The sequence below is a fragment of the Mauremys mutica genome, unplaced genomic scaffold (assembly GCF_020497125.1).
Source record: "Mauremys mutica isolate MM-2020 ecotype Southern unplaced genomic scaffold, ASM2049712v1 Super-Scaffold_100251, whole genome shotgun sequence".
NCBI classification, from domain to species: Eukaryota; Metazoa; Chordata; order Testudines; family Geoemydidae; genus Mauremys; species Mauremys mutica.
Genome location: NW_025423295.1, coordinates 56,762 through 127,473, shown reverse-complemented (window position 1 = coordinate 127,473; position 70,712 = coordinate 56,762). Strand labels below are relative to the sequence as shown.

Here is a 70,712-nt window from a genome sequence, read left to right as displayed (position 1 = left end):
AAGTCACCCATAAAGGGTCATATTGTTCTGGTGAATGGTTCTGACCGGGGACCCACGTCCTCTGACACAGGCTCATGTGCAGAACATGGGAGCTCTGGCTTTTCCTGAATGCTGTAGACTGTGAGTTCCTGGGAAAGGGCAGGGGGAGAGGGAGCAAGAGGAGAAAGGCAGAGACATTGGAGACAAGGAATTGGGGGGAGAAGAAGGAGAGAACAGAGAGACAATAAATGATTGAAGCAGAACAGGTGTCCCAACTCCATCTTGCTCATGACAGGTGTTCAGAGAGACAGGTAGTTGCAGGTTTTCCAGTGTCAAGTCTGAACTTTGATTCTAACAATTTGAGTTCAAATGTCAAGGGGATCTCCACATACCTGATCTCTTCCCCCCTCCCTTTTTAGTATTAATTTTTATTTTGAAGTGTTTGGCTTAACCGTGATCTTCTCTTTCCCCACCTGTATTGTAATTTGGGGGTTATTTTTATTTTGCTTCACTTTTGTTCATGTCATTATAATTGTAACAGCAAAGGAATCTGCAGGAGCAAAAACTGACTCCAAACTTTATTTCCCCATCATGCAGGAACATCATACAAACAGCTCACCCAGCTGGAATCAAAACACAGAAGACCAGGGGATGGGAGATGGAGGTTCCCAAGCATTCTGTCTTTCTCAGATGACACATTCTAGCCCCTTGTGTGTCTCCATCCTGTGTGACATGCTGAGCTTTGACACATTTATTGTCTCATTCTATTGATAATGTGATTGTAACACAATGTGACTGAAATTAAACCACTTCCAGATGAGGAAACAACAGAAGAGAAAAAGCCATTATTGCATTGGCTGGGAATTGAAGCCAGGTCAACTGCTTGGATGGCACCTATATGCACCACTATACCACCCATGCATCTAGTAGAAGTAGCTTTCCTGCAGGCTGTGTGTGCTGGCAACGGGGGTGACACATGACCATGGAGCTAGTAAGTAGGGTGGATGGGCTGGAAGCTGCCTGACAGCTGGGAGCAGAGTTAGAATCCCAGAGTGACTGAAAGGGGGCAAAAGTGAAAACAGATCTCACTGGGAGCTGGCCCCACACCCGCCCCACCCATAAGGAATGAAACACAAGATGCTCCTCCCACGTGCATTGACTTTTAACCTTGTTTGCAGTGTTGTTGTATCCATGTTGGTCCCAGGAGTCCTCTGGGGCACCTGGCATTGGCCACTTTCGGAAGACTGGACAGTGGGCTAGATGAACTGGTCTGACTCCGTGTGGCTGTTCTTATGTTCTAACTGCTGTTATGAAAGAGACGACCTTCCAGGCTACACAGAACTGAAGCAGGGTGCTGGGTTAGCTCCACAGCTTGTCTCTTTCACCAACAGAGGTTGGTCCTCTGCAAGCTCTTACCCTCACCCACCTCGTCTCTCTTGGACTCTGAAAAGTGCTTTCTCTCCACTCCCCTTGGAGAGACGTTAAGTTTTCCCTTCGGGAACCTATCAGGCTGAAGCAACTGTATCAATTGTAACACTAGAATCCAAGATTTAATATTATAAATAACTGAGTCTAAACCTGAGGTTCTGGTTTTTCTAACTCAGTTCCCAATGCTCTTCTAGAAAGGCCTCCAGGCTGCCTGCCCAGCCCAGCAAAAGTGGCCAGGAGAAAGCCCACAATGCTGCTCTTTCAGGTAGTTGAAGGCTGCTGTCAAACCCCCCTCATTCCGTCAGTCCCCAGGCTGTGGCAGTGCAGGGGATTCTTCCGTCCTAAGTGCAAGACTCTGCACTTCTCCTTGTTGAACCTCCTCAGATTTCTTTTGGCCCAATCCTCCAATTTGTCTAGGTCACTCTGGACCCAAACCCTGTCCTCCAGCGCCTGGATTCTTTACATGCTTTCACAGAGTGAAGAGCACATGTTCCATGATTTCATATGGCAGAGTGTTATGCTATAGGGAGCTTTCCCTGTGTGAATTTGACAGGTGAATCAACATAGAGACATATTGTGACCCTTCTCAGGGAGCTGAGGGCTGTGATAGTCACTAAGCAGGGGCTAGTGATGCCAAAGCCCAGGGACAGGGAGCTTTGCCAGAGTGGAGCCTGCAGGTCACATGCTGGGGGGCTGACACAGGCTCAGTGCTCTGGAACAGCTCTGAACCAAACCCAGGCAGAGCCCTCATCAGTGTGACACCGCCCAGGGGACGCTCTCACTGCGGGAAACCTCCTGGCCTTCCGCACGTCCTGGGACTGACCTTGGAGCTTTCAGCACCCCTGTTCCATGCCAGGAGCTTCCTGTAGTGAGTCACCTTAGCAGGTGTGACGTTAAGAGTGTAATATAATATCTCATTGAAAGGTGACAGGGCCAGAAAGAGTTAATTAACTCATAGACTGACCTGACCCATGGGTGAACCTTGAGGACTGGTTAGGAAGATATGTAAATGAATAGAGCTTTGAAATGCAAGTCTGCATTGTTAGAGGTAGAAGGGGAGATGTTTGCTCAGGTCTTGTGATGTCAGCAAACAAGTCTTATCTATTGCTATAGTTTAATTCAAAGATCAAAAAAGGAATATTAACATTTATAATCATACTTGAGTGAAATAGTATTATTGTCTATGTGTCTCTTTGAAGGTTGTGCTAACCTGTATCTGAACTGTTTAATGGATAAATTACTCTGTGCTAATTGCCAGTATATTTGGGAGAAGGAGTTAAGCCTATGGTTTTCTCAGGCCGAAAGGCTGCTGGAAATGTATAAGAAGCCTGGGACATAATCCTGCTTCATCTCAGATCTGCTTTGGGTTTCAAAAGGGGGAAACCTTAAGCCATAAGGATTGAGATCCCCAGTCATTGACTGGAGTCACCCTGAATATGGAAATTGGACTATAACCTATGGACTATTTCTAAAAGAACTTTTGGCAACTACAAGCTCACCTCTACTATGTATCTGAACCTCAAGAATTGAATTCAAGTCTGTCTGTATATTGATCTTTTAACCAACACTCTCTCTCTTTTCTTTTTTAATAAATTTTAGCTTAGTTAATAAGAATTGGCTGTGGCGTGTATTTTGGGTAAGATCTAAGTTATAATTGGACCTGGGTACGTGGCTGATCCTTTGGGACTGGAAGAACCTTTTATTTTATATGATGAAGTAAGATTCTCAGGAATCATCATCATATCTGACAGGTGTGTCTGGACGGAGGCCTGAGGCTGGGCACTTTAAGGGAACTGCGTTGTTTGGACTTCTAAGTGACCAGTGAGGTACTGTAGAAGCTGTTTTGTGCTGGTTGGTAAAGCTAAGTATTGAAATAACCACCAGTTTCTGGGGTTTGTTTGCCCCGTTTGGTTTGCAGTTCACCCTGATTGAGTGACCTCAGCTGGCTCCCATGGGCAGTACCGTCACAGCAGGGCACCTGGGAAAGCCTTACACCCCCCCACCCCTCCCCGCAAAGGAGTCCTGCACCCCCAACTTCCACAATCACCAGTGACTCTCAGCCAGCGCTGTACAACAGAAGGTTTATTAGGGGTCTGGAATCCAGCCTGGGAAAGTTCTGTGTTAGCACAGGAAGCAGGAAGATTCAGCAAAGTCCATCAGAGCCTGGGCTCTCCCCTTGAGTCCCCAAACCAGCAGACTCCTGCTTCCAACAGCCCAACCCAGCCAGGCTCTTCTGTCCTTTGTTCTCTTTCCCTGGCAACCTGCTCACCTGGCCTCCAGCTCTTTCTTTGTTCTCTGAAGGACATAAATCACACCGTGTAGAGGTCAAGCAGAGGAGTTTATTACACACAGCGCTGGCGGAGTGTCACCTGGCTTATTAGGCTCAGAGGCACTGTCAGTCAATTGATTACAATAGAATATATAATTTTTCCATGGGTGGGGGAAAATGACGGGGTGGAGGATGGGGATCCATTGGCGAGTGTCACTAGGAGTAGTGCATAATATGAGGTGTCCTATCATGTTTACTCAGAGCAGATTATGACATAATAGAATAGCTGAAATAGTCTATTTTATTTGTATTTTTTTATTTTGAAATTGTTAAGAGCAGCAACTACTTAGCTCAGACTGAAGCATCTTATCTAATGTTTGTGATCTAAGTGTCTCCTCTTTGTGTGTGACGAGACAATTTAACACACTCCGACAAACAGGAGATGCTTTTGTTTGGCAACAAAATATTTTTGCAAAGAACTTTCATCCCACTTGTTTTGATTTCGAGAAACAAACTGGTTTAGTCCGAAGAGGATTTTTCCGACATTGAGCAGGCGCAGTGTGTCCCGTGACACCCACCCGCCCGCTATACGGCAGCCCCTGCTGAGGGCGCCCTTGCTGCAGCTGCAGCTGGTTCTGCTGGCGCCCTGTGGTTGCCCTCGTTCATCCAGGAACAAGCCTCAGGTGAGCTGAAAAGAATCCTGTCCAACTGAGTCTGGCAGCCGCCATCATGTAGCCAGAAGTCCCCACACCTGTCGGGGGAAAAAACCAGCCACCAGAAAGTGGTCCATTGTCTCACATGGTGCCAGAGTCTGACACAGCTCCCGTGGGCAACCTTTGCTCTGCACACACCGGCCGTGCACATGCCGGCCGGTTCCCATGAAAGATGTGCCACTGCACGTCTCGGTACTTAAAAGGTACCTGTGCCACTGGCAGATACTTTAAGGCTCCCGGCACTGAGTTCTGGGGACAGTTGCTCACTTTCACTGAATATAACTGTATGTGCAGCTCTGTGCAGTCACATTTGATAGAAGTTTGGTAATTAAATTATACAAGAGGGTCAGGTAAAGTGGCTACTACCACCACTATGTTTTGTCCCGAGAAGCCTTTCCAGCCATTCTGAGGGGAAATGGGCCCTTTGCCCACAGAAATGGTCTATAGGGGATGGCTCCAGGCAGCAGGCGGAGAGATAATCTCATCATTTGACTCCTGGGTAATGTAATCAAAATCACTAAAGGAATGTCCGGGGTTTCTATTGGCACTTAAGTTGCCTGCCCCTGGCTGGCTCTGGTTGTACAAGATGGACGTGTAATTGGGGTACAGTTGTGTAAAAAAGAGTAATTGCAGTGCAAGGGATGTTAGGCAAAGGAGAACTTTGTGTGTGATGATGTAAGGTTTTAAGGACCTAAACTGACACTCATGGTTTGTAAAACTCTTGTTTTGAAGGTTTAAGATGAATTGGTTTGGTTCTGCTTTGTTGGGTTTTTTTAATTATGCCACTGAAAATCCATTTGAATCATTCAAAGTGGCAAAACTGCCAGACACCTTTTGCCAGACAGAGGTAACTAGTGTTGTTTGGGTTTGGGATTTAGCATTTAACCCTTAAGGTACCTCACTACTCTATAAAGTTCAAGACCAGAGTTATGGCTGTAGTAAGGGGCAGCCAGAACCAGAAGAATGGAGAAAGAAATATTGGTTGGACAGACGGACGGATGGAGAAACCGAATAATTAAGCCTCTGTTTAAAAACAAAACAAAAAACATTTAAAAACATTAAAAGGAAAAAAGGGGCAAAATGTTTCCCAGTTTACCAAAATACCTCAGCCTAGCTCTGCCCTTGGGGTTTGGGGTTCGGGGGTGACAATTGCAGGGTTCGCCTGGGGCGCCAGGTGCTGGTAGCTAGTCTAGAGCTGCCCCTGCCCAGAGGCCTTTATTCCTCCAGCCTGCGAGGACGGGAGGTGGGGGGGGTGTCAGGAAGTTGCCCCTTCAGTCCCACACACAAAAGGACCTTCTTAAGAAAAGGCAAAATCTTGAAAAGAAAAAGTAACATCAAGAAGGACTTCAAAGACAGAGCTTATTAAGATCTCAAGGAATAGTTGAGTACCTGACCAGGGACTTGAATCCTGGATCTTCAGATTAAAAGTTTGATGCTTGGCCCACTGAGCTAGCCAGTCTCATAGAGAGAGTGAGCAAGTTCATGCAGGGGAGAAACTACTGATGAAAAAGAGAGCAGGAAACAATAGAGGAAACCTGCTGGTCTCTCTCTCTTCCCAGCCCTGGCCCTGGCCTGCTCCTCCCGCCAGCGCCCTGAGGCATTTTGCCAGCACCATGCCCCAGTCAGCTCCACCCTCCCCAAACGCTGGCAGGCCCAGCTCAGGAACCTGGCCGCTCTTACAGCCGCCTCTTCCGCCCTGACCAAGAGGGAGGGGGATTGAGTCTCCCTCCCTCAGGCCTGTGCTTCAGCATTTCTGGGGAAAGACCAACCCCGCCAAAGTGACTTTGGGCCAGTAGGTCAACCAAGAGGGCGGCCTCCCATGCCTGGCTGCAGAACTCAGAGTAAAGCCAGCTCCCATCCCTCCCTATAGGGCTCCAGACAAGGCCAGCCTGCTGGATCCGGCGTCCCCTCTGGTGCGCAAGTCACAACAGCCAGCAGGCAAAACACCGGCTCCCACATCATTTGAAAGAGCAAGACAAAGCCTTGAAACTCCACCTCTGCTTAGGTATGAAGCAACAGGTCCCAAATTCCCACTGAGATCTGAGCCCAGCTTGTACTAGTCAGTGTTCTGACAGCTGAACTGCCCTGCACAGCAGCTTAAAAGCCAGCTGCTAAAACTAGGGCTTTGGCTACACTTGCATTTCAAAGCGCTGCCGCGGCAGCGCTTTGAAGCGCTAAGTGTAGTCAAAGCGCCAGCACTGGGAGAAAACTCTCCCAGCGCTGTCCGTACTTCACCTCCCTGTGGGGAATAACGGACAGCGCTGGGAGCGCGGCTCCCAGCGCTGGGGCTTTGACTACACTGGCGCTTTGTAGCGCCGCAATTTGCAGCGCTGCAGAGGGTGTGTTTTCACACCCTGCTGCAGCGCTGCAAATTTGTAAGTGTAGCCAAGCCCTCAGGCTCAAACACTGGACCCCCCAGTTAAAAGCCCATGTTCTTCCCACCAGCAGCTTCCTCTCGCAGGACTCTCTTTCCTCCTCCATCAACTATAATCCTGATCTACCGCGTCCGTGGGGCCTGCCCTGAGTCCCCGCATCCCTCTACTTTGTCTTTGTTCCCTGCAGGCTGCAAAAATGTCAGGGGAGGCCACCCCCTCCCTTCACTCGGTGCTCCCGCTCATATCGGCCAGCTGGAGCCTCATCTCCTGGAACTCGGCCAGCTGTCACTTGATCCGGTCGTACAGTCACACGCTGACTGGCTCCCCTGCCTGGATGCTCTTGTGGGAATCCCACAGGCAACGCTGCAGGATTTGGCACCATTGGTTTCTTTAATGTTGTGGTGTTTGCCTGACTGCCGGAATAAAGCCTCCAACTCCTCCCTCAACGACTCCACTAATCCCCCCGGTTGCCATAGAACCCTCTGATGCTTTCCCGTTCTGCCAACACTGACAGGCCTCACCCACCTGCTCCTTTATCTTGCAAGCTCTGGATGCTCAGCTTCCAATATCCTCTGCCATGGGTCAGGGAATTGCCCACATTGAGCACACGGTGAGAGCTGTGTGATCCAAACAGTCCATTGGCACCACCCTGCCCTGGGCTGTCGACGTGCTCTCCTTCACGTAAATCTGGTCACTGCGAGTCCTGGTCTGTCCCCGCAGAAAGGTGTATCCCCTCTGCGGCTCGTATGAGCTCGGGTCAGAGGAATAGGAGGCTACCGCCCTCCCTCCACTGGTACCATTACGGAGAAACAAGTCCTCTAAGCCGACCTCGCTATAGACCTGCGCCAGGTAGTGCTCATTGTAAAAACGTTTCCTCTGACGGTCGAGAAAATGGGACCAGCGGTTCTCAGGCCGGCTGACACAATTAAAATCCGCCCCAACACCAAACACCGTGTGGTCCAGAGGAAGGGAGCCAGTTCGTACCACAGATCTTTCCTTTCACACCTTAACATCAAGTGCCTCCTATTGGGACTCTGAATCCCTGCCACGTTCCACGTGCCAGATGCCCCTTCCCCAGTACTGTCATCACTCAGCTTTTCAGAGGAGCTTTCCTCCCAAGTCCCTGCCCCCTCTGGCACCATCTCCGAGGGCCGTCCTGCCTCACTCTGTTCCCGCCATATTGGGTCGACAAATAAGTCGTGGGAAAGACAGCTCCCATCTGTCCTTGTTATAGGTCAGGTGGGCCAACTAGGGGGAGAAGCCCATGCTCTCTGTTGTCCTGCTGGGGAGCTCAAAATCAGGTACCTGCCTCAGATAAAGGCGCTGCTGCCCTCCTAGAAAACAAGCCCCCCCCCCCTGCATCAAGAAGTATCGAAGGGCCTGCCAAAGCCTGGGATTGAACCAAGGGCCTTCAGATCTTCAGTCTAACGCTCTCCCAACTGAGCTACTTTGGCAGCTGAATGGCACCATTTTGGCGTGTTGCTTCTCTGCCCGGGAGGTTTTTGCAGCAGTTGCACACAAAAAGGACGTCATTGTGAGCGGCCCATGAAGACAAGACTCACTTTTCCCTGCCTTGCTCAGCTTGACTTGCTGCCTCACCCCGTTCCTGCCCTAGTGCCCAGGTTGACCTGGTGGTGGAAGGGGGCTGGGGGCCAGTGGCACGGGGAGGAAGTTGAGCTGGACCCTGAGCTAGACTAGACCCTGGCGGTGAGAGTCTGGCCACCACTTGCCGCCCCACCCTGTTGTCCTGGCTTCCCCCACTGGGCGTCATTTCGGGAGGGAAGTGGGGCTTCTGCCTCCCCTCCCCGATTTTCACACCGCAAAGGAGTGCGAACAGGAAAATGAACGGCTGCTCCACACCCCCACCGGAGGAACCCAACGCCCTTAGCTGCTCCCCTTGCTCCCCCCCATCTATGCTACTGAGTGGAAGCGTCCTGTGCCCATCACACTGAGGTGGATTAATCAAAACCCTCGTCTGCCAGCACCCGGCCTCCTTCTTCTTACACTGGGCCTGCAAGCGAGGGGGCGGCTGGCACAGCACCAAGAGTCTAACCTGTGAGGCAGGAGGCGGCTGACGCCCGCAGCCTGCTGGGGAGCGCCCAGAAGTTATTAAGGGACAGAGACTCCTCAATGCCCTTAGTAACAAGGGTTTGGGGGTCACCGAGTCCAGTAAGGGGGTCACTATGTCAGTCTTATAACCCTGGGTGTCAGGTCACTGTGCAGCTTTGATCTAGAGCTCAGATCCCAACAACCGACCAGCAGCCCACAGCCTCCCCTGGGTCTGCCCCAACTGGTTACTCCTTACAGGCCGACCTTACCCGCATTCCAGCCCCGGATTTGCCCCCTATTCATCCTACTGCCACTCAGAGCCACAGCTGTGGAGGTGCTGAAGGAGGGAGGGGTGACTCTAGGGTGGGGTCCTTCTCTAAAGATGGCCGGCAGAAAGGTGATGCTCAGCTCTGTCAGCGACCTGCCCAGGTGCCTCGCTGCCAGGGGATGCAGACGTTTCTGTAAGGCCATTAAATGGGGTATTTGGCTTCTGAATGAATGTGAGGAATGTGCAATCCTCAGAGGGAATTTCCATCCTGCCTTCTACAGCTCTTCAGAGCACCAGTGGCCTAATGGATAAGGCATTGGCTTCCTAAACCAAAGATTGTGGGTTCAAGCCCCATCTAGGGTGAAAAACTCCTTTCTTCTTGCCTATTGCAAAGAAGCCTTGGTGTTATTTTCACCAAGGGAGCTGGGAGACGTTTGAACCCAAAGTACTGGATCTTGAGAGCAATCCCCCAGAAATGGCATCTTCCACTAGACAAATGCTTTCTAGACCCATCAGTAGCACTTAATACCGTATTGTTCCGAGTATAGGCCGCTCCTGATTATAAGCCGCACCCTTAAAGTTTGGTGCTATTTAAAAAAAATTAAATTTTTAACTTTTTTTAACTTAAAGAAAATCTCAGCCGCGGCCGGGACTCAGAGGGCTCTGGGCTGTCTGCCGCGGCGGGGAGCCCAGAGCCCTTTAAATCCCAGCCGCGGCGGGGAATCAGAGCGCTCTGGGCTGCCCGCCGCGGCGGGCAGCCCCGAGCGCCTTCAATCCCAGCCGCGGCGGGGAACCAGCGGGCTCGAGGCTGCCCGCCGCGGCGGGGAGCCCAGAGCCCTTTCAATCCCCGCCGCGGCGGGGAATCAGAGCGCTCTGGGCTGCCCGCCGCAGCGGGGAGCCCAGAGCCCTTTCAATCCCAGCCGCGGCCGGGACTCAGAGGGCTCTAGGCTGCCCGCTGCGGCGGGGAGCCCAGAGCTCTTTAAATCCCAGCCGCAGCGGGGAATCAGGGGGCTCTGGGCTTCCCGCCGCGGTGGGCAGCCCAGAGCGCTCTGATTCCCCGCCGCGGCTGGGATTTAAAGTATTTTTATTGGGTTTTTTTTGACAAGATCCCGCTTATAGGCCGCACCCCTAGTTTAAAGACTTAAATTAGGGGAAAAAAGTGCGGCCTATACTCGGGACAATACGGTACTAGTGTTTGTCTGAGAATAGACGGAAGGGGAGTGTTTACTCCGACACCTCAGTGAGTGACACAGACAGAAAGAGCAAGGCTGTTCTGAAAGAGACTGGATCTGTCTGGAGACAAAGCAGAACTTGAGAATGAGCAACAGTCTGAAAAGAAGAACTTCAAATGTGTGTTAGGTGTTAGTTAGGTTGGTCTGACAAATTTCAAGAAAATACCAATGCTCGTAGACTGATACAGACACTGGCTGCTTCTGATCTTTTACTGAGAGTTCATTGGGAAATATTTTCCTTAACTCTGTTATGGAATATTGGGTGGGCTCTGAAGGCACCATTCCTCCTGCTTTCGCCCTTCGAGACAACACGGCTACATGGCATGCGGCCAATGTGCACCTTCCAGTCAACTGCTAGAGAAGACAACACAGACAGGGATGGCAGCAGGGCAGACTGGAGCTCCATGGAGATGGTGGGACCAGGTCTCATCAATGGGGAGGTGGCCACCCCAGCATGCACAAGGCTGAGCCAGTAAGTGCGGCGTGTGCTCCACGGTGCCCCTACTCCCTGCACGTGGTGGTGGGGGGCAGTTACTGAGTTCGGTTGGTTTGGGAAATTTAGGGCTTGGCTACACTTGCAGAGGTAGAGCGCTGGGAGTTAAACCACAGCAGGGAAACCGCTGCCGTGTGTTCACACTGACAGCTGCAAGCGCACTGGAGTGGCCACATTAGCAGCTCTGGCAATGCCACAGAGAGCAGTGCACTGGGGTAACTATCCCAGTGTGCAAGTGGCTGCAACGTGCTTTTCAAATGGGGGTGTGACAGGGAGTGTGTTGTGTGTACGTGGGGGGAGTGACAGTGTGTTTGGGGGGCTGAGAGTGTGTCAGCATGCTGTCTTGTGTGTTCGGACAGCAGCAGACCCCCCCTCTCTCACACACTCATAACAGCAGCATGCCACACTAATGGTTGCTTTGTCCCAGAGCAGATAAGCAGCCGGCTGTCAGAAACGGAGCTTTGATAGGGGATATCCACATGCCTGCAGCCGATTTCAAAACAATGACCAGGGTGGGCACTTGACTTCAGGGGATTATGGGACATTTCCTGAGGCCAATCACAGTGCAGTGATGCAACACGTCATCCACACTGATGTCAGGGCATTTCAGCAGGGCTCAGCGAGCTTTATGCTTCTCATGGAGGTGGATTACCAGGAGCGCTCCAGCTGCAGAGCCCAGGCGCTCCATGTGCCTTGCCAGTGTGGACACCTCAGGAGTTAGGGTCCCCGGGGCTGCTTTAATGCGCTCAAACTTGCAAGTGTAGCCAAGCCCCTAGACTATGTCATGTGTGTGACTTACTTGTGCTATTGTAATAAATACAATAGACGTGCAATGGTCAGAAATTGCACCAGCAGAGAAGTATATACAGACAGACTTGAATTCAATTCTTGAGGTTCAGATGCATAGCAGAGATGAGCTTGTAGTTGCCAAAAGTCCTTTTAGAAATGGTCCATAGGTTACAGTCCAATGTCCATATTCAGGGTGACTCCAGTCAGTGACTCGGGATCTCAATCCTTATGGCTTAAGGTTTCCCCCTCTTGAAACCCAAAGCAGATCTGAGATGAAGCAGGATCATGTCCCAGGCTTCTTATATATTTCCAGCAGCCTTTCAGCCTGAGGAAACAATAGGCTTAACTCCTTCTCCCAAACATCCTGGCAATTAGCACAGGGTAATTTACCCATTAAACAGTTCAGATCCAGGTTAGCACAACCTTCAAAGAGACACAGAGACAATAATACTATTTCAATCAAGTATCATCATAAATGTTAATATTCCTTTTTTGATCTTTGAATTAAAACTACAGCAATAGACAAGACTTGTTTGCTGACATTACAAGTCCTGAGCAAACATCTCCCCTTCTACCTCTAACAATGCAGACTTGCATTTCAAAGCTCTATTCATTTACAGAGTCCTTAAGGTTCACCCATGGGTCAGGTCAGTGGGTGAGGTGAGTTAATTAACTCTTTCTGGCCCTGTCACCTTTCAATTAAATACTATATTACGCTCATAACGTCACAGGAGGTCAGGAATGGGATAGCAGGGGCTGCAGGTCGGGAGGGGCTCCAGCAGCGCAGTGACTGGGGAGCTCAGCAGGGAGCCCAGGGGGCTGCGGGTCGGGAGTGAGGGGTGTCACAGAGTCCCTGGGTGATGCTCTGGAACTGCTCCCCACAAAGCCAGGTAGGACTCTGGGGAGCCTCCTCTCCCTTGGAGCAGACTGTCTTCAGGGCAAGAAGCTCACACGGCTTCACCTCCTGGGTCTCTCCTTGGAGCATTCAGCATCCTCTGCCCCTCCGTGCGCTTCCCACAGCGAGTCCGCCCAGGTGGGGTCCCGGGGAAACCACAGGGTCCTGCCCCCCCACTTCACAGTCAGACGTGACTCTCAGCCAGCCAGTAACACAGAGGTTTATTTAGATGACAGGAACACAGTCCAAAACAGGTCTTGCCGGTACAGACAACAGGACCCCCTTAGTTAGGTCCATCTGGGGCCCCAGGGAGGCCAAAGCCCCGTTGAGAGGCCCGAGCCCCATGGGGGCTCCCCTCCATTTCCCAGCCAGCTTCCAAAACTGCCAACCCCCCTCCAGCCCCTCCTCTCTGGGCTCTGTCTCCTTCCCAGGCCAGGAGGTCACCTGATCTCTTTGTTCTCCCACACCTTTAGCATCCCCCTGCAGGGGGGGAAGGGCCTGGCCATTAGTTACCATGGAGACTTCGTCACATGACCCACTCTAGACGAAGTGAGGCAGAGTTTGGGCCAAGGTCAGTTTGGAATAGCCCGACTGAACCCGGCAGTTTTCTCAAAGTATCTGCTGCCGTAAACCGCATGTCGTGTGGACGTGCGAACCCCAAAGGTATCAAACATGAAAGAAACATAAGGCCAGTTATGGGGAGGTTTCCATGGCCAGCCCTGAGGGTTAAATGGCTGGGCTCTAACAGTAAAATAACTGGTTGCAAAAATCAATCGTCCTGCATCCATCACCATTTTAAATTCTGACCTCTCCTGCCCGATGTGTCTTTGTTTAGCAAACAAGCAAATTGGGGAACTCTGTGGCTGTTACCCTCTAACTCAGTAGAAGGTTACACATCTTGACTCAAGCAATTTTCCTCTTCACAGAATATTTATTTTAAAGTTTATCAAAATAAATTCCATTGGAAATAGAAATAATTACAATCTACACTGGGGCTCTATTTTCATACATGCTATTTCTCTCACATGTTCCCCCACTCTAATTCCTTTGGAGTGAGGTTTTACTTTTCAAGATTAGCCACCATTTCCGATATAGTAGGAGGGACAGGGAGAGAACTAGAAGAAAACCTGAATTATATTGTAACACTGAAAGTTATCACATAATCAGCCTCTTACTTTACACTAATTAACTTCGTGTTTAATTTCATTGTCGCTGGTAACAATTTATTCAAAGATTATAAAATATAAACCTATAGGGCAGTTTTCGCTTAATTCACATTTCCACCCAGTGAGCTTTGTGTGAAATCACATTCTGCAATATCCTCGGAGCCTTCCATTTCTGTGAGTTCATTTCGCCCTGGGTCTTCTCCCGAAAGTGTGGGTGGAAGGGCTCTCATGCTAGTGGGTAGGTTGCATCATGAGAAAACCACCTGTGCTCTATTTCCACACTTTCTAATCTTTCAAAGTAGCAGGAGGTGGAGAAGTGATACAAATGCTTAAGACTTAATAGCAAAACTAAGAGACCAAACCACAGAGTCAGGACTCAGCATTCATGTATCCTGCGGTCTGAACTTGGAATCTGATACATTCCCTCATTGGCCACCATCATTTGCCCAGCATGGAGCTGCTTCTTGTCCAGCAAGTCAGCCAGATTGGGACCCACAGGCATGGAATGGCTCTGAAGGAATCAGCTGTTTCTCTCTGTGCTTCATGAAACTTTGGATCCAAATGGTAAAAGACAGTTGTGCCCAATTTAATCATGGCGTCTTTTAGGAGTGACCAATGCCACTTAACTAGGGAGCAGCATTCTAAAAATAGTTTACCTGGGCTACAGGTCACCATAGCTTCCATCTCTAGGGTGAAAATCAAAATCTGCAGTTTCTCCCTGAGTTCTTGTCAAATCTTTGACCTTTCTTGGAGGAATTTTACACGTCTCTGGTGTAGAATTCTTCACCAACCACACAATGTATCAATAGTGATAGTGAGGTATAACTCCCCCAACTATGCCCTTTCATTTCTTTAATCTGGTGGCACAGATTTAAATTAGGGACTAAATTCAGGTGCGGCTTAGAATCCTTGTAAAACACCAAATATCAGGTCTCTATGGAAAATAGGTCTCTTTCTCCAGCTATATCACATTCAACACGGATTTCATTTTCTACATATCTGCAGCATCTCCCAGGGGGGATCTGAACCGAAACATCACTTCCATTTTCCCCATCCCCACCTAGATAGGAATTTCATTTCCCAAATAATAGGCAACACACACCTGATTAGAAAGGCGATATCTTCAGGAGTCCCCTCCTGCAGGGCCCGGGCCACAACTGCTTTGGGGGCCAAATACAGGGGTATTTTGCTTAGTTAAAAGTCATTTACTAGGGAATCCTCTTCCCAGACCTTTAGAAAAAATATTGACCTAACTATCCCTGCCTGCAGGTATATGGGATCTTGGGGAGCAATTACCACACGGGTGGGGTGCAAAATAAACTTTATTAAGAAAATACAAAAACAGGGAAAATTCAATAGTGAGAGGTATGGGGTTGTTAAGGTAGACAATTGGGGAGGGGTTTCTTTTTGGTGAACAGTAAGGGGGTTTCAATAGTGGGGTACAACACAGTAGGATACAATACAGTGGGCAATCAGTTAACACTGAGGTATAAATTTAACAGGTAGCTAGCGATTTCTATGTAAAAAGGTGTGTCACAGCAGCATATAACCAACTAACAGTTATGGATAAAATGTGTTAAATAACAAACAATTTTAGGTAAAAATGCGTCACAGTGGTGTAAATGTAGAATGTGAGGGGTATCAGAGAGGAAGAAAGTAACCAATGGGGTTTTATGCTAGAGATTTAAACTTAGTGAGACAGAACAAACAGGCTGCAAGCTGAAGCAGCAGAGAGAGTGTAACAAGGTAGAAAGACACAGAGAAGCTGGGGGGGGTTTGCAGAGAGAAGACAGACAATTACAATTATACAGTGTTATATCCTTGGGGCAGCCGGTGTAGGAAGCAATCACTTGAGGCCAGAGAGCAGGCAGCTAACCAAAACCTCCATTTTATTTACATATATACAGAGAGCTCCTCAGCCGGTTGAAACCGGTTGAGCTAACCCATAATAATCTAACTCAGTTGCCATAGCAACAAAACCATGACAACCAAATACACAACATATTCCTCCCCCCCTAATAAGAACATCCCCTAAATAAAACACACACTAGACTAGAGAAGGAGGGTAGACTGCCTCCATTCCCGGCTAAACCCTGGGGATTATTTTGCCCCATAACCGTGGGTTCGCCCTAGCTAAAGATCCAGCCGATGAGGAGGCCTTCTGTCTCTAGGTGGATTACGGCGAACTACTGGTGTTATTGCACCCGAAAGCACTAGGGGCTCAGGGTCCTCAGCACGAACAAGTGAGGAGGTGGTATCAGCTCGTGCTGGGCAAAGGGGTATCTCAGCCGCCGGCAGTAATGGAGGAGAACAGTCAGAAACAGGTGACTCGTGATTCGATCCCTCACCAGAAGAGGTGAAGTCAGACCCCTCAACTGCAGATGGGTCCTGAGGACTGGCATGACCTGGCAACAGCTGATCTACATGTCGCCGCCAGGTAAGATTCTCTGCAGTCCGGACTGTGTAGGAAACAGGTCCTGTTTGAGTGATGACTGTGGCCGGAACCCATTTAGCTCTGGAAGTATAATTCCGAGCCAAAACTGGCTGTCCCGGGCTAAAGGTTCGGTCTTTTGCTCTGGGTGCCCGTCTGATGACTTGATATTGCTGCTGATGTTGCACAATTTGTCGGGGTTCAGAAGGTTTCAGCAGATCAAAGCAAGTGCGCAGCTGTCGTCCCATCATTAGAAAGGCCGGAGATGCGTGGGTTGTAGCATGAGGTGTGTTTCTGTAGGAAAGTAAAAAGGTATCCAGACGCTTTTGAATGGAGTGTTGTCCCCTTGCTGATTTCAAAGCGTTTTTCATTGTCTGCACAAATCTTTCAGCTAATCCGTTGGTGGACGGATGATATGGTGCTGACGTGATGTGGTGTATCCCATTTGCTTTCATAAACTGCTTTTGAAACTCCTGAGAAATGAACTGCGGTCCGTTGTCGCTCACAAGTTGTTCTGGCAGACCAAAACGACTAAAGAGTCCTCGTAGTTTTTGGATAGTACTCTCTGCAGAAGTGGACTGCATTATAGAGACTTCTGGCCATTTAGAATGGGCATCTATTGCCACCAAGAACATGCTTCCTTCAAGGGGGCCAGCAAAGTCAACGTGAATACGTTGCCATGGGTTTTCAGGCCAGTCCCATGGGTGTAGGGGTGCCCACTGGGGTGCATTCCTCACACCCTGACATGACATACAAGCTTTTGCCTTCTCTTCAATAGCGCTGTCCAGTCCAGGCCACCAAAAATAGCTTCGTGCAATTTCCTTCATGCGCACTATTCCACAGTGACCAGAATGTAGCTGTTCTAACATCTGTGATCTCAGTGGTGGTGGAATAATGACACGTCTCCCCCACAACAAACAACCAGATTGGACCGATAACTCCGTCCGCTTGGACATGTAGGGAACAAGGTCGGATGAGACCGGAGAGGTTTGTCGAGATGTTCCATGCATCACCAGGTCCATAACGTGGGACAATACTGGGTCAACGTGAGTTGCCTTCTTTATCTGAGTAGCAGTGATGGGTGTATTCTCTACCTGTTCAAAGTAGAAGATTTCCTTGTGGGCACTATCTTGGTGTTTGACCGGCAAAGGCAACCTTGAGAGGCCATCTGCATTGCCGTGTAGAGTGGATTTCCGATATTTGATTTCATATGTGTGTGCTGAAAGTAACAATGCCCAACGTGGCATACGACTAGCAGCTAATGGGGGAATGCCTGTGTAAGGTCCAAAAATTGATGTCAGAGGTCGATGGTCTGTGAGAAGAGTAAATTTTCGCCCAAACAGGTACTGATGAAACTTCCGAATTCCAAAAACAATTCCTAATGCCTCACGTTCGATTTGGGCATAGTTAGTTTCTGCTTTGCTTAGAGTGCGTGAAGCAAAAGCAATAGGTCTCTCTTCTCCTGAAGGCATAATATGTGACACGACTGCTCCCACTCCATAAGGGGAGGCATCGCAGGCCAATTGCAGGGGTAAGGATGGATCAAAGTGCGTTAGAACTTCAGAATTTAGCAATGCATCCTTAGCTTTGTTAAACGCAACATCACAGGCTTCAGTCCACTTCCAGGCCTTGTTCTGCCCAAGGAGCTCATGAAGTGGTTTTAGCAGTGTGGCTAACTGTGAGATGAACTTTCCATAATAGTTCAGGAGTCCTAGAAACGAGCGCAGCTGGCTTACATTTCGAGGTGGGGGAGCCTCCACAATAGCTTTAACTTTTGCAGGGGCCTTATGAAGACCTGCAGAATCAATGATATGTCCCAAATATTCAACAGAGGGCTTGAAGAATTCACACTTGTCTTTGCGAACTCGTAGGCCATACTCTTCCAGTCTTTGTAGGGTAGCCTCTAAATTCTTTAAGTGATCCTCTTCATTTCTTCCAGTGACCAGGATATCATCCAGATAGCACTGAACTCCTGACAAGCCACACAAGATCTGGTCCATAGCCCTCTGGAACAGGGCGGGAGCAGATGTTATTCCGAAGGGTAGACGACAGTATCGATAAAGCCCCTTATGAGTCACAATAGTCAACAGCTCTTGGGACTTTTCATCGACGTGCATCTGTAAATATGCTTGACTCAGATCAATCTTACTGAACTTTTGTCCCCCAGCCAGGCCTGCGAAGAGGTCATCGATGCGGGGAAGCGGGTATTGCTCTGCACACAACACTGGGTTGACAGTGACTTTAAAATCACCGCAAATCCGGAGAGAGCCATCTTTCTTCACGATTGGAACAATAGGAGTGGCCCATGAGCTATGGGTAACTGGTATTAGGACTCCATTGGTGACCAGGCGCTCCAGGTCTGCTTCAACTTTTGGCCTGATGGCATATGGCACAGTTCGGGCTTTCAGATATTTTGGTGGACTGCCAGGTTTAATGTTCAATGTCACAGTGATTCCCTTCATACTTCCCAAATCATCTCCAAAAACAGCAGCATGTTTCCTTAGTATAGGGGTTAGACTGGTTTCTTCTTTAGTCATCCGGTGCACTTCTGCCCAGTTCAGTTGAATCTTCCCAAGCCAAGACCTACCCATTAAGGCTGGGTAGTTACCTCTCACCACAAACAGTGGCAATTTAGCCACCTGTCCATTGAGCTCCACCTTAACATCAATAGTGCCCAGCATAGGCACAGCTTCTCCCGTATACGTCTTCAGAACAGTTTTTGTTGCCTTAAGCGGAAGATGCTGTAGCTTTTCTTTATACACAGTCTCGGAGATCAGTGAGACGGCTGCACCGGTGTCCAGTTCCATGCGTATACGTTTGCCATCCAATAACGGGGTTACCCTGTATTCATGTGAGCCCATTGCCAAAGACAAAACATGCAGTGGCACTTCCTCTTGCGATGAGGTGTCACCTTGATCATCCTGGGTCTGCTCTAGGGTATGCAGGGTTCCTCTTTTTGTCGGCCAGACCACAGGCCTCTTTTTCTTTTGTTTACAGGCACACTCAATGTGTCCCTTTTTGCCACAGTGTCGACACACCAGGTCCTTACACCAGCATTCTGATGCCTGGTGACCCGGCTTACCACAGCGGTAACATTCTTGACTCTGCACAGTTTTGTGGGTTGGTTCTTGTGACACTTTTTGCACCCTAGGGGGTGCACCGATGTATTGTGCCTCCCTTGTAGCCAGTTCCATGGAGACAGCAATATCAACAGCCTTCTGTAAGGTAAGCTGAGCCTCTGTCAGTAGGCGCTTCCGTATAGCTTCACTGTACAGGCCACACACTAACCTGTCACGCAGGGCATCATGTAACATTTCTTTAAATTCACAGTGTTCTGCTAGCTTTTTTAAAATGGCTACAAATTGTACAACTGTTTCATCTTCCTTTTGGTCTCTTTTGTGGAACCTATATCTTTCAGCAATTACCAGTGGTTTTGGGGAGAAATGAGACCCCAGGATTTCCACAATGTCACTGTAAGATTTAGTCTCAGGCTTAACAGGGTGTAGTAAGCTGCGTAGCAGAGAGTAGGTTTTAGCCCCTACAACAGTTAAGAATATTGGCACCTTCTTTGCTTCTGTAATGTCATTTGCAATATCAAAAAGCTCAAAACGCTCAGTATACACATGCCACTGCTCTGTATTCTCATCAAAAGGCTCCAGGGGCCTGGTCAGAGTAGCCATGATTTTTAGTTTCACTTTCACAGTCAATGCAAACAAGCAGCTTTTTTGTTTTTGTTCTTTACCTTAACTTCTACTTCCTTCTGTTACTGGAGCAGCACCGGAGTCTCACCCTCGTCGCCAGTGTTATATCCTTGGGGCAGCCGGTGTAGGAAGCAATCACTTGAGGCCAGAGAGCAGGCAGCTAACCAAAACCTCCATTTTATTTATATATATACAGAGAGCTCCTCAGCCGGTTGAAACCGGTTGAGCTAACCCATAATAATCTAACTCAGTTGCCATAGCAACAAAACCATAACAACCAAATACACAACATACAGAACACAGCAAAATCTTATCTATGATCTAACTTAACCAAGACTACACAAATTAAAACACAATGCAACAATTCTCTAAGCCTAACTTACAAAGTATAATGCTAAACCTTACTTAATGGGTGCACCTTATGCTAAGGATAGTTCCAGAGGGCTGAGTGGTGTGTGTCCAGGACACAGCTCCAAAGAGGGGGGGTGACTGCAGCAATGGGGTGGCTGCAAGCAGGCTTATTTCTAATGGCAAAGGCACTGCAGAACTAGAAGCAGATTACAGATACAGACCAAGGAGTTAGCTTGGGTCTGTCTGTTGGGGAAACAGAACCAGCAGCCAGGACAAGGGGGGGTGGGGTGTAAGAGAGGTTTTAAGACACAGACCAAGGTTTAGCTTGAGTCTGTGTGCTGGGGAGACAGAGCCAGCAGCTAAAATAATAAAATAAAAGTATAGAAAGTTTCACAAAGGGATTCTTACCATCCCCCAAGGCAGCAGCAGAGGCAGAAGCAGCAAGAACATCAGAAGGCTCGGTACAGTCTTGATAATCAGGAGATCTCTCAGGCAGCAATTCGTTCTTCGTGGGGGGGGGGGTTCAAAAACGGGGGTACGCTCAAAAATAAAACGAGAGCGGAGAAAGGACCCCCAGAACCCCTGGTTGATCAGACCAGGCAGCAATGCAAGAACCTTTCTGAAGTCTGTTCAGAAAATGTCTGTTTTTAAAGGCAAACCCTGGCAGCTTCCCGCCAGTAACTCTGATTGGCTCCCCCTCTTACAGGGAGGAGAGAAGGCAGAGAAAAAACTGCAGGCAGCCACAGAGGCATGTTTGGACTTGCCCTGAGACCAGAGGTATGACTCATGCCCAGGATCTTAAAAACACAATAGGTCTTGCAGCTCTGGACAGAGCCCACCCTACACTAAGCCCAGGTTTTAACAAGGTGATAACAGGACTAACCCTTTGAACAGGGTAGTGGTCCCACTTAGCACAAGTGGCCATCCCTTTGAGAAGGGCAATGGCTCTTGTTAAACAACTTAAGGGGGCCCTCCCTTTGAGAAAGCAGAGGCCCTGGTGAACAACTTAACAGCCAGGGAGGAGTGGCCACAGAGGAGAACAAGAACAAAATGGAGTAAGGGGACAGCTTTAAGAAACAAAATGGAGCTGTAACAGACATGCTCCCCTGGCCGACCTGAAGGGGCTGTGAGGGGGATATCCCTTGCAAAGACAAAAAAAAGAAGAAGAAGAAAAAAAAAAGAGGGTTTTACAAGTCGTCGTCTTCGTAGTATGGAGGTGGTGGTTTGCTGCTCTCCAAGGGGATGGAGGAATACCTCACCTGCAAAGGCAGGGCTGACACAACCTTACGAATTAGCTGCTTGACCACTGCCATCCCCAACAAAAAGGCTACAAGAACAAAAGCAACAGTAATAAGCCACTGCTCAATGGACTGGGCCCAGGATCCCACTGCTTACACTCCTTACGAATCTGCAAGGCGAAGGAGGACAGTTGGTCAGCCATGGCTGAGAAGTTGTTCCACCCAGGCTGAAGGTGCAGGCAACATGGTCCCTTAAAGCGAGGATCAGGGTCCTCTAAGGCAACACAAAAGTCCTTCTGTAGGATGGTCTGGATCAGAAGATGGTTCTGCTCGGTGTAGCTGGCCAGGACTGTGAGAGCGTCGCTGGTTCGACGAAACCCTTCGGCTGTGATGTTGGTGAGGGCCTCCAGACCAAGCGACAGTCCACGGATTTGCTGTAAAGTTAAACTGTAGGAGAGGGGGTTAAACGCAACAGGGGCGAATGAGTTGGGTTTCCGGTCGTCACTGCTGGTGTTGCAGGTGAACAGTGGTCGATGGACCCAGTCTGTGTTGTTGCAGGCGGAGGCTGGATACTGTGGAGTCAGGTTCGAGAGAGGGAGGAACTTCCAGAGGAAAGGGGATCCTCCGTCTGAGGCCTCCCGTCTTGTGCAGGCGACACAATCATGTGATGAGGGGACATCTGACAGGTTCCCGGTGAGGACCTCCTGCAGGGTGTAGGCTTTTAACCAGGCAACCAGGGGGTTTTCTCGAGGCGGGGTGGCAATCATGGCAGGTGATTCCTGTGAAGACATAAAAGAGACTTCGAGGAGGGGCGTGGGCCCACTGGGGCCCGAAATGTTACTGGTGTGTGGTTTATGTGTGCATGTACCTTTACTTCTGAGTGGGGCTCTGTGCTATTGAGGCCTTGCACATAAATGGTGTGTCCTGTGGGAGTGTGAGGGACGTGAGGGGGTAGAATGGACACCTGTGCCCCCCTGTCCAGCAAAAAAGGGATGACAAGACCCTTGTCAAAAACTAGCGGATAATAGGGATGAGGGTCCCCTGGCCGGGTGCTGGCCGCCGCCAAGCACCCGGCCGCTATCCGTTTTTTGGCTGGGAAGGTTCTGGGCGCTCTTCCCATCCCAGAGCTATGGCCAAGGCTCTTTGCTGCTCACTATTGAGCTTACGTACAACCTCCTTAGTGAGGCCCTTGTACAATAAGAACCCAAAGATTTTGTGTTCTGTAAATGAATGCTGTGAGTACTGGGACCTGGGTTGTGAACTGGCGTGTGGTGGGGTTGGACTGGCGTGTGGTGGGGGTGTACTGATGGGTAGAGCTTGGGCTGAGGACCATCTTATTTTCTCGAGGGCTTCATAGAGTCGCCCAATGGGGCGCCTAGCCCCTTAGCCACAGAACTGCCCCGGTGTCAGGGGTGGTACTGCTATCCATGGCTAAGTCAATGGCAGCTTCGGCTATGGGTATCTCGATGGGGTCAATAACATGCCTGAAGGCATTGACCTGGTTAATCTGGGCCTGAGTAAGTCCGAGAGGGTGTTGGGTAGGGGACCACAGCATGATGGACCCCCCTGCGATGGCACATCTCAGGGAAGGGATGTCCTTGACGCTTCCTCTGGGGACTTGGATCCCTTGAAGGGAGTGCTGTAAATGGAGGAAGGCCAGGGCTGGGGCAATCAGAGGCCATGCAGTGTTAGATATTACCAGGCTCCCTGAGAGACCCCGGGACCAGCTACTGGTCCTGGCTAATACTATGTCCTCTTCCCTATCCACTAACTCCTGTCCATTTTCCAGAGCCAGGCGGCCTATGAACAGTAGTGGTGGCTCATTGGGCCCCCTAGCGGTGTCTGAGATGAACTCCTTCACATAGGCGCCGACTTATATGGGGCTCTGGGGCTTTAGCCCCATGAATAAATCCCAAGCAGGGGCTCTGCCCCACCAATGTTTTTTCTCCCCTGCTTGGAGCGCCCCCCCGCCGCTGCCGCAGCCGCCGCCAGGGCTGCCCAGAGCCCTTTAAATCCCAGCCGCCGCCGGGAATCAGAGGGCTCTGGGCTGCCTGCTGCAGCGGGAAGCCCAGAGCCCTCTGATTCCCGGCTGCGGCTGGGATTTAAAAGGCTCTGGGCTCCCCGCGGTTGCAGGCAGCCCAGAGCCCTTTAAATCCCAGCAGCGGCTGAGATTTAAAAGGCTCTGGGCTCCCCGCGGTTGCAGGCAGCCCAGAGCCCTCTGATTTCCGGCGGCGGCTGGGATTTAAAAGGCTCTGGGCTCCCCGCCGCAGCAGACAGCCCAGAGCCCTCTGATTCCCGGCCGCGGCTGGGATTTAAAGGGCTCTGGGCTGCCTGCAACCGCGGGGAGCGCAGAGCCTTTTAAATCCCAGCCGCGGCTGGGATTTAAAGGGCTCTGGGCTGCCTGCAAACGCGGGGCGCCCAGAGCCTTTTAAATCCCAGCCGCAGCCGGGAATCAGAGGGCTCTGGGCTTCCCGCTGCGGCGGGGAGCCCAGAGCCCTATAAATACCAGCCGCGGCCGGGACTCAGAGGGCTCTGGGCTGTCTGCTGCGGCGGGCAGCCCAGAGCCTTTTAAATCCCAGCTGCGGCCGGGAATCAGAGGGCTCTGGGCTGCCTGCAACCGCAGGGAGCACAGAGCTTTTAAAATCCCAGCCGCGGCCGGGAATCAGAGGGCTCTGGGCTCCCCGCCGCAGCAGGCAGCCCAGAGCCCTCTGATTCCCGGCTGCGGCTGGGATTTAAAAGGCTCTGGGCTCCCCGCGGTTGCAGGCAGCCCAGAGCCCTTTAAATCCCAGCAGCGGCTGAGATTTAAAGGGTTCTGGGCTCCCCGCCGCAGCGGGCAGCCCAGAGCCCTCTGATTCCCGGCCCCGGCTGGGATTTAAAAGGCTCTGGGCTCCCTGCGGTTGCAGGCAGCCCAGAGTCCTCTGACTCCCAGCCGGGGCTGGGATTCAAAGGGCTCTGGGATCCCCGCGGCTGCCAGCAGCCCAGAGCCCTTTGAATCCCAGCCTCTGTCCGCTGATTGCCCCCTCCCCAGACCCCTGCCCCAACTGCCCCCCAGAACCTCCACCCCCTATCTAAGCCCCACTGGTCCTTGTTCCCCAATTACCCCCTCCCGAGACCCCTGCCCCTAACTGCCCCTTGGGACCTCAGCCCCTATCTAAGCCTCCCTTCTCCTTGTCCCCAACTGCCCCCTCCTGAGACCCCACCCAACTTCCCCCCCCCAGGACCGCACCCCCTACCTGTCCCCTGATAAACCTCTTAGACTCCCATGCCTATCCAATTGCTGCCTGTCCCCTGACTGCCCCTTCGAACCTCTGCCCCATCCAACTCCCCCTGCTCCTTGTCCCTTGACTGCCCCCCGGAACTCCCTACCTCTTCTCCAACCCCCAAACTGCTTACTGTGCCACTCAGACCAGCGTATCTGGCTCCATGCAGCTCCAGACAGTTGCTGCCATGCTCCCCCATGGAGCCCCCAGCCCTCTCCCACCCCCAGCACCTGCCTTCCAGATTTGAACACCTCAAAATTCAGGAGTGCTCAAGCTCGGTTTGGGCAGCTTTTACTTCATTTCTCCCAAATCAGTTTCCCCTGCAAGGTGCCAACTGAAGGTGTTGGAGAACAGAGAGATCAGGTGGCCTCCTAATGCCTGGAAAAGAGACAAAGGCCGGAGGAGGGAGTGTCAGTGCCTGTGCGGACTTCTGGGAAGTGCACGGTGTGGAAGGGGATGCTGTGATGCTTTGGAACATCTCCATACAAAGCCAGTCAGGACTCTGGGGGAGCCTCCTCTCTCGGAGCATACTGTCTCCAGGGCAAGAAGCTTACACCTTCCTGGGTCTGACCTCGGAGCATTCAGCATGCCCTTCCACGTCATGCACTTTCCAAAGTGAGTCTGCCCAGGCTGGTCCTGGGGCAACCAGAGGTCGCACCCCAACTCCGCAGTCAGATGTGACTCTCAGCCAGACAGTAAAACAGAAGGTTTATTAGATGACGGGAACACAGTTTAAACAGAGCTTGTTGGTACAGAAAACAGAACCCCTCTGTCAGGTCCATCTTGGGGGGTGGGGAGCCCAGAACCAAGTTCTGAGTCTCTCCCAATTTCCCCAGCCAGCTCCAAACTGACACTCCCTCCTCTGGCCTCTGTGTCTCTTCTGGACAAGGAGGCCACCTGATCTCTTTGTCCCCAACACCTTCAGTTGGCATCTTGCAGGGGAAACTGAGGCACCCACACAGTATTCAGAGAAAATATTAAGAACATTCCCACTTCATCACAACAGATGCAACAAAATATAATACTGTATATTGAAGTAGGCAAGTGCTGCTTCTGACTTTCCACTTTTAATTGACCCTTGTAATCTTGTGGCACTGACGCGTTGTAGCTTCATTTTATATCGGCTTACAGGGCGGGAGCGGGGGGGGGGCACCACCATTTTGGGCCCCACCAAAAATTATACAAACCTGCCGCCTATGCTCCTTCATCTCTGCTTTGGAGCGGGGTCGGAGTTCTGTCACCTGTGTGGTGTTGCCCTGGGCATCAATCTTTATACGACTGATGGATACCGGCAGGGCTTCACCAGAGGTGACAGTGGATGCAGGTTCATGAGCTTGGGCCTCTAGAGGGGCTGAAGGTAGGGCTGGGTATAGTGGGGTTTTTTCAAGGGGGAGTGGGGCCTCTGGGTGAACATATGGGGGTGGGTGTTTGGGGGTTTTATTGGGGCTGGGCAGGCTAGGGGTCAGTGGTGGTCCCTCCTGGCTAGGCTGGCTAGTGGCCTCCTTGGCCGAGGTCATTAGGGCCCCATGGAAAACAGTTAGCTTATCAAGGGCCTGAGCCAGGATCTCATAGGTAACTGTGGCTACCTTTTGGGGCTTATATATGTCATGCCACAGTTTCTTGGGCTTTTGAATTTCATCCAGCTTCTGCACCAGTTCTGTTAATATCTGGTGGGTGGGGGACCCCTGCAAAATTCGAGGTTCAGGGGTGAGCTTAGATGGGGCCCCCCCACAGGCTTTCATGACCCTTCCCACCTCTCTCCAAAGGCGGGTGGGATCTGAATCTGCAGCTGGCTCTCCTGCCTTAGTGCAGACTGGCCGGAGGCTGGAATCAGCAGGGCTGGCCCTGAATGTGGGGTGGTGGGTTAAGAGGCACCCCACATCAGTGAGCCCCAGGTGGGTGGTATACACCCTGGAGCTCTGGCCAATGCCAATAGTACAGACCCATTCTAGGGCCTCAGGCTGCTGTTTACTTTGCAGCAAGTGGTATTGTAGGTGGTTGGTCTGATCTTCCTCTGTCCCAGAGGTCTTGGCCTCTTTCCAGGGACAGGGAGGGCAGTAATTGTTACCCCAAGATCCTGTTCGTGACGCCCTGTCCCTGCCAGCAGGTATATGGGATCTTGGGGAGCAATTACCACACGGGTGGGGTGCAAAATAAACTTTATTAAGAAAATACAAAAACAGGGAAAATTCAATAGTGAGAGGTATGGGGTTGTTAAGGTAGACAATTGGGGAGGGGTTTCTTTTTGGTGAACAGTAAGGGGGTTTCAATAGTGGGGTACAACACAGTAGGATACAATACAGTGGGTAATCAGTTAACACTGAGGTATAAATGTAACAGGTAGCTAGCGATTTCTATGTAAAAAGGTGTGTCACAGCAGCATATAACCAACTAACAGTTATGGATAAAATGTGTTAAATAACAAACAATTTTAGGTAAAAATGTGTCACAGTGGTGTAAATGTAGAATGTGAGGGGTATCAGAGAGGAAGAAAGTAACCAATGGGGTTTTATGCTAGAGATTTAAACTTAGTGAGACAGAACAAACAGGCTGCAAGCTGAAGCAACAGAGAGAGTGTAACAAGGTAGAAAGACACAGAGAAGCTGGGGGGGGGTTGCAGTGGGAAGACAAACAATTACAATTATACAGAACACAGCAAAATCTTATCTATGAGCTAACTTAACCAAGACTACACACATTAAAACACAATGCAACAATTCTCTAAGCGTAACTTACAAAGTATAATGCTAAACCTTAATTAATGGGTGCACCTTATGCTAAGGATAGTTCCAGAGGGCTGAGTGTCCAGGACACAGCTCCAAAGAGGGGGGGGGGTGACTGCAGCAGTGGGGTGGCTGCAAGCAGGCTTATTTCTAGCAGCCAAGGCATTGCAGAACTAGAAGCAGATTACAGATACAGACCAAGGAGTTAGATTGGGTCTGTCTGTTGGGGAAACAGAACCAGCAGCCAGGACAAGGGGGGGGGGTGTAAGAAAAGTTTTAAGACACAGACCAAGGTTTAGCTTGAGTCTGTGTGATGGGGAGACAGAGCCAGCAGCTAAAATAATAAAATAAAAGTATAGAAAGTTTCACAGAGGGATTCTTACCATCCCCCAAGGCAGCAGCAGAGGCAGAAGCAGCAAGAATATCAGAAGGCTCGGTACAGTCTTGATAATCAGGAGATCTCTCAGGCAGCAATTCGTTCTTGGTGGGGGGGGGTTCAAAAACGGGGGTATGCTCAGAAATAAAACAAGAGCGGAGAAAGGACCCCCAGAACCCCTGGTTGATCAGACCAGGCAGCAATGCAAGAACCTTTCTGAAGTCTGTTCAGAAAATGTCTGTTTTTAAAGGCAAACCCTGGCAGCTTCCCGCCAGTAACTCTGATTGGCTCCCCCTCTTACAGGGAGGAGAGAAGGCAGAGAAAAAACTGCAGGCAGCCACAGAGGTATGTTTGGACTAGCCCTGAGCCCAGAGGTATGACTCATGCCCAGGATCTTAAAAACACAATAGGTCTTGCAGCTCTGGACAGTGCCCACCCTACACCAAGCCCAGGTTTTAACAAGGCGATAACAGAACTAACCCTTTGAACAGGGTCCCACTTAGCACAAGTGGCCATCCCTCTTCCCTGGTGAACTACACAGCCACCTCCTCGAAGGTCACCGGCCCCTGAAAGAGCAAGAGTCCAACACTCATTACCTGCTGCCCCACTCACAGCCCCACTATTCATAGGGGAGAGGAACCAATCAAATGGAAGCTCTGAGACAGAAACAGTCAGCAGAGTCCTATCCCCACACTGCTGAGAGCAGCCAGGGGGCACCATGGTGAGAGAACAAAGAGAGACCCCTTGTCTCTGCCAGCAGATCCATCACATGGCTACGAGCCAGAGGCTGATCCAGCCCCATGGTAGGAACCCAACACCCTCTCCACTGCCAGCAGCTGGATGGGAGGAGCTGGGAAATCTTCCCTTCACCTTCCTACCTTTCCATGTCACACTAGCCCCTGGCTAGCAGGTTGAGGGTTCAGCACCAGAAGTCTGGTCAGTTTTCCTCGCCCTGCCCAGGGGGTTTGTTTCTCTATTTGCTGTTTCAAAATTAGGGAATTTTCTCCCCCAACATCCAAGCCTTTGTTCTGAGGATCTAGGCCCACGTTAAAAAAGTCCCAGCAGGTTTGTCACACTCTGTCCCCGTCCCTTTCCTCACCCAGGGTATTCCCTGCCCCCTCCAGACGTAAGTCTCTAGAAGTTGCCACCTCTTCAGTATTTACAGCCCCTCTCCCTCCAGTAGGAACCCACCAGCAGCCCCCCAATAACCCCTACCTGAGCTGGCTCCACAGCAGCCATTTCTCTCCCCTGTCCCGTGGGAGGATGGGATGAGCTGGAGCGAGACGTGAGCGTCATTCTGCAGCCTGGCAGGGCGAGAAGGGCAGTTGTGGAGGTTTCAGAACTGGCTTTAGTTCATTTCACATCACGATTCCCCCAGGTCCTTTCCCTGCAGACAGACATCCGAGACTCTGCCATGCTGGGAAATGCTCGATCTCTTTATTACAGTGTAGACCTGACCCCTCCTGCCAGGGCTAAATCCACAGACATTTTTCAGCCTCCGCACTAATAAGCTCTCTGAACAAAATGCTAGAAAGGAGCAGAACCAAAGGGGCTGGGCAGGCTCCATAGGGGACACTGGTTCCTCCTTCCCCACCGGTGCCCCAGCCATGCCCTGTGGCTGGCAGAGAACGGCCACCCCATCTCCACCCCAGAGGGAGCCGTGTCTCAGGGCTCCCCCACACAGCACTCAGGAACCCCCATCCCCTTTGGGGAATGACTCAGGGCAACAATTTCCCACCCCAACAAGGACGAATTGCTGTAGATGAAATGGGGGGTGGGGGGAAGCCCCCCTCCCAAATATGAGGAGAATTTAAACTGACATTTGAAAATTATAGAAAAAAAATCAGGAAAAATAAGAGCCTAGAGAGTCAATAATTTTAGGAAAAACGAGGGAATCTCCTTGGGTTTGACAGTCCTGTGTGGTGAGGGGAGAGAAAAGGGGGAGAACCAGAGAGACTTGTTACCAGTACTGGGGAGGGAAGTGGCACAGACAGGAGAAGGAGGCAGGTATCTCTCCCCCCCCCCCCCCGACTCACACACACTCTCCCTCTGGACTTTCCCGGCTGCACGGAGACCGTTCAACCCCCACCTGCCCCACTGCCCTTCCCCCGCCTGCAGCTCCAGCTTCTCCCTCCGCCCCCGCCAGCCACACAACGGGGAACCCCCGGGCCCCAGGCTCTGTCCCCACCTGGATCCCAGCGGAGCTGGGGGCAGATCTCGGCTGCAGCGGAGAACAGCGGCTCCGCTCCGGCTCGGGCGGCTCCAGCGCTGTTGGCAGCACATGGACACCTGGGAGCAGCTGCTCCGCCCGGGCTACCGCGTCACAATGTGCCAGAGCCCCGCCCCCGGTCTGTGCCAGAGCCCTGCCCCCAGGAGCTGCCCCGCCCCTGGTCTGTGCCAGAGCCCCGCCCCCAGGAGCTGCCCCGCCCCCGGGCTGTGCCAGAGCCCCGCCCCCAGGAGCTGCCCCACCCCCGGGCTGTGCCAGAGCCCCGCCTCCAGGAGCTGCCCCGCCCCCGTGCTGTGCCAAAGCCCTGACCCCAGGAGCTGCCCCCCCAGGCTGTGACAGAGCCCCGCCCCCAGGAGCTGCCCCATGTCCCATCTCTGGGCTTAGTTCTCCTGCCTCCTTCTTCCCAGCACCCACCGCTCCCAGCTGCTCCCTTCCTGTGTCTGCAAACACCCCTCCCCCCGCCCCCGCCCGGGGCGGGCTGCAGCGCTCGCTGGGGCTGTCTCCAGTGGCTGAAATTGCCTCCATCTCTGCTTCACCTGGGGGGGGAGGGACAAAGCGAGGAGATGGTCCCAGGGTGTGAAAGCAGAATTAGGGGGCTGGGAAAGAAGGACTGTTTGGAAAGGTGGGTTTTTTGTGAGGGGAGGGGAGGTCATTACTCTTAACATCTCTTGCTAGCTGCAACTCCAAGCGTGAGTTGCCCTTCCTGATTTCACTCCTGCGTGCCTGAGCAATGTTTTTATTCTCCTCCCTGGTTATTTGTCCAATCTTCCACTTCTTCAAACAGCGCCACCTGCCAGTGCACTCAGCCTCACTTGGCAGGTAACAAAAGGGATCGAGTGGCCGTCCAGTTTCTGGAGAGTGGCTGACAACACCCGACCTTCTGCCCTGAGGAGAAACTGAGGTGAGACAAGGCAGCCTCGCCCCCTGCCCTGGGGCCGCTTTGGCTTTCGCTGTCTGTTCCTGTCTCTTGGTGGCCACCCTGTCTGTGCTGCTGAGACTAGGCTGTCACAACCCCGTGCTGGAGGAGGGCTTTCCGTCGCTTGAGGCCCACCCGCCGCCTCCCCGAATGCCCTTAGCTACGCTTCGGGTTAGGTCAGCGTGGCCGCGTCGCCCAGGAGCGGGTTTTCCCTTTTGCACACCTCTGACGGACGGAGCTGTTTTGACTTAACTGTTCAGCACGCACCTACCCTCGGGCCTGGTCTGCACGGGGAACGTAAATCAGCGCGGCTACATCAGTCCGCGCCTTGGTCGGAAGAATTCTTCCGTCGACCTAGCTCCCGCCTTTCGGGGAGGTGGATGGCCGGCACCAACGAGGAAAACCCTCTCCAGGACCCTTCTCCGGGAACAGGGCCCTTCCGTTTGGGGAGATTATGCTGCTTTAAAAAAGAGAAATTGTTTAACTGCCTTTCTCTGAGGCAAGGTTGACTTTGTATTGCTTCCCTCGTGGCTCCTTATAGCAGTTGTGTTCTGAAATCTTTAGGGTTTGACTTCATTTATGATGAAATCTTGCTGTAACTTTATTCTAATTTTCAATGAGTAACTAGACCTGAGCTGTTTGGTGTGTTAGTGGAGGATTGTTTAAAAACCTGGGATTCCACTTTCGGCTGCCTTTCCATTACATTTCCTCTGAAAGCCCACCGAAAGCCTCCACTTCCCACATAACTCTCTCAAACCTGCAGTCATCAGGCATACAGAAGATGCTTACAGTTTCACTCCATACGAGTCCAGTTCCTTGCTGTTTCCTGTCTAACCACTGCACACATATGGTATCCCCTCCCTACCCGGAGCTGCTTCCTGGCTTTTGCGCTCAGGACAGGAAAACGAGAATGGAGAGGTAAGCTGTGCAGGGAACTCTTCCTCAGCTCGCACTCCACCCCCCAAGGGCCTTTCGAGGTCTTCTACGGACTTCAGGTTTCATTTGATTTCCAAGGTTTATGGGCTCATTAATTAGCCATCTCTCCTAATGCAGGGATCCCACGGGTCAGACCAAAGATGGATGGCCCAAAAGAGCTAAGAAACAGAAATAAAGGTGAGCGCTAAGCGTTACATTCAGATGAGCATCCAGAATCTGACTGTGCCCTGGCATGTTCAACGCTGCCGAAAAGAAGGAGCTTGTCAGGTCCCTCTGCTAGTACCCAAATCTGGTGGCTAGTCGGTCTGCTGGGAAATAAGGAAAAGGAAAAGAATTAAAGGAGTCAGGCAATAACAAGGAAATGAAGAGGTTTGTCCAACGGGTTCTGTCTGATTTACCGTCTTCCCAGCTACCCGTCCAAGTTAAAGACCTAGCCCAGTATCCTGTCTGCTGACAGCGGCCAATGCCAGGTGCCCCATACTATACTTTTTTCATACTATAGAAAAGCTTCAGCCAGTGACACCAGCTCAGGGAGCACTCTTCTGTTTTTCTCACAGCAGGCAACAGCCTTGCCAAAGCAAAGCCTTAAAAAATTGGGTACAAGCTCATCAACATTCCTCTCCACGGAAATCTTTAGTAAAAGGCGAAAGATTTATACGAACTGAAGAGAAAGCAGAGTATGGAGAACATGCGGCAGAGGCGCTGCCGGGGCAACCGCCTACGCTCCCAAAAGTCAGGGTGACTACTCTCCCAGCCCGCTACACCACTAGCTTTCAGAGGAAATGGAATTGAACCGATTGGCAGCCCGAGTTGGATCATCGAAACCGGGGACACAGGGAGCAAAACCAGCCCCTTGACCAGGGACTCGCTTCGCTGCACGCAATGCACTGTGGCTATGCAAATAAGATGCTCCGGCCGTCTCCGGCGCTCAAAGGAGTCTTTTCTTCGGGCTGCCTCTGCTCCTTCCCCGGCTGGGCAGAGATTGGGATGGGGCAGCTGCTCTCCTGAGACAGTCCCGCTGATGCCCAGGCGCATGGAGGACGGAGCCCGGACGAGAAGCCAGAGGGCAATTGGCCCACAGCTAAAACCCGGAGCAAACGCACACACTTTGCAAAGTAACGGGAGCCGGGATCTCGCACATGAGATTCTATCTGCCGGCCGGGGTGCGACCCCGCATTGTACCTGCTGCTTGGTCTGCCTCTGCTGCAAAGTAGCTCGCCTCGCTCAGATCCTTGGGGTTCGCTGAGCTGCAGCTCATCTTGATACACGGGAACAGCTTCAAATCATGGAATATCAGGGTTGGAAAGGACCTCAGGAGGTCATCTAGTCCAACCCAATCCCCAACTAAATCATCCCAGCCAGGGCTTTGTCAAGGCTGACCTTAAAATCCTCTCAGGAAGGAGATTCCACCACCTCCCTAGGGAACCCATTCCAGTGCTTCACCACCCTCCTAGTGAAAAAGGGTTTTCCTAAGATCCAACCTAAAGCTTCCCCACCGCAACTTGGGACCATTGCTCCTTGTTCTGTCATCTGGGGCCACTGAGAACAGTCTAGATCCATCCTCTTTGGAACCCCCTTTCAGGTAGTTGAAAGCAGCGATCAACTCCCCCCTCATTCTTCTCTTCTGCAGACTAAACAAACCCAGTTCCCTCAGCCTCTCCTCATAAATCATGTCTTCCAGCCCCCTAATGACTTTTGTTGCCCTATGCTGGACTCTTTTCAGTTTTTCCACATCCTTCTTGCAGTGTGGGGCCCAAAACCGGACATGGTACTCCAGATGAGGCCTCACCAACGTCGAAGAGAAGGGAACGACCGCATCCCTCGATCTGCTGGCAATGCCCCTACGTATACAGTCCAAAATGCCGTTAGCCTTCTTGGCAACAAGGGCACGCTGTCGACTCATATCCAGCTTCTCGTCCACTGTAACCCCTAGGTCCTTTTCTGCAGAACTGCTGCCTAGCCATTCGGTCCCTAGTCTGGAGCAGTGCACGGGATTCTTCCATCCTAAGTGCAGGACTGGGCACTTGTCCTTGTTGAACCTCATCAGGTTTCTTTCGGCCCAATCCTCCAATTTGTCTAGGTCCCTCTGTAGCCTATCCGTACCCTCCAGCGTATCGACCGCTCCTCCCAGTTTAGCGTCATCTGCAAACTTGCTGAGAGTGCAGTCCACGCCATCCTCCAGATCCTTAACGAAGATATTGTACACAACCGGCCCCAGGACCAAGCCTTGGGGCACGCCGCTTGAGACCGGCTGCCAATTAGACGTGGAGCCATTGATCACTACCCGTTGAGCCCGAGGACCTAGCCAGCTTATAGTCCACCTTATAGTCCATTCATCCAGCCCAAACTTCTTGAACTTGCCGACAAGAATACTGTGGGAGACCGTATCAAAAACTTTGCTAAAGTCAAGGAAGAACACATCCATTGCTTTCCCCTCATCCACAGACCCAGTTATCTCCTCACAGAAGGCAATTAGGTTAGTCAGGCGTGACTTGCCCTTGCTGAATCCATGCTGACCGCTCCTGATCACTTGCCTCTCCTCTAAGTGCTTCAGAATTGATTCCTTGAGGACCTGCTCCATGATTTTTCCAGGGACTGAGGTGAGGCTGACTGGCCTGTAGTTCCCCGGATCCTCCTTCTTTCTTCTCTCTTTTAAAGACGGGCACTACATTAGCCTTTTCCCAGTCATGTGGGACCTCCCCAAATGGCCATGAATTGTCAAAGATAATGACCAGTGGCTCTGCAATCACACCCGCCAACTCCTTTAGCACCCTCGGATGCAGCGCATCCGGCCCCATGGATTTGTGCTCATCCAGCTTTTCTAAATAGTCCCGAAGCACTTCTTTCTCCACAGAGGGATGGTCACCTCCTCTCCATGCTGTGCTGCCCAGAGCAGCAGTCTGGGAGCTGATTTTGTTCGTGAAGACAAAATCACGAAGGGGGAGGGTGGGAAAGCATTGAGTACATTAGCTTTTTCCACATCCTCTGTCACTAGGTCGCCTCCCTCATTCTGTAAGGGGCCCACACTTTCCTTGACTTTCTTCTTGTTGCTAACATCCCTGAAGAAACCCTTCTTGTTGTTACTCTTAACATCTCTTGCTAGCTGCAACTCCAAGCGTGAGTTGCCCTTCCTGATTTCACTCCTGCGTGCCTGAGCAATATTTTTATACTCCTCCCTGGTCATTTGTCCAATCTTCCACTTCTTCAAACGGCGCTGCCTGCCAGTGCACTCAGCCTCACTTGGCAGGTAACAAAAGGGATCGAGTGGCCGTCCAGTTTCTGGAGAGTGGCTGACAACACCCGACCTTCTGCCCTGAGGAGAAACTGACGTGAGACAAGGCAGGGGAGGTCATTCTTGTATTGGACCAACTTCCGGTGGGGAGAGAGCGAGAGAGAGCGAGAGAGAAGCGAAATGCAAGCTGCTCTCTTTCCCCAGCAGCAGGTGGGCCACGTCGTCTCTCTGATGGCCTGGCTTCCCGGGACGGGACCGCTACAACTTAGACAATTTTTTACCTCAAGGTTCCCAAGACACAGACAAGGTTTTCATCTCGAGGCCAAAAGACCAAAAACATCAAGACACTTGATCACGGCCTTGGATAGGCCAAGATTTAAAAGTTTATTAGAAAATATTTGAAAATGAACGATACAGAGAGTTGAAACGTCAGATATTGGTCATCGGGGGTGACATACAGAGTATAGGGCGATTTTAGTTTTAAATGTTTATTAGAAAATGTTTAAGAATAGATAATACAGAGAGTTTGTAACATCAGTTACTGGTCATCAGGGGTGACATACAGAGTATGGGGGGATGCTAGTACTTTGGTATTGGACAGCACATAACTTATACAGTGTGCAGTGTCCCCAATGTGGGGTATACTGTGGGTGAGTTCAGGATACAGTCAGCAAGCAGTGAGGGTACATCACACATACAACAGTTAAAGACAGTCATAGGTATAAATAAGCAAGCCAGGTAATGGGGATAGAATGACCCTCACATGGCAAAGTTAAGGTCTGTCGCACTCGATCTGAGCACTACACCCCATCTGAGCTCAAAGAGCTGAGTACGCAAGAGCGGCGGCCCGGGCAGGCAGGGGGAGGGGCCCGAGCGGAGGGGCGGAGCCGCGTGAGCAGGTATGCAGATCTGTGTGCAAGCAGAGCATTGTGGGAGCGGACGCAGGCTGCCAGGCAGGGCCGACTTTGGCACCGGGAGCTCGGCGTGGGGAAGGGACGGTCTCCGGGGGCCACGTCGGGGCAGCGGTCGGCAGTGGGGGCCGGTGTGGGCGAGGCCGGCGGTGGGGGTGCGGCGGTCCGCCCCGTGTGTTATAAGTGCGGGGCGAGCGAGGGCGGGCGGCGGCCGGGCAGCAGGAACTCATACTAACCTGGCAGGGGAGATACCATGATCACGAAGGTGGTTTTCCCAGGGTGAGGCTCATCCATTGCACTGTGGGTGTGCTGACCCCTGCAATTTCCCCAAATGCGGGAAACTCGACTGCATAATTTGTGGTAGTGGAGGACTGTGTTCGCGCTCTCCCCTGGTGATTGGCTTGAACAACAGAAAACCGACAGTGGGCTGCTTAGGCTTAGTGCACTGCAAAGCAGATTCTCAGGAAAACAGTTGTTCTTCTGGGCCTTTGGGAGTGCTCTTTTCCACAGGCCCTGTACTTCTAGGTATCTTTGTCACACGTTTCTCCTTGTAAGCAAAGCTCAGCTCTGAAACTTTACTTGGGTCTTATAAGGCTCTCTCTGTCTTCTTGGCTTTCCCTGGTCTTTTGCAGCTGATCTGCTCTCTAGTCTGCTTTTGGGGGGCTTGGACCGGTGCCTTCCTTGGCTCTAAGGGGAGCTGCCTGCCTGCTCTGCTTCTTTCCCTGCTTATAGCTTCTTGCCCGGGCCTTCTTCTCGGGCTCTTCCTCCTTTGACGGGAGGACGGCCTGTCCAAAACGCCTGTCCCACCTGGTCTCCTCGTCCAACAGGCAGCCTCGCCCCCTGCCCTGGGGCCGCTTTGGCTTTCGCTGTCTGTTCCTGTCTCTGTGCTACGGAGACTAGGCTGTCACAACCCCGTGCTGGAGGAGGGCTTTCCGTCGCTTGAGGCCCACCCACCGCCTCCCCGAATGCCCTTAGCTACGCTGGGGGTTAGGGCGGCGTGGCCGCGTCGCCCAGGAGCGGGTTTTCCCTTTTGCACACCTCTGACGGACGGAGCTGTTTTGACTTAACTGTTCAGCACGCACCGACCCTCGGGCCTGGGCTGCACGGGGAACGTAAATCGGCGTGGCTACATCAGTCCGCGCCTTGGTCGGAAGAATTCTTCCGTCGACCTAGCTCCCGCCTTTCGGGGAGGTGGATGGCCGGCACCAACGAGGAAAACCCTCTCCAGGACCCTTCTCCGGGACAGTGCCCTTCCGTTTGGGGAGATTATGCTGCTTTAAAAAAGAGAAATTGTTTAACTGCCTTTCTCTGAGGCAAGGTTGACTTTGTATTGCTTCCCTCGTGGCTCCTTATAGCAGTTGTGTTCTGAAATCTTTAGGGTTTGACTTCATTTATGATGAAATCTTGCTGTAACTTTATTCTAATTTTCAATGAGTAACGAGACCTGAGCTGTTTGGTGTGTTAGTGGAGGATTGTTTAAAAACCTGGGATTCCACTTTCGGCTGCCTTTCCATTACATTTCCTCTGAAAGCCCACCGAAAGCCTCCACTCCCACATAACTCTCTCAAACCTGCAGTCATCAGGCATACAGAAGATGCTTACAGTTTCACTCCATACGAGTCCAGTTCCTTGCTGTTTCCTGTCTAACCACTGCACACATATGGTATCCCCTCCCTACCCGGAGCTGCTTCCTGGCTTTTGCGCTCAGGACAGGAAAACGAGAATGGAGAGGTAAGCTGTGCAGGGAACTCTTCCTCAGCTCGCACTCCACCCCCCAAGGGCCTTTCGAGGTCTTCTATGGACTTCAGGTTTCATTTGATTTCCAAGGTTTATGGGCTCATTAATTAGCCATCTCTCCTAATGCAGGGATCCTACGGGTCAGACCAAAGATCGATGGCCCAAAAGAGCTAAGAAACAGAAATAAAGGTGAGAGCTAGGCGTTACATTCAGATGAGCATCCAGAATCTGACTGTGCCCTGGCATGTTCAACGCTGCCGAAAAGAAGGAGCTCGTCAGGTCCCTCTGCTAGCACCCAAATCTGGTGGCTAGTCGGTCTGCTGGGAAATAAGGAAAAGGAAATGAATTAAAGGAGTCAGGTAATAACAAGGAAATGAAGAGGTTTGTCGAACGGGTTCTGTCTGATTTACCGTCTTCCCAGCTACCCGTCCAAGTTAAAGACCTAGCCCAGTATCCTGTCTGCTGACAGCGGACAATGCCAGGTGCCCCAGAGGGAATGAACAGAACAGGGAATCATCAAGTGCTCCATCCCCTGTCGCCCATGCCCCGCTTCTGGCAAACAGGGATACCTAGCTAGCGATACCGCTGGCAAAGCGCCATAGATGGACCTATCCTCCATGAATTTATCTAGTGCTTTTTTGAACCCTGTTATAGTCTTGGCCTTCGCGACATCCTCTGGCAAAGAATTCCACAGGTTGACTGTGTGGTGCGTGAAGAAAGACTTCCTTTTGTTTGTTTTAAAGCTGCTGCCTATTAATTTCATTTGGTGACCCCTAGTTCGTGTGTTATGAGAAGGAGTAAATAACTCTTCCTTATTTACTTTCTCCACGCCGGTCATGGTTTTATAGATCTCCCTCGTATCCCCCTTTAGTCGTCTCTTTTCCAAGATGAAAAGTCCCAATCTTATGAATCTCTTCTTAGATGGAAGCTATCCATATCCCCTCATCATCTTTGTTGTCCGTTTCTGAATCTTTTCCATTCCCATATATCTTTTTTGAGATTGGGGCGACCGCATCAGCACGCAGTATTCAAGAAGTGGGCGCACCATGGATTGATATTGAGGCGATATGATAGTTTCTGTCTTATTACCTGTCCCTTTCTTAATGAGTCCCAACGCTCCGCTGCACATTGAGTGGATGTTTTCAAAGACCTATCCACGACGACTCCCAGATCTCTTTCTCGAGTGGTAACAGCTAATTTAGACCCCATCATTTTACAGGGATAGTTGGGATTATGTTTGCCAATGTGCATTACTTTGCACTTATGAGCACCGACGTTCATCTGCCATTCAGTTGTCCCGTCACCCAGTTTTGTGAGATCTCTTTGTGGCTCTTGGCGGTCTGCCCGGGACTTAATTATCTTGAGCAATTTTGCCACCTCACTGTTTAGCCCTTTCCCCAGATCATTTATGAATAAGTTGAACAGTACTGCTCCCAGTACAGACACCTGGGGATAAAGGATGGCAGATCCTCTTCGGACACTGGCAGACCAGGTGCCAGCTCATGCCAAGGCCCCTAGGCCTTACTGAAAAGTGACAAACGCATGGCTGGAAACTAGTCTTGCTCACCTGTTTGTTAGTGTTGTTAAAACAGGCATTAGCTTTATAAAAACGTGTTTAGAGTTTACGACAAGCTCGTGAGTTGCTGCATGCATTATTCTCACCTATAATAGCTGTAGCCCATGTTGTAAGGTGATATATAAGCGTTGGCACTAAAGCTGTAAACCCCCTTGCTGCCGCCTCGCCACCAGTCAGGAGAGAAGCATTACCAAGTGTGAAATGCTAGTTTACCAGAAGAGGCGTCATCTCCTTTCCAACAAGAGAAGGCCCTGACTGAGACATCAGACAAGCCACTGTGGATCATCCGTGGACAAAAGACTTGGTTGATTGCTCCTCCTCACACACCTACGAGGAGGCAGAGCCCTGCACAAACACTTGCCCCCATCAGCTTGAGCTCTGGGGGAATGGAATAAAAATCCCTGTCAGGAAGAAACTGTTGTTCCCCCCTCCCCACGATGCTGCTTGGACTTCAGGGAGACGGCACACCTTCTAAGCATCAGCAAGGGATCCCGGCTGTTTGGCTAGGGTTAGCCCTAAAGGACATACAGAGCTTGCGTGTTACAGCAGCTTCTACTACACCTGGGTGGCAAGTTAGAGACAGGGTGCCCAAGGGGTCTGTCTGTGACTCCATGTTAAGGCTGTTCTAGTGTCTGAGGAGTTCACACTTGATTCTTGGTGGGTGAAATCAAAGTGTGGAACACACAACCGTGAGGAGCCCCGCTGCCTGCCAGCCCCAGGCGCCGGGGGCTCCTGTTCTCTGGGGCTCTGGCCATACTAGAAAGGTAAGTTTCTAGCTTGCCTGGTTCAGAAAACCAGAAGGGAAAGAAAGAGAACCCACATTACATTTTTTGAAAAAAGAATCCTCCTGATTTGTAAGCCACTGTCATGATTTTGGGGATTTTCCAATAGTGAGGGTGGCAACAATGAGAAGCTAAGGGTTATTATTGAGCATTTAGATTACAGTAGGCTTGGGGGAAAAAAATCAGGATTGGGGCCCCTGTGTGCCGGGCGCAGCACGACACCTAGTGCCTTGTCTTGATCTTACGAACCAAGATATATAGAACGTAGGCCGGGTGGGGAGAAGTCTATGTAACTCATGCAGTTGTGGATATACACGTGACCTCAAATATTTCCAACCGCCCCACTCCAAACCACCCCCCAAAAAACAAACAAAAACAAACCAAAAAACCCCATCTCCCCAACAGACCCAGAATCTGGAAAGCATTTGTCCCTCATACTGTTGAAAAGACTCACAGCAGAAAGAAGGAGTCCAGCTTCTTAAATAATTCTCTAGCAAGACAAAGAAGAACCTCTTATATCTATAGTCTCACAAAACACTTCCAAGAAACTGTAAAGAAAGAAAAACACCCAGATTTTTCTGCTACTTCAAAAAAACATCTGCTTTAAAGAAAGTGTCACAGTTCAACTTTTTTTCTGCTTTTCTAACCAGAAGGTTCTCCCCTAAAGGAGATACACCGTTCCTGGAAGCACTGCAATACCAGGTCGATGCATGGGGCAGACAAAGCAAGCTTCTGTTCTAACCCCCCCTGCTTCAAAAATTAAGCTAATATACAGCCCTCACATCAAGGACATATCAGAGATTAAACTGATAAGAACAGATTTAAAGTTTATAAGAGAATATTTGAAAATTTATTAGAGAATATTTAAAAATAAACAATAAATAGTGTTTGAAGCGTCAGTTATTGTGTCATTGGGGGTAACATACAGGTTGTAGGGGGATATTAGCGTTTGGGTATTGGACGGCATATACATATACACAGTCAGTCATGTCCCCAATGCGGGCTATACCGTGGGTGAGTTCAAGGTACAGGCAGCAAACAGTGAGGGTACATCATTCATACAAACAGGTTATAGGTAATCGTAGGCACGAATAAATGAGCGGACTGGGTAATGGCGATAAAGTGACCCTCCACTACACTTTGACCTGGGAGCCAAAGAGCCAAGAAACAATGCTCACACTCTGCCACGCATGCACACCCCTGCGCCCACCCATTTCGACCTCACCAGGACGAGCTCCCAGACACGCAACAAACACCACAACTCGAGAACTGTACCGGAGAATCACTTCCCCGAAATGACTCCAGTGGAAGACTTCAAAGCAAGAACCCTTAACACACAATTCTGTTCAAAGACAGACAAGTCTTGCAGATGCCTTCCTCTCCCTGGTTTCCCCTCTAATACTCCTAATTTCCATAAACCCACCCACTGACCTGGACTACCAATCTCTCACTGTTAACTCTTACAGCAAAACAGGGCAAAGAAAGCCTATGCAAGCGCTATTCCGCAGCCCCGAGGCTCTTTTCTGCTCCTTCCCACAGAACTAGATAAACAGACAGTCAATTGCATCAAAGCAATTCCTCGCCATTTGGGGCATTGGTGCCCCTTAGTCCCTCTGAGGTGATCGGCTGGTTCCTTCTGGCCTGAAACGCTAGGAAACTGACTCAAAGGGCCACAACCTTCCTCTTCTTCTGCTCCTATGAACTAGCCCTCATCTGGGCAAAACGTTGACCGTTTCCTAAGTTAAAACACTGGTGTTTTCCCAACAGGAAAGGGATGGACAATTTCTCTTCTGTGGGAAGACGAGGGAAACCATGCAATCACCTTCTGGAAGGTATATTAAGGAGGGCGGTGGAAGAACCCTCACGGACTAGACTAAGAAAGCAGCTCTTGAACTGACCTTCCAACAATGACAAACTAAAATCTGCAAGAGCAGCTTTTCAACTCAGGGGCCCAATAAGAAGCCGTTACCAATAACTAACCAAAGAGTTACAAATGACTCCAAACCAGACACTCTTAGGACAAACCAAACGTTAACACAAACAACAACGCATTTCTTTGCTGCTCTTCAACCGTGATACTCTCCTCCACCGTTCCTTCCAAAAACATACAAAACCAAAGAGCCAGCAGAATGCACATCACAAAACAGTCCCCTGCTAGCTAGGAAACCATCTCACTAACATGAGAATCTTAAAGAAAAAAAACCATTTTCAGAGCTCTGAGCTTTTTTCATATACTATAGAAAAGCTTCAGCCAGTGACACCAGTTCAGGTAGCCCCCTTCTGTTTTTCTCACAGCAGGCAACAGCCTTGCCAAAGCAAAGCCTTAAAAAATAGGGTACAAACTCATAAACATTCCTCTCCATGGAAAAATGCAAAGGGAAATAGGCTGGACAGGGGCATGAGGACAATGGCCCAGACAAAGGGGGAGGGACTTGGTCCAGGGGTGGAGGAAGACAGAAAAAGGGACAGGCATGGGATTGGTTTCCTGTCTTTTTTCCTTTGCTCAGCATTTGACCTGTGACTGTAATGGGGAGACTTGAGAAATACCTGTGACGCCGGCGAGGTAGGTGGCCGCCCCGAGAGCGCAGAGCTGAGCATTTTCCACTGGGTTGCTGCCTACACCCCCAGCGCCTGGCTGTGATCGTATAGTGGTTAGTACTCTGCACTGTGGCCGCAGCAACCTCGGTTCGAATGTGGGTCACGGCATTGCTTTTTGGTGGGGAGGGGCTATCCTGCAGCACGCCTCGTGGCTCAGTCTGATGGCGTCCGTTTGCAAAGAGAGCCGTCGGCCGGACCTTAGTTTCTGCTTGGTAAAGGCAAGTCAGTGGGGTCCATCTGTCAGAAAAAGAGTCCCAGGACTTCTTGCTGGGCGCCAGGGTCCAAAAGCGGCACATTCCCTCCTGGAAAGGGCTGTGTTTGGAATGTCCGTCCAGTGCGCGTTGAAGGGAAGGATCTGCGTGCCTGGGAAGCTGCATCCCTCCAGAGGCGCTTGAGAAGCCAAAGGGGCCGTGGGTGAGTTTGTGATGAGGTGAGTGTGAAGTGTGGAACGGGGAGGGTGTCAAGAGGAGGTTTTGAGAGGAAAAAAGGTGCTGCTGAGCTGGTAGGTGAGGGCAAGGTCCCAGGCGGGTGTTGTGTGAGGAGCTGTGTAGGCCCGAAAAGGCGTCGTGCTGTGCAAGGGCAGGTGAGGAGGGCCAGGGCTTTTCCCAGGGCTGTTGCTGCAGCCAAAGCCTTTGGGAAGCAGAAGAGGGCCATCTCGCTTTCAACACCTACATCACATCTGGTTTTTAGACACCATCACCCTCATCTAAAGTTTCAGGTTTCCTACAACCCCGTGCCTTCTGAGGTGTTCTAATCTCCCCCCTCACTTATTAGATGGACACTAGGACAGAGGCAGAATAGAGACACTTAGCTTAATGAGAACCTCAAACTCCCGCACGGTGGGCCACAGAGTCAAGCAGCCAGCACTCACAATCGGTACCGGCCTTGTTTGGTTTTTTTTCCCAAACTAGCTCAGCACTCAGGGTGTTGAGCCATTCTGGAAATCTTGCAAAAGAGTTTGGAGCCTGAATGGGTGTTGAGTTCTTAAGAAAACCATGTTTTTGTTTTGTTTCCCCAAGAAAATTGGGGGGAAAAGATTAATCTAGGGTGAACCTGGATGTTTATTGCTGTTTTCGTTCAGCTCCACTAGGCTGTTTCGAAAGCTGGTCCGTTCCCCATTACAGAGGGTCCAAGCAGAGAGAGTGAAGGAACCCCTGTGCTCAGCATCACAACCTGAGCCCGAGGAAAAGCACTGAAAAACGCTCAAATGATGCTTTAGGTTCATCCATCAGATTCACAAGAGCAAGACAAAGACATCTCAAGAGGAAGAGTCCTCGGCTTTCATTTACCCCATCGCAACCCTCTTCACTTCTTCTTCTGCCTACCTAGAGGCTCATCCAGGAAAATCACTCAACTGATTATAATTTGGGCAGAGAAACCCAGGGAGGGCTTGTGCTCCCCCTCCATGTGAGCGGATAGCATTCTGACTTCGTCTACGGGGTCTCTCAGCTTTGGCTTCCCCAGTTTGTCAACTCGGTGCAGGCAGGAAGCAGGCTCTCCTCGGCTTTGGCAAGCCACTTTCTGTCCAAATTGGGAAACCGGTCCAGTCTCCATTCCCCTGTGAGAACAAGAGCAGAGAGTTCACCAGCTGAACCCAATCCGAGGCATTGAAAAAAATGGAATTATGCTTCCCGTTCCTCCGTCAGGATCACCAGGGAAACACACCAAAATCCCAAGAGGAACAACTCGTCTCTGTTTTATTTACCCCCAACGCAATCCTCTCCGCTTCTTCTGCCTCCCTCGAGGCTCTTCCAGGGACAAAACTCATTGAGCTGATAGGATTTGGGGGATGGAAACGGAGAGAGGGGGTTTGACGCCTCCTGAGAGGATGTGGACGCGATAGAACAGCTCTCTCGGTTTTAGAAGCCTCCTAGCCTGGCTCTTTTGTTGTCAATTCTGTGCCATCAGGAAGCAGCGAAAGCAGGGTAGGTAGGGCACCCGGTGACGTTGCACTCCATACATTTTATGAAAAGATGCTTATAAATGTGAGTATGATGTAAGTGGAATATGCTTGATGCAAAAGGTCTCTTGTAAGGTATCATAACAAAGGTTCTAACCTACTGAATATATGCCTCCTATTTGTATGCATGTCTCATTCTTGTCTCTGAAGCTGGAAATATGAAGTCTAACTCTGAGGTCCTATTGTAATTGTGCAAAGCGTGGGCCACTAATGGCGGTTTAAAACCTTGACGGCTCCCATTGACAATTGGTTGTAAATGGTTTATTGACCTGCAAACCTTCCTGTGTACGTGTGGGCCAACCCAGGAAGAATGGAAAGTAGGGGTCTTACAGAGACCACGATAGTGGAATCCATCTTAAATCTGGTATTTTTCCGTTTAGAAGGAAGGGTGAGGACCGGGAGAGACAAAAGATTCCCGCCTTATGCCAAAGCTATAAAAGGGGGTGAAGCAGGACAAAGGGGCTGCCAGTCATGAGAAAACCCCTGCCAGTCATGAGAAAACCTAAGATGTCTGCTGGAAGTAACAAAGACCGAAGCAGGGGAAAGGATTGGGCCCAGACTAGGCAGGAGTCTAGTCTGTGAAAGAAGCTGATTGGAACACCTCTGAGGGTGAGCTATTCCCTGGATTCAGTTTCTTAATGTATTAGGCTTAGGCTTGCGTGTTTTGTTTTAGTTTGCTTGGTGACTTCCTTTGTTCTGTCTGTTATTACTTGAAATCACTTAACTCCTACTTTTTAACCTTAATAAAAATGACTTTTGTTTATTAATAAACCCAGAGGAAGTGATTAATCCCTGGGGGAGCAAACAGCTGTGCATCTCTCTCTATCAGTGACCTAGAGGGTGAAGAATTTAGGAAGTTACCCTGTATAAGCTTTATAGAGAGTACAAGGGATTTATTTGGGGTTTTGGATCCCACTGGGAGCTGGGTGCTGGAGACAGGTGCTGAGCTCTTTTGAGTTAAAGTCTGCAGCTTTGGGGGTGTGGCCCAGAGCCTGGGTCTGTGTTGCAGCAGGCTAGGGTGTCTGGCTCAACAAGGCAGGGTTCTGGAGTCCCAAGCTGGCAGGGAAAACGGGCTCGGAAGTAATTTCAGTCCCAAGGGGATCTCTGTGACCGAACCCATCACAGTGGCGTAGTCGAGCAGGATATGTGCACAGCTGATTGCTTTGAGACACTGGTAGTGATTTTTAAGCGTGTTGCCCGGAGGACAGACAAAGTGCTTATTCGGGAAAGGGAAGATGACAACTTTGGTTGCCAAATTGGCTGGGAAAGCTCTGGATATATTCAGTAAGATGCCTATTGCTGATGCTTCAAACTATGGTCTATTTAAGGAATTGGTTTTGAAACAGTTTCAGATTAGGCCCGAAACCTAGAGGGTTAAATTCACAACTCTTTCAACTCCCAGAGCCCTTCCACAGCACAGATGATTTGTATACACCTTCACCGTGAGCCAAATTGGCAGGTTTCCGGGAGCCCTGTGAGTCCGATGTTGTTTTAGTCTCCCTGCTGATTTATTAGGAGAATAAAAGATGGACACCAGAACTGAGGCAGACTACGGACACCGCATTCTGAGAAAACAATGGTGAACCTCCAACTCCAGCAGTGTGGGCCACATAGACAAGTAACCAGCACCCACAATCTTTACAAGCTTTTTTCCAAAATAACTCATCTTTTGGAAAAATAGGTTGAGCCTTTTTGACAATCTGGCTAAAGATTTTAGTGCCTAACTGGGAGCCTAGTTCTTCTGAAAATCTGGCCCTAGCGGTGGGTGTGAGACCTTCTGAAAATTCTGGCCAATGTGTCTGGAAGCTCCAAGAACCATCGCAACTTTGAGCATTTACTAGAACAGGATGAACAAAACCTTCCTTCCTTGACCTACAATCACCTTGATTCCAGGTTGAGGTTTCAAGAGAATTGATTTGATTCTTAGATGCAATGCGAAACAAACACCCTCCTGTAGACATTGGAAGAGGGAGGCTGAAATGGATCTGCCACTAAACCACGTTGCCTTTCATCAGTAGCCATCTGAGCAAGAGGGTAACCACTGGCCTAGAGGTGAAAGGCCCATAGCCCATGCTCAGAAGCCTTCAGCGGCTAAATCTTAGGAATGGAAAAGCTTAATGATCTTTCTCCGGGGTGGTTACTTCCAAAGACTTGTATATAGCGCTGGGTGAAAGGTTTTTGGATGAATATTATATTTAGTGAAATATTTTGGTGGACCCAAAATGATTGTTTGGTTTGGTTTGGTTTCACCAAGAAAAGTGAAAAGAAAAAAAAAGATCTTGGGTCAAAGTGCAATGTTGTTCTAATTTAGGTTAGGCTAGGTAAGAAGGAAAAACTAAATTGTTTGCACAAGTAAGTGTATTTGTGTAAAAGGGTGCAGAGGCTGGGCTTTAAGGGGCAGATAGCCATATTGTAGTAGTTGGAAGCTTTGCTTTCCCCATGGCCTCCAAAGAGTTTCCAAGCATTCTGAAGGAGGCCAGGAAGTTGCATTCTTCCGGTTGAACTCTAAGCGAGGAAGGGAAGGTAGACTTTTGTTGAAGAGGGTAACTCCCTGACCAGGAATCGAACCCGGGCCGTGGCGGTGAAAGCGCCAAATCCTAACCACTAGACCACCAGGGAGATTGCATTTGGGGGGTTGGGCTTGACTTTCTATGCCTACTTTCTGTCCAACTGAGGCCATTCGTTCGTCTTCAAAGAGGGTTAACACAAGCTCTGAGCTCTTCGTTTCCTTACAGTTCCCTTCCTATTTTTAGCACTGATATGAAAAAGAAACAGAAAACATATTAAAACAATTTCCAGTATTGTTATACATTGAGGCCATGTCTTTTTTTTTTTTTAAACAGTTTTATTGCTATCTTGTTTTACTCTCCATGGGCTTACAGAAATGTACGAGGGATGAATAAGATGTGGTTGGAATCGTCAGCCTTAAGCAATCTCCATCCCAATGAAGAGGGCTGGTGGAGGATTTGAGAAAGAAGCAGTTATCTCAACTACTGAGCGCTGGCAAAGATATAGAAATAAGTAGAGAAGCTCTAGATGGCTGCTCAGGGGGTGGGGGGCAATCAGCTTGTGAAAGGTTATTTTTTCCCTCTCTTGCCTGGGCTAGAAGAGACTCAACTCTCTTAGGACCATGGAATTGTCAATGTGTCTTGTCTTCATGATGTACTAAAGGTCTGAGACCGCCTCAGCTGGTTGAGAGGAGAAAGAGTGGATTCTGTTATGCTCTGAGACTCTAAAGGAGAGAGTGATGTCGAAGAGTGTAAGACCAAACGCCCAATGTGGGGCTTGAACCCATGACCCTAAGATTAAGAGTCTCATGCTCTACCGACTGAGCTAGTCAGGCTAGGCCTCAAGGGGTTGCAAAGGCACAGACAGTGCAAAAGAAGAGCGAAGGAAGTTTCTTTGCGTGCTGAGATTCGTTTCCTGACATTTGCCTTCTTTCCTGGTTCCTTCGCTCTCCAGCTAGCAAACAGGGCCCGTTCCAAGGCTAGTTATATGCTGGTGTCTAGACCAGAGAAGTGGGGTTCATCTAGCAGCTGCTCAGAGAAACCTGGGTGGGAGGGTGGAATTTAGGATTCTCCCACCAGGAGGAGGTGCTGTTTCTCAGAAAAAGCTTCTCAGCGCCCAAAGAGGGGGCAGAGAAGACAGTTCCCCGCCGGCCGCCAGACACATCTTTTCGCAGGGAATCAGAACCCCCTGGGGTAAAACTCCTCCAAGGATGTGCGGCTCCAGGAATGTCAGAGAAGGGAAGGACTGTTTGCTTTAGGAGGTGGGTGCGGGAACCTGCAGGTCCTTAGGTCCCTCCAGCGTCCGATGAAAGCATTTGGGGGGAAGGGGCCGGGGTAGACAAAGACAGGAAAGACGGGCTTGCAGCTCCTGTGCAAACACCATGTTGCCAGCGGTCCAAGAGAAGCGGGTGGGGGTTCGAGCATTTTGGCTGCTTCCTGAGGGCACGGAACTCACAACCTGGCAGTGCTCAGAGCCCCATTCCTCGGGAGTTTTCTTTGTGTTGGTCTTGTGATGCTGAGGGAGGAAGCTGAAGCATCATTTGAGTTTGTTTCAGTGCCTTCGATTGGGCTGAGGTTGTGACCCTGAGCACAGGGGTTCCAGCTCTTAACCCCTGAGGGAATGGACAATGGACCAACTTTTCTCTGAGTCCTGAAGCTGGGCTGCAGCCTGGCCTAGGAGGCAGCCCTATTGGTTGACCTACTGGCCCAAAGTCACTTGGGTGGTGTTGGTGTTCCCCAGGGATGCTGAAGGGCCTAAGGGAGGAAGGCTCAATGCTCCCCCCTATCAGTCAGGGCGGAAGAGGAGGGCTGCAAGAGTGAGCAGGTTGATGGCTCCGCCTTCTAGCGTTCGGTTGGGGACGAGGTGGGGAATGTGAACTGGGAGAAATGGTTTCTGTCCTGTGAGGAATGGCTCAGCCAGTGGCGTAAGTGGACCTCGTCATTATCTACAAGGTTGTGATGCTCAAGACCCATCTGTGGGGAATTTCCTCAGCCATGTATTTCCCCCTGCTCCACGAGTGCTGCTGAGACCGAACACGGTGGCCTTCCACTTCTTGTGGGGCAATAGGACGTCCCCACCTAGTCAGGAGAAGTGTGGCTTTTCTGCCGTATTAGAAGGGGGGTTGGGCCTGGTGGGCTTTGAAGCCTTGTACGGCTCTACTGTTTTGTGTTTCAATTTTCAGTGGGTGGCTGAGCTGGAGGGCAGGTCAGGCCCGAGGGGAATGGTGGGGCAAATGCAAAGACCGCAACTGACTCTTCCGATATGGCCGTATTTTCTTTTTACCCCACTGGGTGCAGCACCGGGTATGGGATGGCCGATGGTGGGGGAAGGGGGAGCCCCCCCCTCTAGTTTTCTTCTACCCCCACCTTACACCCTACACAATTTTCAGTGGATGGCTAGGTGGAAGGTGCTTGCAGAATGGCTTCATCCGCAACAGTGGCCGCCCTCACAGCAGCGGCGGCCACAGCAGCGAGTCCCCCACCCCCCTTTGGCTCAGTCTGAACAGAGGTCAATGTACCACTGGGTGAGACAGGCCAATTTTAGGGAGCTTCCTCTGAAGGTGAGCAACTGTCCCCAGAACTTACTGACAGGAGCTGTAAAGTATTTGCAAATGTGCACGGCAGCATGTGCAGAGCAAAGGCTGCCCAGGGGCACTGTGTCAGGCTCTGGCACCGCTTGAGACAATGGACCATCTTTAGCCACCAGGCAACCCAGGATCTACGGCAGGAATGGGGTGAGGAAGCAAGTCAAGCTGAGCAAAGCAGGCAAAAATTCATCTCCCCTTCATGGGCGCTCGCAATGATGCCCTTTTTGTGTGCCAGGGCTGACAAAAACCTCCCAGACAGAGAAGCAGCAGGCCAAAAAGCCCTCTACACCAACATTCCACACAAAGATGGATTACAAGCCGTCAGGAATAGTATCCCCGATAATGTCACGGCAAACCTGGTGCCTGAACTTTGTGACTTTGTCCTCACCCATAACTATTTCAGATTTGGGGACAATGTATACCTTCAAGTCAGTGGCAGTGCTATGGGTACCCGCATGGCCCCACAGTATGCCAACATTTTTATGGCTGACTTAGAACAACGCTTCCTCAGCTCTCATCCTCTAATGCCCCTACTCTACTTGCACTACACTGATGACATCTTCATCATCTGGACCCATGGAAAAGAAAACCCTTGAGGAATTCCACCATGATTTCAACAATTTCCATCCCACCATCAACCTCAGCCTGGACCAGTCCACACAAGAAATCCACTTCCTGGACACTACAGTGCTAATAAGCGATGGTCACATAAACACCACCCTATACCGTAAACCTACTGACCATTATACTTACCTACATGCCTCCAGCTTTCACCAGAGCACACCACACAATCCACTGTCTACAGCCAAGCTCTAAGATACAACCGCATTTGCTCCAATCCCTCAGACAGAAACAAACACCTACAAGATCTGTATCAAGTGTTCTTACAAGTACACTACCCACCTGCTGAAGTGAGGAAACAGATTGACAGAGCCAGAAGAGTACCCAGAAGTCACCTATTACAGGACAGGCCCAACAAAGAAAGGAACAGAACCCCACTAGCCGTCACCTTCAGCCCCCAACTGAAACCTCTCCATTGCATCATCAAGGATCTACTACCGATCCCTCACTCTCACAGATCTTGGGAGACAGGCCAGTCCTGGCTTACAGACAGCCCCCCAACCTGAAGCAAATACTTAACAGCAACCACACAACAAAAACACTAACCCAGGAACCTATCCTTGCAACAGAGCCCATTGCCAACTCTGTCCACATATCTATTCAGGGGACACCATCATAGGACCTACTCACATCAGCCACACTATCAGAGGCTCATTCACCTGCACATCTACCAATGTGATATATGCTATTATGTGCCAGCAATGCCCCTCTGCCATGTACATTGGCCAAACCAGACAGTCTCTACGTAAAAGAATAAATGGACATAAATCACATGTCAAGAATTATAACATTCAAAAACCAGTTGGAGAACACTTCAGTTTCTCTGGTCACTCATTTACAGACCTAAAAGTCGCAATATTACAACAAATAACCTTCAAAAACAGACTCCCACGAGAGATGCTGAATTGGAATTAATTTGCAAACTGGACACCATTAAATTAGGCTTGAATAAAGACTGGGAGTGGATGGGACATTACACAAAGTCAAACTATTTCCCCATGTTTATTTGTCCCCCTGCTGTTACTCACACCTTCCTGTCAACTGTTGGAAATGGGCCGTCCCAATTATCACTACAAAAGGTTTTTTTCTCCTGCTGATAATAGCTCACCTTAACTGCCCACTCTCATTATAGTGTGTATGGCAACACCCATTTTTTCATGTTCTCTGTGTGTATATATATATATATATATATGTATCTTCCTGCTGCATTTTCCACTGCATGCATCTGATGAAGTGGGTTTTAGCCCACAAAAGCTTTTGCTCAAATAAATTTGTAAGTCCCTAAAGTGCCACAAGTATTCCTCGTTCTTTTTGCAGATAAATGAATGGAGGTTAAGTCCATGAATGGCTATTAGCCAGGCTGGGTAAGGAATGGTGTCCCTAGCCTGTGTTTGTCAGAGGGTGGAGATGGATGGCAGGAGAGAGATCATTTGGTCATTACCTGTTAGGTTCAGTCCCTCTGGGGCACCGGGCATTGACCACTGTTGGCAGATAGGATGTGGGGTGGGATGGACCATTGGTCTGACCCAGTATGGCCATTCTTATGGTCTTATGAAGGGAGGGGCAAAGCTTTGCAAGAGAGTTTCTGTAGTGTGGTGGTTATCATGTTTGCCTAACACACAAAAGTTCCCTGGTTCAAAACCAGGCAGAAACATGCTGCCTTAATTTTCCCAGCTCCTGCTGTTGTAGGAGCAGCAGTGATTTCTATGCTCAAAAGGTCTCTTATACTTCCCCCGCTCCCACTTTTGTCTCCTCTCCCTCTCTGAATGCCTGTGAAGTGCCTTTTCCCCCTCCTGCTCCCTCCTGGATTGCTCGTGGGATGAATGGGCTGGTTGAAGAGCAGAAGAGCTCCCAGGTAGACAAGGTGTCTGGGACTCTAATTAGGCAGCGATCACACACCCAGAGCATGGACACTGCCCAAGGTGGAGTGTGACCAACCAGATGCAGCCAAGTCATCTCTAGTCGCAGGCCACTAGGTGCAGGTCCTTAAAAGGGGAAGGGGCCCTGTGCTCAGGAGAGCACTCACAAGCTTGTATCTCCAGTGAATGCCCTTTGCCCAGACCACCTGGCCAGTGGTTCTCTGCGTTGTATTTCATTGTGCCTCAGGAAGACTTACCTTCATCGCACCATCCATAGCTGTGCTGTGGGACACTTACCTTGCAGAATCCTGACATCTCCAGTGCTGTGCATGTCCTGGGAGCATAAGTGTGAGTGTGACACCCCCCACTTCTTCTTTTGAGCTTAGCTGTCAGTATAATAACTGTGCTGCTTTCTGCCAAACGCTGGTGGGTCATTAGTCCTCCCTACGCTTACTAGCTGGCCCAATTTTGGGTAACACCTGCGATAAACTCAACCCCTGCAGGGCAGAGGGTGGTGAAATGAGGTGAGAAAAAGCCTTGGCATCAGCAGGGGAAAGCTAGAGGATCTGGGCCGGTCACCTTTTGAAGCCTTGTGGCTTGGTCTCCTCTGCACTTGGAGATTGGCCTATGGCGGCCGACTCTTCCTGCTGCCTCCTCTGCGTGACATGCCAAAGGAGGAAGTGAGGCGGGTATGGGGCAAAAGAGGAAAGTCGAGCTGAGGAAGGCAGGGCAGAAGCTAAGTGTCTCAGGGTGGCTAAGTGGGGTTAGTAGAGTGTCACCATTCGTTCTGCAAAGCCTGGGGAGGTGCGGTTGGCTGCGGGGAGGTAGAATCCTGTGCCTGCCTCTTGGCTTCCCAGGGATGGCTACTTGCAGCCCAGGAGAAGAAAGACGGTTCTGGGTGAAAGGATGACAAGCAAAGCTCTGGGAGGAAATTTGGGTGCGGGCTCTGCGCTGGGGGAGGGGATTGGGGTGCAGGAGGGGTGGCGCTTACCCCGGGCACTGCAGCTCCCAAAGTGACCGGTACACACAACCCTGCGGCAGCAGCTCCTAGGTGGGCGGGGCCAGGGGGGTCTCTGTGTGCCGCTGCCTGCAGGCGCTGCCCCCAGAGCTCCCATTGGCTGCAGTTCCTGGGCAATGGGAGCTGCGGAGTTGGTACTCAGGGCAGGGGCAGTGAATGGAGACACTCCCCTTGCCCCAGGGGATGCTGGGACATGCCGGCCATTTCTGGGAGTAGCACGGAGGGACGGAGGCAGAGTGGGCAGGGAACCATCTCAGTGCTGCTGGCACATTTCTGCACACCCATGGGGGGAGGGGAGCAGAGGGCCTCCATGTGCTGCCTGGGGTAGGGGCAGTGCACAGAGCTGCCTCCCCTCCCAGGTCTATTACAGGAGTGGGTGGGTGGGGTCTTTTGGCCTGCACGGTGCAGCAGGTCGGACTAGATGATCACACTGGTCCCTTCTACCTTAAAGGCTCTGAATCTAAAAGGGAGAGGGAAGTAAAGAATTTAAAATAAATAAATAAACCAAACATTGTAATACCAGGATAACTCCAACAGCTCATTGTATAGTCCCGCCCCTTTCTTCCTTCCTTGTGTGTTGAATGACCTGCAGGACATTGATTCTCTCATTCCATTGCTAAACTGATACAATGTGACTGAAATTAAACCAATTCCCAGTAGAGAAAACATCACTTACCTGCATTGGCTGGGAACCAAACCCAGGTCAACTGCTTGGAAGGGAGCTATGCTCACCACTATACCACCAATGCATCTGGCAAAAGTGTTCCTTATGCTTGCCCAATGAGGCTAGACCAGCATTGAGGAGCTTTTCTGCCTATTAAAATGTACTGGATGCTCATCAGTTAAAAAAAACCCACCTCCATCTTCACTTGGGTTTGAACCATCAGCCTTTCAATTAGCCACCAAAGTTGTTAATCACAGGGTGTGTCTACACTACGGGATTATTCCAATTTTACATAAACTGTTTTTTGGAAAGATTGTATAAAGTCAAGTGCACACGGCCACACTAAGCACATTAATTCAGCGGTGTGCGTCTATGTACCGAGGCTAGCGTCGATTTCCAGAGCGTTGCACTGTGGGTAGCTATCCCATAGCTATCCCATAGTTCCCACAGTCTCCCCCGCCCATTGGAATTCTGGGTTGAGATCCCAATGGCTGATGGGGCAAAAACAGTGTCGTGAGTGATTCTGGGTAAATGTCATCACTCAATGCTCCCTTCGTGAAATAAACAGCAGACAATCATTTCGTACCGTATTCCCTGGATTGCCCGGGCAGACGCCATAGCACAGCAACCATGGAGCCCGTTCAGCCTTTTTTCACTGTCACCGTATGTCTACTGGATGGTGCTGACAGACGCGGTACTGCAGCACTACACAGCAGCATCCCCTTGCCTTTTGCAAGTTAGCAAAGATGGTTACCAGCCATACCGTCCCGTCTGCTGCTTTGCAAGTTGACAATGACAGTTGCTAGTTATACTGAACCATTTGCTGCTGTCATGGGTGCTCCTGGCTGGCCTTGGTGAGGTTGGCTGGGGGGCATATGGACAAAAATGGGAATGACTCCCCAGGTCATTCTCTTCTTTAAGTTTTGTCTAAAGGGAGAGTCAGTCCTGTCTAGACTATCAGGCAAGCCTACAAAAGAACCAGAGAAGCAAATGGCCGATACAAGTCAGAGCCCCAGACATCCCGCATAAATGATGAGCTGCATGCCATTCTAGGGGGTGCTCCTGCAACAACCCCACCCATTGCTTCCCTCCTCCCCCACCCCTACTGGGCTACCGTGGCAGTTATCCCCCCATTTGTGTGATGAAGTAATAAAGAATGCAGGAATATGAAACAACACTGACTTTATTGCCTCTGCAAGTAGAGCTCAAAGGGGGCGGGGAGGGCAGCATCCAGCTGCTATGTTATTCCAGGCAGGAGTGAATCTCCATTAGACAAAGCTTAAAGAAAAGAATGACCTGGGAGTCATTCCCATTTTTGCTCAGGCGCCCCTGGGCGACCTCACCGAGGCCAGCCAGGAGCACTCACGGGATGACGATGACAGACACCAGTCCTACTGTACTGTCTGCCGTCCGCAAGGGAAGGGAAGGGAAGGGGATGCTGCTGTGTAGCGCTGCAGCACCACATCTGCAAGCAGCATCCAGTAGACATATGGTGACATTGAAGAAAGGCGAGAAATTATTTTTTTCCCTTTGCTTTCACGGGGGGAGTGGGGGGGGGGGCGACGACATATACCCTGAACCACCCGCAACAATGTTTTTGACCCTTCAGGCTTTGGGAACTCAGCCAAGAATTCAAATGCTTTTCGGAGAGTGTGGGAACTGTGGGATAGCTACAGTCATCAGTCACCTCTCCCTCCGTGAGTGTCCATTTCATTCTTCAGCTTTCTGGTACGCTTGTCTCAGCTCCTTAAGTTTCAGCACTGTGTGGAGTCCCTGTTGTGGCCTCTGTCCATCATAGCCTTGGAGATTTTTTCAAATGTTTTGGCATTTTGTCTTTTGGAACGGAGTTCTGATAGAACAGATTCATCTCCCCATACAGAGATCAGCTTCAGTATCTCCCGTACAGTCCATGCTGGAGCTCTTTTTTGATTCTGGGACTGCATGGTCACCTGTGCTGATCGGCGCTCCACGCTGGGCAATCAGGAAATGAAATTCAAAAGTTCGGAGGGCTTTTCCTGTCAACCTGGCCAGTGCATCCGAGTTCAGATTGCTGTCCAGAGCGGTCACAGTGGTGCACTGTGGGATAGCGGCCGGAGGCCAATACCGTCAAATTGCGGCCACACTAACCCTAATCTGATATGGCAATACCGATTTCAACGCTACTCCCCTTGTCCGGGAGGAGTACAGATATCAGTTTTAAGAGTCCTTTATATCGATATAAAGGGCTTGGTTGTATGGACGGGTGCAGGGTTAATGTGATTTAACGCTGCTAAATTCTATATAAACTCGTAGTGTTATCATCTAGTGGAACAAGCTCCGCAAGGGACGTGGTTAATTCCCCATCACTGCCCTGTGTAAATCAAGACCGCAGCTCTTGCTGCAAGACACCTGGTGTGTGGGTGTCCCTGTTCCCCCTTCAGAACCTCTGGTACATGGTGCTTCCCTCCTCCCAGTTCAAGATCCCCATCATGTGGGTGCTCCCATCCAGGATCTCTGGTGGGTGTCTCTGTTCCCCACCCCATGAGCTAGCTCCTGTGTGTGGTTTCCCCTGCCTGCCCCCATCCGGGATCTGTGGGTGTCTCTGTTCTCCTTTTCAAGATCCATGTTGCAGGGGGGCGTCCCTCCCCCCAAGTCAGAATCCCCAGCATGTGGGTGCTCCCATCCCCCCATCCAGGCCCTGCGGGGGGTGTCTGTATAAAAAGAGACCGTGTCTCACTGTCTTGCCCAGGCTACGCTGTAGGGGCTATTCACAGGCGCAATCCCACTACTGATCGGCTCAGGAGTTTTGACCTGCTCTGTTTCCGACCTTGGCCGATTCACCCCTCCTTAGGCAACCTGGGGATCCCAAGCTTCCCCGGGATCACCATATTGATTCTGAGCTTAGTGCAGACACCCGATCGGCACAGCCCCTGACCAGGTCAGAGAGAGGAGCAGGATTCCCATTTTGTTTCCCGCTCTTGTTTTCTTGACTAGTTTCTCCTCTGCACCAACTTGCTCTTTTATTTTGTGAGCCTGGCTAGCTCAGTTGGCAGAGCATCAGACTTTTAATCTAAGAGTCCAAGGTTCAAGTCCCTGGTCAGGTGATAAACTACTCATCAAGATCTTAAACTGTCTTTCTCACATCCTCTTTGATGTTACTTTTTCTCTTCAGGATTTTCCCTTTCCTCAGAAGGGCCTTTTTGTGTGTGGCTTTGAAGGGCCAACTTCCTGACAGCCCCTCTGTCCTTGCAGCCTGGAGGAATAAAGGCCTCTGGGCATAGAGCATGTTCCTCCCTTGCGCACACACACACATACAAACACACAGAATATCCCTAAGGAATTAGAATCACCTGCTGCCTTCCCCTGTCCTGCTGGATCCACAAATGAAGATGCTCTTCAGCCTAAACCCATGTCCCCTCTTTTCCCAGTGCCCCTCAGACCCAACCCTCAGTCCTTCCTATGCTCACTGCTCCTCACTCCCAACCAGAGCCTGCTCCTCTTCACCCTTCTCTGTCCCAACCCACAGCCCCCTCCTATTCCCAGTGCCCCTCAATCCCAACCCACAGGCCCCTCCTATTCCCAGTGCCTCTCAATCCCAACCCACAGCCCCCTCCTATTCCCAATGCCCCTTAATCCCAACCACAGCTCCCTCCTTCCCTCCAGCAGCAGGTGCTTCAGACCCCCTCAGGAAGATTTTCTTGCAAGGTTTCGTGTATGAGTCTGCATGTGGATTTTACAGTATGTTGGAAATAGGTTGGGTTGTTTGCCGAAATGATCATTTTTGGCTGGTGTTGGATTCCCAGTCTCCATATTATAGGGGCAAGAGAAATAAAGGGTTGTTATCCTTGTTGTGTGAATCGAGGGCAGCACAACTGTGCTTGGCAGACCCCGACTGAGGGACTCACCCTCAATTCAATAGCACTTGCTAGGCAGGGGACAGGGGCTCCAAAGCCAAGTGGGCTGGGGTCTGTGTCTCAATACTAAAATTTAGATGTTAGACCAACCTTAGGACAGGGGGGCAGTGGAGGGATGAGTGAGTCCCTAGACACCATAGTGAGTACGGGACATTCTTATTTCCCCCTTTTCCACCCAGGAGGGAAGATGAACTCTACAGAGGCACCTCTGGGCTTGCACTGACTAATGGCAACAGCTGTGAGTGGGGTGCAGAGGGTTGGGCTCATGTTAAAGGACTTTTGGTTGCTGGACTTACGAACCGTAGGGAGAAGGACACTGCCCAGCTTATTTGGGGAATGGGACTTTCCCTCGTGGTTTATGTTATGTGTTGGGGCTGCTGACATGACTTCTGCTAACCCTGGGCTTACATTGCAGTGTAGACATACCCTGAGAGGGCATCGATACTGTGACAAAATCCCGCTGGCCCGGCTGGCCTGGATGATCTGATTTGGGCTCCTGGGGCTCAGACTGGAGCCCAGGCTCGGAGACCCTCACCCCTCGTGGGGTCTCGGAGGCTGGGATCAGGCCCAAGTGTCTACACTGTAATTTTATAACCCTGCAGCACAAGCCCCACAAGCCTGAATCAAGTGACCCAGGGTTTGAGAATAGTGACTTGGGTGTGTTAATGGCAGTGTAGACATAATGCTAGGCTATGTCCACACTGCAATGAAACACCCACGGCTGTCCCGTGCCAGTGCAGGCTCCCAGGCTAGGGCCGTGGGGTGGTAAATTTGCAGTGTAGACATCTCGGCTCAGGCTCAATACCGGGCTCTGGACCCCCCAAGGTTGGGAGGGAGTTTAGCAAGCGAAAAAGGTCAAATGGGAGTGGAGTATTACCCTGGACTCAATGACATTTCTCCATTGGTCTGTCTGCTTTGGGGCAGGGACAATAACACATCCTGCTGCTTTCGTTATTTGAAAGGGCAGTTTAGGATTTTCATTCTCACACACGGTGCACAAAGCAGGACTCAACACTCAGTGCAAACTAAATGAGCTGCCCACAGATTCTGGCAGCCACAATGAGGCATTTGGTGTGAGAGCCCAGACCTGCCCTTGTCCCAGAGGAAGCAGGATCATCTGTGACAGGCTGGAACACTGACTTATCAGCTCTTAACTCCCAAACTTTCAGTAATTCTGTTATCAGTGCTTGTGAGTATGATTTAAACAACCATACCAGGCTGGACAGACCAAAGAGCTCTGTGTTTTGTCCTCCCACAATAGCCAATACCAGGTTGCCCAAGAGTTAGTCAACAAGGCACCACTAGGAGTTGAACCCAGGATCTTCTATTTACAAGACAGGTGCTTTAGCCAGCTAAGCCATGGTGCCTGCCTGTGTCAACAACACAGTGTCTGCCCACACCTGACTCCCTGCCATCCCCACTGGGGCCTGAAAAGCTTTGCTTGTGTTTGGATTCTGCAAAGCAGAGGAGCAGGTGAGGTTTTCCTTGCAAGCTGTGTGTGTGTTTGTGTGTGTGAATCTTTGGCCAGGTCTGCACTACAAGGTTACTTCAGCATCATTATATTGCTCAGATGTGTGAAAAACACACAACGCTCCCTCGGTCAGCAGTTTTTGGCTGGTGCACACACTGCAATGCCACGTCTGCCGACAAAATTGCCCTGTTTTGGTGACAAAATAAAACCACCTCGACGAGAGGCCTAGTGCTTTTTGCAGCAAACTTAAAGTGACAAATGTCACTGTAAATGCTGCTGGTCATTATATCACCATAACTGGCCTCCACCAGTATCCCACCATGCCTGCCGTGAACTCACCTGCCCTGCATTCCTGCTACAGAGGCTGGGCCCCTCCCCTTTCATAGCTCCAGAAAGTTCTGACAGCTGAGCCACTAGCTACACCGGGATTAGGTTGATAGAACTGCATTGCCAGCCCAAGTAATGTAATTACACCAACCTAATTTTGTAGTGTAGACCTGTCCAAAGAATCACACACACACCTTGGGAGCAAAACTTCATCTGCTCCTCTGCTTTATAGAATACAAACACGAACAACACTTGTCAGGGCCCAGTGGGGATTGGCAGAGAGTCAGGTGTGGGCCATCTTTATCCCAGGAGAGATGGACTCTAAGGGTACGTCTCCATTGCAATGTAAGCCCAGGTGTGGCACGCTGTGCTCAGAGCAGCACCGGGAAGCCCTATATTCACCACTCTCATATAATGATGACATGGTTTGTTCAAAGTCTGCCTTGTGACGTATCATTTCAAAAGTCTTGATCTGTTGAACATTAATATCGTGTTGGATTGTGTGTGCTCGCATTGGTTGGGAAGTTATAAAGCTTTGCTCTGTGTGTGTTACTGAAATATGTTATGAGGTTGAGAAATGCCCCCCACCAGCCTTTCAGGTGTGACAAGGGAGGAGCCAGACTCGCTGCTGGCCCATTGAAGGGATCCACACTCCCAAGGACTAGCCCAGGAACCGTGTACAATGCAGACTTCTCCAAGGGTACGTCTACACTACAAGACTATTTCGAATCTACTTAATTCGAATTGTGGAATCGACCTTATGAAGTCGAATTTGTGTATCCACACTAAATACACTAATTCGACTGTCTGAGTCCACAGTAACGGGGCCAGCGTCGTCTTTGGAAGCGGTGCACTGTGGGAAGCTATCCCACAGTTCCCGCACTCCCCGCTGCCCATTGGAATCCTGGGATTTCCCCCCAATGTATGCTGGGGGGAAAAATGTGTCGAGCGTGGTTTTGGGTAACTGTCATCATTGAACCGTCAATCACGCCCTCTCTCCCTCCCTGGAAGCGCCTGCGGGCACTCTGTTCATGCACTTTTCTGCTCAGTGACACCACGGGCGCCACAGCACTTTGAGCACGGATCCCGCTGCAGTTATGGCCATTGTCAACTCCTCGCACCTTATCGTCCACCTCTTCCACAGTCAGCTGCTGAGAAATAGGGCTACTTTTCAATGGTGCTGTGAGCACTGGTAGACCATGGGGGACGTTTTACCAACATCAACGTCGGGTGGCCAGGCAAAGTTCATGACGTGCGTGTTTTCAGGAACTCTGGTCTGTTTAGACGCCTGCAGGAAGGTAGTTTCTTCCCGGACCACAAAATAACTCTTGGGGATGTGCAGATGCCTATAGTGATCGTCGGGGACCCAGCCTACCCGCTAATGCCCTGGCTCGTGAAGCCCTATGCAGGCGCCTTGCACAGCGACAAGGAATTCTTCAAGTACCAGCGAGCAGTGAGCAGCGTGACCTGTGACTGTTCAGTTTCTTTACAGAGAAGCTGAAGCTGCCCCTGTTTCTTTACCAAGTGACTGTTGACTAGCATCTGCAGTTACATACCCCGCCCACCCCGCTTTCCCAACTTCCAACACACGTTTAAAAATAAAATACATGTTCCACTGTAACTTTACAAAGGTTTCTTTATTGATGACTTTGCGTTACAGGGTTGAAACTGGGACACGGACTGTGCTGGGTAGGGTGTGCAGTGATGTAAAGACTGCCTGTAAACTCGAGGAATGACAGGCTCCTGCTCCAAGAGCGGTCTGCAGTGCCGGACTGGATGTTTCAACGGAGCCTGCCATCCCTCCTTTTTGGGACTCTGTGTGCGGGGGCTATGTGGCCTTTTGGCGGGGGAGGACGGATACAGATTCCTCTGCTGCGTGGCTCTGTGGTCCAGGACAGGGACCGTTGCATGAGATCTGTAACCCCCCTCCCCCGCTACAAAGTCACGTACCCCCCCACCCACACAGAACCTGCAAACCACCTCCCATACCGACCAGGGTGCCTACTGACTGCAGTGTGTGTGTGACCTGCTGCTGATCTTGCCCCCATGTCTGTACCCTGGTAAAGGTGATTGTCCTGTCACATTACCAACCCCCTTCCCCCCCTTCAAACACAGTCTCCTCTAAAAGAACATGATGGAAACAGTAATTAACAGAAAAGTATTTTTTATTATCAACTAGACAGTTAGGGGATGAAACTGGGATGGGGGCTTGGGTGAGGCGGGAAGGAAAGGACTTTTCAAAATTTAGGGTATGAGAGCTTTTGGGTACTTGAGCACTCTGCTGGGGTACAGTGACAGTTTACACGGCCTCTGGCGCCCCTCCTTCTGGTTATTTTGGGTGAGGGGGGTATGGGACTTTGTGGCGGGGGAGGGCGGTTGCAGATACACTGCAGGGGGGCTCTGTCCTCCTGCCGGAGGTCCTGCAGAACATGCACAAGGCGCAGGAACATGCCCGTTTGCTCTCTCATTAGTCCAAGCAGCGTTTGAGTCGCCTGCTTGTCTTCCTCACGCCACCTCTCCTCCCGTTCGCTGTGTGAGCGCTGGTACAGAGACAGGGTCTCCCTCCACTGGCTCTGCTGGTCCGCGTCATCTCAGGAGCACCCCATAAGTTCTGCGAACATCTCGTCCCGTGTCTTTTTATTTCGCCGCCTAATTTTTGCCAGCCTCTGTGAGGGGGATGCTGTGGCGGGTCTGGAGACAGTCCAAGCTGTGTGATGGGAAAAAGGGAGTGAATTCCTTGCCAAGATAAATGTTTGCGAACAATGAACACAGTCTAGTCTGTCTCTGTGAATTCTGGGTTGAGATCCCAGTGCCTGATGGGGCAAAAACCATTTTCGTGGGTGGTTCTGGGTAAATGTCATCAGCCATCCCTTCCTCCGGGAAAGCTACAGCAGACAATCATTTCAAGCCCGTTTTCCCTGGATTGCACCGGCAGACGCCACAGCGTGGAAACCATGGATCCTGTTTTGCCTTTTGTGCCTGTCACCGTATGTGTACCAGATGCCGCTGATAGAGGCGGTCCAGCAGCGCTACACAGCAGCATGCTTTTGCTTTTGCATGACAGCAGAGATGGTTACCAGCCATATTGTACCATCTACCACACCATAAATTGGTAATAAGACGGGCATGGCTACCAGTTCTTTTGCGCTGCACCATTTGCTGCTGTCATAAGTGCCCCTGGCTGCTCTTAACCAGGGGTGCAAAAGCCAAAACTGGGAATGACTCCCTGAGTCAATTCCTCCTTTTTGGTATCTAAAAATAGAATCAGTCCTGCCTAGAATATGGGCAAGTGTACTAGAGAACCACTGTATCAGACAACCAGAGAGCACAGCTGTTCTGTGTCAGATCCTGCATAGATTATGAGCTGTATGGTATTCACAGGGGGTGCTCCTGCAACAACCCCACCTGTTCATTCCATTCTTCCCCAGCATTCCTGGGCTACCATAGCATTGTCCCCGCACTTGTTTGATGAAGTAATAAAGAATGCAGGAATAAAACACAGTGACTTGTTAGTGAAAAATGAGTGGAAGGCAGCCTCCAGTTGCTATGATAGTCCAGATAGGACATTAAGGAGTGTGGAGGAGAGGAGCCCAGCATCCTGCTGCTAGTCCAGGGGCAATTGAATCTTTTCTTTCCACATGAAGGGTGGGGGCTGATGAAGCGCAGCCCCCTGTTGCTATGATGATGATGGTTATCAGCCATATTGTACCATCTACCAGGAAAAATTAGGGCCAGGCGCCCTTAATTGACCTAACAGATGGTAGTCTGCATGGTTACCAGTCCTTTTGCACTGCCCCATATGCCAATAGGCTGATGATGACAATGGATATCAATCCTATTGTACCACCAGCCATCCATAGCGTGGGGGGAGCAGGGATGTTGGTGTTGAGTGCTGCACCATCGCGTCTATCTGCAGCATTCAGTAAAGATACGGTGACATGTAAAAGAGTCAAGAGAGGATTGTTTTCCCTTTCACTTCTAGGGGTGGGTGGGGGGTTGCGTAAATTGCCTAGCTATGCCCTGACCCACCGCGGACACTGTTTTTGACCCTAGAAGCATTTGGAGCTCAGCCAGGAATGCAAATACTTTTCGGAGACAGCAGGAACTGTGGGATACCTTGCATCCTCAGTCCCCCCTCCCTCCATGAGCGTCCATTTGATTCTTTGGGTTTCCGTTACGCTCGTCACGCAGCAGAGTGCTGAGTCTCTGCTATGCCGTCTGTCCGGAGATTTTTTAAAAATACTTAGGACCAGGCGTAACATTACAGTACTTCCCCTAATTAGATGCAGGAGTCTCTGAGCGAGATCACCCTGAGGACGGTCACTGAAGGAGTTAGAGAGCGCATGCTGCGTGAAAGCCAGCACAAACCAGGGGACTATGCAGCCGTGCTCGGGGAGGCAATGCTCCCTGAGTAGCTCATGAAAGCCTCGTGCGGAAAAGTGTGCTACCACGGAGCACCCAATAAGGCAGATCTCCCCAGGAGCCTCCTGCGGAGGCTTTTAGATTACCTCCAGGAGAGCTTGGTGGAGATCTCCCAGGAGGATTTCTGTTCTAGCCCCATATATAGAGAGACCTTGTTTTCACATACTTCAGATTCCTGTTATATTAAGAATAAAAGTTTACATGGTTAAAGCACTTACCGAGTGATCCTTCCCCTGATTCATGGTCCGGGTTAATGGCCAGGGACGGTTGGTAGGGGATCTCCGTGACGGTGATGAAGAGATCCTGGCTGTCGGGGAAACCAGTGTTGTAAGCGCTGTTGCCTGCCTCGTCCTCCACAAACCCTTCCTCATCTTCCCCGTCCGCGAACATCGCCAAGGAACTGTCCGTCGACACTGTCCCATCGTCAGAGTCCATGGTCACTGGTGGGGCAGTGGTGGCAGGCTCCGTAGCGTCCGTTTGCCGCTTTGATTTGTTGGTAGCCTTGTCTGGGGTCCTTGATTTTCCCGCGGCGCTGCGTTGCATCCCAGCTGTATCCTCTGTCTCTCATGGCTTTGGAGACCTTCTCGTAGGTCTTTGCATTCCGTTTTTTGGAGCGCAGCTCCAAAAGCACAGCCTCCTCGCCCCACACACCGATCAGATCCAAGAGTTCCCGGTCAGTCTATGCTGGGTCCCTCTTTCTATTCAGAGATTACATGAACTCCTCTGCTGGAGAGCTCTGCATCGCTGCCGGTGCTGCTGAGCTCGCCCCGATGTCCACCCACGAAATGAGATTCTAACTGTCCAGACAGGAAAAGGAATTCAAATTTTCCCAGGACTTTCCTGTGTGGCTGGTCAGAGCATCCGAGCTCGGACTGCTGTCCAGAGTGTCAACAGAGTGGTGCAGTGTGGGATAGCTCCCGGAGCTAGTAAGTTCGATTTGCATCCACACCTAGCCTAATTCGACATAGCCATGTCGAATTTAGCGCTACTCCCCTCGTCGGGGTGGAGTACCGAATTCGAACTAAAGAGCCCTCTAGGTTGAATTAAATGGCTTCCTGGTGTGGACGGGTGCACGGTTAATTCGAATTAACGCTGCTAAATTCGAATTAAAGTCCTAGTGTAGACCAGGCCCAAGATAGCACAGAGACAATGGACACTGCTTGACTCACATGGTAACAAAGGAGCTTCCTAGCAAGTTGGAAGAAACTATGAAAGAGGGGAAGAGACATCATGACTTGGCCTCTCTCCCCCACAACTCAGCAGCTGGAAACACACCTGGAGGACAAAGACTGAACTGAACTGACTCAGAAATCAGAAGAGAATAATAACAATAATACTTGCAAACCAAAGTCCCCAAACAGACTAGTATTCGTTTTTCAGCAGAAAATTTTCAGTTTGGGGAATTTTGTTTTCTCAGTCAGACTTTGCAAAGGGAAGCAGGGAGAAAATGTTTGAGTTGCCTCCTTCAGAACAACTTGGCCTAGACACTAGCTCTGGTTCACTGCTCTGGCCTTGCTCGGGTTGAGGGTATTTTAATAATTTGGGCAGGTCCCAGGGTGTTTGGGGGAGAAGATGAGGATGTTACCTCTTGAGATAAAAACTAAGAAATACAGCACCAGAGAATTTCTTTTTTAAAGAAATCTGGGATTTAGACATTTTATTTAAAGCAAGGGAGTTCTGAGTTTCTGAGAAGGTTTTTGTTTGCAAGAAGCAACATTGTTTGATCTGTCATTGTTCCAAAGGGGGAGATGGTTGTCTACAAAGGAGGGGTGAAAACTAAATGCACCCGATGAGGATGGGATTCGAACCCATGCATGCAGAGCACAATGGATTAGCAGTCCATCACCTTAACCACTCGGCCACCTCATCTGAGTTGTTAGAAAAGGGATAGAAGGAGAAATCTAAGGCCAGCAGAGCTAGGGACAATAAGGCCTTTTTAAATACTAAGCGGAAGCAGGGGCTGAATGAGCTCCCCGCCTCACATCTAGTGAGGACCTGGGGGAAAGACTTCAGGAACAGACCATGTTTGCACAGACACATCTACTCTGCCTAGCTATGCAGCATGATGGGGCCGCTTTCCCAAAATGACCAGTTTCGGCTGATGGTGGGTTACAAATCACTTTAGGATTGAATGGAATGAAATGTTATTATCCTTCCTGCATGAGTGAAGGGCAGCAGAACATACCTAGACCGTCCTGATGGAGGGGTCGGTGGGTGAGAAATAGCTTTTATTGGACTTCATAGAAGTGATTGAGAACGTCATCCTAAACCAGTGGTCCCCAAACATTTCACTCTGTGACCTCTTAGCCATGGCTGTGGCCCCTCAGAAGTCACAGTTGAGAACATGGGCTGGGAGTGGGGCTGTTGCTTGCTGGGGAGAGGGGTGCAGACAGGGGTAAGGGGGTCGGGGTCGAGGCCGAGCTGGGAGCCAGAGGCCCAGGCTGAGGGTGGGGTTGGGGAAGAGCTGGGGCAGAGTGGGGCTGAGGGCTGCTCCCTCCATGGGGGCTGGCTCAGGCCCTGAGGTGCCCCCATGAATGTTCCTCTGTGTCCCCCTAGGAGTCATGCCCCACTATTTGGGGACCACTGAACCCTACTCGCTAATCAGGGGCTAGTGATGCCAAAGCCCAAGGAAAGGGAGAACAAGTGCGGGGCCCCCAGCGCTGGAGCCATGTGAAGGGGCTGCAGAAGAGGGGCAATGGCTGGTGGCTCAGGGAGTTAAGGGCAAAGGGGGCACAGGAGGGGGCAGGAGTTAGGGGTGAAGGAGGTGCAAGGGTTGGGAGTGCAGGAGCTAGCGGTAAAGGGGGAGTGGGGATCATCCAGGGGCAATGGGGAAGTGCCAAAGTACAAGCTTTGCCCAGGGCACCATTTCCCCTAATGCTGGTCTGAGCAAACAATTGGAAATGACCCTTTAGTGAGACCAGAACCATAGTGTAGAAAAGCCCCTTTGTTAAGTGGTGGTGGCTGAGGGCTTAAGGAGATGGGTTAGAAAACAACAGGCATCTCTCTGTGGAAGTTTGATTCTTGCCTGCTAGGCAAGGCTGGGGTGTGGTGTCTCCATGGCTGCACTTTCAGTGTCTGATCTGCCACAGGGAGCCAAGTCTAGACATATTCGGAGGCTCTATGCCAGGGTTTCTCAAACTTCCTTTCACTGCAACCTCCTTCTGCCAAAAAAACCTTACTACATGGCCCTGGAAAGAGGGACCAAGCCCCTCCACACTGGGCAGAGGCAGGGGAGACAAAGCCTGAGCCCTGCCCCAGTGAGGGGAGGGCAAAACCAGAGCTTGAGGGATTCAGCCCTGGGTGGTGGGGCTCAGACGTTTGGCTTCAGCCCCAGGCACCAACAAGTCTAATGCCAGCCCCGGTGACCCCATTAAAACAGGGTTATGACCCACTTTGGGGTCCTGACCCACAGCTTGAGAACCACTGCTCTATGCTGATGGGAGAGAGTTTTCCTGGGGGTGTAGTTAATCCACTTCCCAAGAGCTGGCAGCTATGTCAGTGGGAGAAGCTATATCGGTGGGTGTGCAAGCTGTGGTGTTTACCACATTTAAGAAGTTTAATCAAACCCCATTTTTAAAACCTCCTGTGGTCTCGGAATGGCAAAGGAGCTCGAGGAAGCAGGGTCCGTCCTGAAAAGTCCTGGAGATCACAATTCTATACTCTTGCTGTCATGGGGGCATAGCTCAGTGGTAGAGTGCTTAACTGCTGATCAAGTGGTCCTTAGTTCAAACCCCTGTGTTGTTTTATAACCTTCTTTCTTTTTTCAAAAAAAAGGAAAACATTTTCATTTCCATTCTCCATTATGTTCAGGGGCTCCTCTATACAGGAGTGCTTGATATGAATGTAAATACTCAACATTTTGCTGTCCAAATGCATAAAAACCTAGCAAAGCTGTCCATCAGCTGAAATCAGTTCCAATCCTCTAAGTGTCTAGTTTATGTTTTCATCAATTAAACAAAGGTATCATATGAATGTACATTTGCAGATCCCTCTTCTCCAGGAGCTGTGCTGTGCAGAAGAACAAGCTACAGTTCAGGACTCTGATGACCAAAGAGCCACCAAATGTTCTGAGGGCTTGGGAAAAATGCCTTCTAGTGAGCTATTGAAAGAGCGTAACCTGTTTAGCTTATCAAAAGAAGATTGAAAGGTGAATTCATTGAAGCGTTGAAGGGCCTTCATGGAAAGAATAGATCGGGTATTAAAGGGCTCTTTAATCTAGCAGAGAAAGGCATAACAAGACCCAATGGCTGGAAGGTGAAAAGAGACAAATTCATATTACAAATAAGACACAAATATTCAACAGCTAGAATGATTCGCCACAGGAACAAGCTACCAAGGAAAGTGATGGATTTGCCATCTCCTGATGTCATTTAATGAAGACTAGATGCCTTTCTGGAATGTGTTTGCCCCAAAAGTAGCTATTGTGTCATACAGGAGGCCTGTGATATGCAGGGGGTCAGATTAGATGCTCTAATGGTCTCTTCTGGCCATAAAGTCGACTAATTTCTGAAAAACTGAGTGTAGTATTGGGAGCAGCGTCTGATGTTTTCCTGTCTAGCCGGCTTGCTTCCTAGAACGAATGCTCCTTGAGTGGGGTGATCCCCAGGGAGTAGCTCAAACCTCCACAGTGCCTGGCCAGGGGCAGGACATTAGCACAGCAAGGGAGGGGTGTGGCAGTGACATCACAAAGGCTTTTTGCAGGACCTCAGACTATTAGTCAAAGGTGGTGGGGAGGTGGTGACCTCACAGAGAGATGCTGACATCAGCCAGGCAGGACAGGGGTGAGGGGCCAGGGAAACCTCAGAGACCCCTGTGGCTTTGCTTCAGCCAGTCTCCTTCTCCAGGTCTCTCTTTGAGGAATGAGAGAGTATTCGGGTTCACGGACGTGAGCGCCAGGAGGAACCTCTTTTGAGTTTTCTCCTTTCCTTTTCCTGATTTTACTAGAAAACAGCCGTCCCTGTTTAGAAGGTAAGAGCCTCCTCGAGGTTTGAAACCTGTTCAGTCTGATCCATCTGGTGACAGTTGAATTTTAGGCATGGAAAACAGAAGCTTAAGGAGGCAGAATTTTATTCCGCACCTGGGATTTTGTCCCTTAGAATCACTGGAGACATTGGGGTTTGTCCTTATTATTTCACCTTTTCCTCCATCCCTCCCCCCCTTCTTTCTCTTTGTCTCTTGCTTCTTTTGTCCTTTCACCTGTTCCCCTCCCAACAGCAGGAGCGAGGAGTGTGTGTGTGTTTGAGTGTGTGTGTGTTGCGGGAGAGTGCTCGGCAGCTCCCACTGTGGGAGGTCCACCCAAAAATGTGAGGCTGAAATAGTGCTCGGGCAGTGATCCCCACCGGTGACCTGGGCCATCCTTTGGGCTCTCTGGTGAGAACCCTCAGCCTCCTGTCCTCATTCTCTACCCTGATTGGCTGAGCAGGGGGTTATTGACAGGGAGGAGATTCCGGTCCTTGTTGTTCTCTTTTAAGCCCAAGGAAATAAGTCAGAACCACTTATATATTTGATGAATTTTGCTGTTTCTCTGCATTAATTGTCTCTGAGCAGTTCATGATTCTCTCTAACATTGCAGTTCTCCTCAAATACTTGCTGAATAATTACTGTGAACTGTTGTTGGTCTGGAGCTCATCTGAGAGCACTTTATTCAATGTGTGAAATTCAAGATCCGATGGCTTGTTTGAAAATCTGGGCTCTTGGGTCCTATTCCCAACTCTGCCCCTGGCTGGCTGTGTGACCTAAGACAAGTGAATTCTCCTTTCTCAGCCTTAGCTTCTCCCTCTTTCAAGTAGGGATAGTAATGATCTGCTACTACCTACCTCACAGTAGGGTGGAGGATGGGGATACATTGGAGCGTGTCACTAGGAGTAGTGCGTAATTTGAGGTGTCCTATCACGTTTACTCAGAGCAGATTATGACATAATAGAATAGCTGAAATAGTCCATTTTATTTGTATTTTTTTATTTTGAAATTGTTAAGAGTAGCAACTACTTAGCTCAGACTGAAGCATGTTATCTAATTTTCGAGATCTAAGTGTCTCCTCTTTGTGTGCGACAAGACAATTTAACACACTGTGACAAACAGGAGATGCTATTTTGCAACAAAATATTTTTGCAAATAACTTTCATCCCACTGGTTATGATTTTGAGAAACAAACTCGTTTAGTCTGAATGGGATTTTCTGACAGAAATGGTTTCAATGAAATTTCCCTACCATCTCGATTCCTGGGCTCTATCCCTGCCTCTGGGGGGGTTTGCTGTTTGTTAGAACAGGAGTCAGGACTGGTGGCTTCTCTTTCTGGCTCTGCCACCGCCTTGCTGTGTAGGCCCTTGGGTAGGTCACTTCCCTTCTCTGCACCTCAGGCTTCTCCCCATCTGTCCAATGGGAACAGGGACAATTCTCGAACTCTGGGTGGTCGTGAGCCTGAGTGAGATAAGGGGCATTAAAGCCCTCTGTGAAGGAGAAAGGGGAGTTTCTCGGTGTTTAGCACCAAGGAATTCTAAAGTTTGCTAAAATGTCTAGTCTGTGGAAACAGGAAGTGGTCGGGGCCAAAGTTTTTAACCACTGCCTTTTCTAAAGCCCCTTCAGGGATGTGAGTCCCTGTCTCTTAGGTACCTGGGTTTTTTTGCCAGCAGAAGAGAAGAGGTTCCTGCCTCCATTTTTGTGGCCTTAACAAACCAGGTATTGTGCCCCAGTTCTCATCTGAGATCCCTGAAAAAGAACATCTTCCCATC

General features: G+C 50.4%; 7 non-coding genes across 7 annotated transcripts; 1 reads left to right on the top strand and 6 right to left on the bottom strand.

Moving 5' to 3' along the window:
* Window positions 1–8,145: 8,145 nt before the first annotated feature.
* On the bottom strand, window positions 8,146–8,218 carry TRNAF-GAA. Its single transcript has one exon. It is a non-coding gene; the product is annotated as a tRNA-Phe (tRNA).
* A 24,162-nt stretch (window positions 8,219–32,380) lies between these two features.
* Window positions 32,381–32,496, bottom strand: LOC123360351. Its single transcript, XR_006576008.1, has one exon. It is a non-coding gene; the product is annotated as a U5 spliceosomal RNA (small nuclear RNA).
* Window positions 32,497–36,186: 3,690 nt separating this feature from the next.
* LOC123360347 lies at window positions 36,187–36,350 on the top strand. Its single transcript, XR_006576004.1, has one exon. It is a non-coding gene; the product is annotated as a U1 spliceosomal RNA (small nuclear RNA).
* A 4,368-nt stretch (window positions 36,351–40,718) lies between these two features.
* On the bottom strand, window positions 40,719–40,907 carry LOC123360349. Its single transcript, XR_006576006.1, has one exon. It is a non-coding gene; the product is annotated as a U2 spliceosomal RNA (small nuclear RNA).
* Window positions 40,908–47,158: 6,251 nt separating this feature from the next.
* On the bottom strand, window positions 47,159–47,230 carry TRNAE-UUC. The gene has a single exon. It is a non-coding gene; the product is annotated as a tRNA-Glu (tRNA).
* A 651-nt stretch (window positions 47,231–47,881) lies between these two features.
* On the bottom strand, window positions 47,882–47,954 carry TRNAK-CUU. Its single transcript has one exon. It is a non-coding gene; the product is annotated as a tRNA-Lys (tRNA).
* Window positions 47,955–65,768: 17,814 nt separating this feature from the next.
* TRNAS-GCU lies at window positions 65,769–65,850 on the bottom strand. The gene has a single exon. It is a non-coding gene; the product is annotated as a tRNA-Ser (tRNA).
* Between the last annotated feature and the right edge of the window lie 4,862 nt (window positions 65,851–70,712).